General features: G+C 41.8%; 1 protein-coding gene, 1 long non-coding RNA gene and 1 pseudogene across 5 annotated transcripts in view; 2 read left to right on the forward strand and 1 right to left on the reverse strand.

Moving 5' to 3' along the window:
• vps4b (vacuolar protein sorting 4 homolog B) overlaps positions 1-1,312 on the reverse strand; it is a 20,728-nt gene extending 19,416 nt beyond the window's left edge. For 2 of the 3 annotated variants that reach the window (XM_084120534.1, XM_084120533.1), the window contains exons 1-3: positions 1,185-1,312; positions 429-540; positions 251-351 (exon numbers count right to left, since the gene is read on the reverse strand). In XM_084120534.1, coding sequence (XP_083976660.1) covers positions 251-351; positions 429-540; positions 1,185-1,205 — 234 coding nt within the window. In that variant the 5' untranslated portion in view covers positions 1,206-1,312. Of the gene's footprint in view, positions 1-250; positions 352-428; positions 541-676; positions 795-1,184 lie in introns of those variants that run through there. The other variant, XM_084120536.1, reaches the window with a different exon arrangement.
• Positions 1,313-12,770: 11,458 nt separating this feature from the next.
• LOC311087201 (neuromedin-U receptor 1-like) lies at positions 12,771-36,353 on the forward strand (annotated as a pseudogene). Its single transcript, XR_014609609.1, has 4 exons — positions 12,771-12,910; positions 21,125-22,011; positions 25,402-25,669; positions 36,283-36,353. The product of XR_014609609.1 is annotated as a neuromedin-U receptor 1-like (transcript).
• A 19,797-nt stretch (positions 36,354-56,150) lies between these two features.
• LOC311087215 lies at positions 56,151-57,856 on the forward strand. Its single transcript, XR_014607193.1, has 3 exons — positions 56,151-56,234; positions 56,832-56,900; positions 57,428-57,856. It is a non-coding gene; the product is annotated as an uncharacterized lncRNA (long non-coding RNA).
• Positions 57,857-68,757: the final 10,901 nt, after the last annotated feature.

A 68,757-nucleotide genomic window follows, 5' to 3' on the forward strand; every position in this document is an offset into this window, starting at 1 on the left:
AAAATGTGTTTTGTATTATTTGACCAAAGTAATATTAGGGACCAAAGATGTGTTAGTGTCCAGTATTTGTTATTAAACTGCTGAAGACAGGCAGTTTATCGAGACTGTACATAACAAGGAAACAGCACACCTTTCTAAATGATCATGTCTTCCAGCATGATCTTTCCGAAGTTGCCACACAAAATAAAAGTTGGACTGCTTGGACATTTATATTCAATACACAAAGAGAATGTGATAATTTGATAGTAACCTCTTTGTTATCGAGATAGTTTTGGAGCTCTTCTGCTCTGTCGAGATACTGCTTACACTTGTCTCTGATCTTCTGATTCCCCTCCTTACCCTGTGGTTCACCTGTATGGAAAAAAAAGGGTTACATTTGCAAGAAAATGGCAAGACACCATTGTAAATTGTATATATTGTGCACTCACGTTTTACTATATGCAGAAAATATTTCACTGCATGTTGATAAGATTTAACAGCCTCCTCATAATTTCCATCCTGGTCCTCCTGTGAAGCTTTGCTGGCAATAGCTATAGCTTTCTGTAAAATGAAGCATTTGCATATATATCATATAATATGACTATTAATAAATGTGCCTGTGTAATGATTTATGAGATGAAAATAATGAACCACACGAATAGGCTATGTTAAATTCACCAGTGAATATGGCAACTACCTGCTCTTCATAAATGTTTCATTTCGGGGATGAGTGACGTCTTGAAAATACTTTTCAGATAATCGTCACACTTCAACAGCAAAATTGCTCCTGAACTGATAATATCCTCGATTATGTCAATAATATCCGGTGTTATATGGTCGCGGCTCAAAAACTAGAAGCTGCCTGCCTTTGCCAGCATTAAGGCATCCTATGAGCTTTCGAAACCACTAACGTTAACTTACTTGCTGTCTAAGCAGGCAGCTCACTAGGTATTGAAACATAGCCTAACCACTGTCATTACGATGAACTGCGTACTCAAAGACTTAAAAAAAAACTTAAATCACTCCAACTTCAACTTTATTCTTAAACAATGAACATGGTTGCGAGAGTGGTGAATGTGAAAGTGGTTTCTTTCTATACTTTTACGAAGAAAATTATTACGGCATTTAAACATTACAAACCATAACACTTGGTGAATTAACATTGCCATCACATTTACTGATGATTTCTGAATGAATATATTTACCTGTAAATTAGTAGGCTCCATGTCACGCTCATTTGTTGTGTGTGAAATCGGTCACTGCTAAGTTTCGGTAGTTGGTCGGCGTTGACTGTAGCGAGTTTGTTGACACCCACTCGACTCATAGATCAGGCATGATAATGATTGAGGGACAACACGAGAAACAGCGCCCTCTACATTGTCACACTCAGAAAGATATCATAGCCTATAGCTAAAAAACTGATTTGTTTGCTAGTTCATTCTAGAATGATTGTTGTTTGCTTAGTTTGTTTATCTGTTGATTAAGTAAAAAATGGTAAATCAGATACTCAAATAATAAACTAGATACTACAAAATATAATATATTTTTGTATTAAAATAAGCTGTATTATTTTTATTATTAGTTACCAAAAAAAAAAAAATTGTTGGTGGTGTTCTCATGAAAATAATTTCTGTCATGACAACTCTCTAAATGTTTGGTAGGCTAATGGTAATGGATATGACAATGTTGATATGTTTCTGCTGCTGCAGAACAACTTGCTACTGCCAATACACAACACACTGCTGTGAGCAAGTAAGACATGCTGCTGCAGTACAATATAGCATACATGAATTACACCATTGCAGATCTATACAGGTGGAGCTGGGGAAGGTGGAGGGTTTCTGAAAGCGCACCTGTGCCCTATAGAGATAGATGTGATTGCACACATATTGAGTTAAGGACATATTAGTCTGCGCCATCTAGATTTTCATGACAGAACTTGTTTGAAAACACAATCATAAAAATCCTAACCCTTAACACAGGCCTTTTTTATTAATATAATTTAATTTAAGTTTCATTTCTAATTTCTTTCTTTTGATTTTGGAGTGAAATAAGATTAATCCTATAATTTGTGCTGTTATTTTCATACCAGACAATTATCAATGTCTTTAGTGTTGATGTCACTTTTCCCCGTGCATTGTAAACAGTGTAATTATATTAATTTGTTGTTCAGGACGAGGTCATCAGAAATTTGTGAGCCAAATAATCTAAGGGTTGCTGACTGCTGCAGTTGTGAGCTGTCAGTGTCGTGTGCTGTGAGTTGCCTACGTGAAGTCAACAAAAAGTTATTTTGTTTTGGTGCCTACATTGCTGGTTCTGTTTTGCAGGCTAAATTGTTGAACACTTTTTTTTCACAATGTTGCACTCCTTCATGCATCATTTTCACAGTTTAGACCAACAATACACCATGGCAAAATGGCCAAGATATATTTAAAAGATATGCCATATATTTTTTATAGTTTTATAAATTGAAAATATATTTTTATTTCAACATATAAACACCAAAATATATATATATATCATAATATATATTCAAGGGACAAGAAAAAAAACTTCTGCAATATTTGAAATTAATTTAGTAAGGTTAGATAATTTAGGCCTGGTTTCACAGACAGGGCTTAGATTAAGCCAAGATTAAGCCTTAGTTCAATTAGGGCATTTAAGTAGCTTTTATAAACATGCCTTAATAAAAACATCACTGGTGTGCATCTTGAGACAAAACAATGGCACTTTTAAGATATGTAAGTGCAATTTGCTTTCAGTTAAAACAGCTCAAACATGCATTTTAGCCTGGGTCGCCTTGTCTGTGAAACCGGGGTTTAATTTGATACAACTGAAAATAAAGGGATAGATGTACAGTCTGGCCAATAGGTGCCACTGTTGATCAGCTGATGAAACACTGAAACTAACTTTCCAAAACAGAAAGTCAACTGCAAGGCTACTAGCAGAAAATGAATCTTATATAGCCCAAAATCACAAGCACCTCATAATCAGTTTGTGTTGAAACAAAGAAAGTCCTTAAAGCTTGGATGTTATTCAGGGAGGGCTGAATTCAGTAAATGGATTTTAAGAAGCCAGTTTTGTTTATGGTTGAAAGGGTGGTCTGTGTTAAAATGACAAAACTGCAAGACAACGCACAAATTTATACAAGAAATGAAAAGAATAGAAGTCACAAAATGACTATGTCACAGACATCTATAACTAAACAGAATTTAATATCAAGTCCTCCAAGGCGGGAAATATGGGACATCTTACAGTGGCTACAGCACAGCACTGCAGTGGCACTTGTCCAAGATGACCTGAAAAACTATGCAGAGTATTTAACACAACATATAACAGATATATGTTAACAGACATAATGGAAACAAAGCGTCTTGCACTTGGCATCTGGCTGTAAACCTAAGATTCCACAGTGGAGAGAAAGTGGAGAGGAATTACATTTTCTGTTAGAAATATGTAACTAAAAAAGGACAAATGCAAATGAGGCCTTTTTACTTGAATAAAGTTTTGAGTTTAATTTTAGAGTCACTAATTAATAGTTAATTAAGCAGTAGTGGATTCCCAGTCTTAAATGCTATTGATCAATTCATTTTTTTTAAATTCATTCTTCAGAAGGAATAACCTTTAAGGATTCTGTCTGTCACTTCATATATAGAACATTTAGGGGTTCCCATCATGGGATCATGTTATAAATTTAGTGTTAATTATTTATTTTGTTTTAATTCATATTATGCAGTAATAACTTTTTGGCATCTTTAAAATTGAGTCAAGAACTCTATAGATTCTATATAAAACCCAATAAAACCTTTTTTAAGAGTGTATATTTCTCAAGCAGAGTCAATCATTTGAAGAGAGGAACATATTATAGTTTTCCTTTTTCCTTGTTTAGTATTAATTACATAACAGACACTCAACGTGTGGCCACCAGGCAGTGGAGGATGTGGAGAAGGCATTTGATCATCCCATAAATATTTACATGGTTTTGCATAACCACAACCAAAATCCAAAGCAAAGTGATACAAATCTTCTCATAGCAGTCACATAAAAAATAATAATAATATCATAGTTAACCAGGGGTGTCTAAATGCGGTCCTGGAGGGCTACTGGAACACACCTGTCTGGAAGTTTTCAGTATGCCTAATAAGACCAGAGATGATCTTATTGGGAGATCCGAGGGTCTGTGGCTCTACCACTGGAAAAAGCGGAACGGCTAACTTGGATCATGTGAGCCTTGATAACCAATCACATTACAGCCTTGACGCCATTTCATTCAGAGTTGTACGACAGTCAGTCACTGTTTGCGGATACCATAGAAATGATTGAGAAGTGCAGTAAACTGAATCACACCTGTCACACATTTGTCAGTAACTTTATTTTGGGTGTAAAATAGATCAATCCAAAACAATTTTTTTTAAGAGCAAACATGTTGAAGATTAGCTGATGGGCTGTCGATTCATTAAATGATGAGCTTTTTCCTCACAAAAGCGGTTTATTCAGCCTCTTCTCCATTGACATCCATTAAAAAAACGGCCTCTTGTCTCCTTCCCTGCATACCGCAGCGTTAGCAGGCGTTACACTTTTTTCAGCTAAGGTTGCAGGCTTGCCTTCAAGTAGCTTTGGTAAGACCTTGATTAGCTGGTTCTAATGTATTTATTTGGGTTGGAGCTAAACTCTGCAGGACACTGGCCCTCTAGGAGTAGGATTGGTCACCCCTGTTCTGAACAGAGATTGAGGAGATGATGGAGCGTCTGCAGTATGAAGGTTTTGGCTGTTTCAGCTCAGGAAGCATCAGCTCATCTGCATGATTTGGCACTAGAGCTGCAGGGTCCCTGTCACATGGTTTATCCTCCAGCCAGTGTCTGTCCAGCTGTTTGCTGTCCAGAGGAACGCACAGACCTCCACAGGGTCAAGAGCGTAGGATAATAGTTTCAATAGCATTTACAAGTAACTATAAACCATGTCTATATCTGTCACATTGTGGTTTTAGTTTAATTTCCTGAAATTTTTGTTCGTATCTCACTATTCCCTGTTTTTCTCTTCAGTTGTCATGGTTGCTAGCTTATGTTCACTAGTTGTCATTATTTCAGTGATTTCATCCACCTGTTCCTTGTTTAGATCATCAGTGTATACAGTATATTGCCCTTTAAGTTTAGTTTGTTCTTAGTATGGTGTTGGTTGTGTTTCATGCACTCCATTGAGTCCACCATGGATAATGAGCCTGAGCCTACCACAGACCCTGAGCCAGAGCTGATGCCCACCACGAACCCAGTGCCAGCACCTGTGCTTGCAAAGGTGGCAGAGCCTGCAGCCTCGTTAGTCCTGGACACAAAGCTTGCCGCCCAGTCTGATCACCGCTGGTTCCACCCAGCTCCAAGTCTTCTTCATTACTGCTGGTTCCGCCCAGCTCCAAGTCTTCTTCATCACCGCTGGTTTCGCCCAGCTCCAAGTCTTCTTCATCGCCGCTGGTTCCGCCCAGCTCCAAGTCTTCTTCATCGCTGCTGGTTTATGTAAACATGCAGACTAAATTAAGTCTTTGGATGTTTCATCATATCTTACTATTTTTAGATCTCACACCATGATTTTAAAATGTTTAAATCAAGACCACAACACAAGGATTAAATTGTTTAATGAGAGTTTACTCTGAGAGTTTACTGCATGCCAGTGTATATCATCTAACACAGTTTGTAAACTGTTTTACAATGTTATAGCCTTATTTTTAGGTCATTTATGTTCATTTTGTATATGTGTTTCATTTCTGTCTACTCATATGGTGTAAGTAAGGGTAAGTGTAAACAGTGATTAACAACTATTAATTCTGAAGGGCAGGGTTGGGTGGGTGTGCTATAAATCATTAAAGCTCATTTGATTAGAGAGAATAACCACCCCGTCCTCCTTCTGTCAAACACTGTGTATATCATCCCCATCCACCCCCACCCCACAAACAACACAACACTATACACCACATTTACAACTATGCTCGGAATTCTTCCCATTTAATTGACTCACCACATTCACATGTAAGGGGATCACATAACTAAGAAAATATATGGACTAGTTCTCATGAGTTAATCTGATCTTAATAGAACATATTTTTTTCTTTTTATTATGTGAATGTCACATTAAAATTGCCCTTTGAACTGTTTACCGCACACAATTTATTTTGCTACTTTTCAAATGCATTTTATGTATTGATTTAAATGTTGTGAAAGATAGCCTTTTAATCTTAAACTATGAAAATCCATCATTTAAAAAAGGGAATTAGGGTGAATTCGGGTTAATTGGGACTGTTTTTGCCAGTTATCCTGAATTAACAGGTTTAAAACTATGGTAATCTCAACAAAGAATAAAATTATATATTTATAATAATTTGGAATTTGGACTCGAAACAGTTTTCTTACATTATGACTTAACAAGCGAGTTGACTGATTGATTGATTTTAAGGTATCTTTATTGTCAGAAAGGGAAATTAATGGGTTAATCCAGTAATCTCTACAGATCATGAGAGCACTTTGAGTTTAAGCTCTCTTGACCATTTAACTTTGTTATAAAAGTTTTGTGGTCACATCATCTGGATGAGGAAGCTGCTGTGACTCACGTTGAGGGACGAGGAGGACAATTTTCTGCTTTACTGCCCCTGACTATCCGCTAGCAATGAATAAATCTGCTGATGTCAAAACCTCAAATAGATTAGAGGGGAAATTAAGTGGAAACTGTCGATTCTATTCATTTTCAGTCTTCATTGTTTCAGCCTATTCAGTGTGATGGAATAGTGTGGTGGTGTAGTGTGTGGGTTCATCATGCCCACATTATCATCTCTGTTTCTAGCAAGCTGATACAGGGGAACATGTAGGAGACAAAAGGGTTAGATGTCAAAATGAAAAATCTCGCTAAAAGTTATTTCTTAAAGTTATAAGTAAATATAAGGCTTTGATTCAAAAGTCCTCAAAAGAGGTGGTTGTTATAGTCGAATACAACCCCGGCCGACAGGCTGATATCGTCTTGAATCAGCCTGAAGGGGTTGTATTCACTATAACAACCGCCTCGCTCTACATTATCCCGCTTATTACATGGCAACCCAAATAAATCAATAATTTGACACAAAATATTTATTTAAAAAGGAGTTTATTGATTTAGAAACGATTGTATTGCTTCCGCTAAAGAAAATAGTCCGTTCCGTCTCTACGGTTAGAATCCTGCATCCATAGCAACGCTCTGTTTTTCATGGCAACGGTGTGTTATACTTCGCTGCGTATAAATAACAGACCGCATTCTACATTGGAATTCAACCAAACCACGTAATAAAATAAAGTAAAGCATGTTTGCCATAGTTTTTGAGTAAAAAGGGTTAAAAACACAAAATAATAAAAACATTCTGCGATACATTTTGTCAAGAAGCAGCTATATAATGAAGGTATATTTTACATGAAAGGTTGAAAAATAGACCAGACTATTGTCACTTTCACAAACTACATTTCCCAGAACTCACTGCCCGGACTCATCACTGAATGCAATCAGTGATGAGTCCGGGCAGTGAGTTCTGGGAAATGTAGTTTGTAAGAGTGACAATAGTCTGGTGTGGAGTGCCCTCTGGTGGCTCTCAAGGGCACTCCAGCTGGTGACCATTACACCGTTTGTCAAAGTAGCACTGAATAATTCTCCAATCGTGAGCAAATAGATTCTTCTCGGATGATCACTTGGCTAATACTGTCCCTGTCACATCGCAATTCGGAAGCTGGTCAGGAGGATTGAGGGCACAAAGAACTGAGCCAAAACAGACAGGCACTTGAGGAAAACTTCCTCCAGAGCCAACTATAGACGTCAGAAGTCCTTTAGCTAAACAACAAGCCCTGGCTGCCACACAGAGTTTCAAACGCTGAACCACTTATAGATGCCTAGCAAAAGCCTGAACTTGAACCTTTCTATTTTAAGACATTTAGCACATACTCATTGGACAAAACTTTAGGTCTACAGCAAAATTAAACATGATTGTACAATAAAGCTGCTGGGCTCAATTACAGTGACCATAGTAATATATTCACATATCTGTTGAGCTGTGAAGAGATCCTAGAAAGCTTGCTTTGTGTCCAACATGAAATAAATGTCTCTCTCAAAAGTGACCTCTCAAAGCATAGAGTCTCAGCCTAGGTTTTCCTTTGCTTGTGCTGAAGTGCTGGAGAGTTTCCAAAACACTGTCAGCCTAACAAGCTTCCTTTTAGGGTTATTAAACACCATAAAGATTGCTCCATTTTGTTGTAACGAACTTTGAGCGATGTGCCGTCAATTATTATTGCAGACAAGGTGAGTTTCTTTTTCCTGCATTCAAAATTTGATTATTTATTCATTTATTCAACTGATTCTTTCTTCTCTTTGTGAAAAAGAAGTGCACTTTAGCATACTTTTAAGTAACTTATTATGGTAGCCTACTTATTATGGAAATTATAGTAGAGTATACACTTAAGTGCAAACTGAATGTAATGTTTTATTAAATGTATATTACATTGAAATTAGTTGAACATAAGACTGAAATTAGACTGCACATTGAAAGGTGTTTGGATTAGATTTGTTTTAAAACTGGACAAAAAGAAACGTTTTAGGTTTTTGAAGAAGCAAAAATGAAAGCAAAGACAAGTTAAACGAAGAAGAAATAATCAAGGTTCTATCTATCTGGGGCGGCAGTGGCTCAGTGGTTCATGTAGGTTGTCTACAAACCGGAAAGGTGGTTCAATCCCCGGTTCCACCTGACCAAGTGTCGAGGTGTCCATGAGCAAGACACCTAACCCCAGCTGCTCCCGACGACCTGGATGGCGCCTTGCATGGCTGACACCGCTGTTGGTGTATGAATGAGTGAGTGAATGGGTGAATGTGAGGCTATATGTAAAGCGCTTTGGTGGCCATAGGTCTGTGAAAGCGCTATATAAATGCAGACCATTCACCATTTATCTACACTATTTTCTAGGTCACTAATCAAATGTAAGCAAATTTGTGACATTGAGCGTGTGAACTCCTTTGAACAAAAAATAGATTTCCTTTCTTCTTTGGAGCATTTTCAGATCATGCTGGAATCATGCATGGATCATCATGCATGGATCATCAGGTTTTGTACAAACTTGTGGAGTCTCATGCAAGTTTAAAGGATGCTGTCATTAATTAAAGGCGCAATAGGCGATTCTTTACAGAAACATTTTTTGTTATGCTGGTTGAAAGTCTACTCATATCCTGATAGCAATATATGTTAAGCAGTCTAAATGTATTTTTATGATATCCTCTCTGTGGAAGGTGTAGGACCATAAAATGTTCGTTCAATCATTGCACAGTCCGAATGAAATGATAACGTGTTCCCTGTCAGTTAATGTGTGTTTACATACCACTGAACAGCCTGCAGTGTTCAAATCAAATCAAATCAAATCAAATCAAGTATATTTGTAAAGCGCTTTTCACAATACAGATTGTATCAAAGCAGCTTCACAGTATTAAATTAAAATAAAATAATACAACAAGGTTTGTTTCTAGTGGAATTTATTGATTGATAAAATAAAATTAAATATCCCCAAAATATCCCCAACTGAGCAAGCCAAAGGCAACAGTGGCAAGGAACCGAAAAACTCCATCAAGCGGCCTAATGGTGTCCTAAAACTCCATCAGGTGACCTAATGGAGAAAAAAAAAAACCTTGGGAGAACCCAGGCTCAGTCGGGGGCCAGTTCTCCTCTGGCATTTATGAACTAGAGGCCGGATTGTAGTTTGAACTGTAAAATTAACAATATTATATGAATGCCTGGCCGAAAAGATGCGTCTTTAATCTAGTTTTAAACTGGGAGAGCGAGTCCGAGCAACGAACAGTATCAGGAAGGCTATTCCAGAGTTTCGGAGCCAAATGTGAAAATGCTCTCCCTCCTTTGGTTGATCTGGATATCCTAGGTATGACCAAAAGCCTCGAATTTATTGATCTTAAAGAGCGCGATGGATTATAGGGCGATAGAAGATCCGTTAAATAGACTGGAGCTAAGCCGTTTAGGGCTTTATAAGTCAGTAGCAATACCTTGTAATTAATACGGAACTTTATAGGTAGCCAATGCAGTGATGATAAAATCGGTGTTATATGATCATATTTTCTTGATCTAGTAAGAACTCTAGCAGCGGCATTTTGGACTAACTGTAGCTTGTTTATTGAGGATGCAGGACAACCAGCTAATAAAGCATTACAGTAATCAAGTCTCGAGGTCATGAATGCATGAACTAACTTTTCTACATCAGAAACTGATAGCATGTTACGTAGCTTAGCAATGTTTCTAAGGTGGAAAAAGGCTGTTTTTGTAACATACGAAATATGATTTTCAAAAGACAGGTTACAATCGAGTATAACACCCAGGTCTTTTACTGTAGAGGATAAAGTAACAGGACATCCTACGATGTCAAAGTTGTATTGTGAGAGGTTCTGTGGGCGTTTTTTTGAACCGATAAGTATTACCTCTGTCTTGTCTGGATTTAATAAAAGAAAATTACGCGTCATCCAATCTTTTATATCTTTAACACACTCTGTCAATTTGGATAATTTAGCGTTTTCATCCGGCCGTGATGAAATATATATTTGAGTGTCATCAGCATAACAATGGAAACTAATTCCATGTTTCCTTATAATATTTCCAAGTGGCATCATATATATTGAGAATAATAGAGGGCCTAACACAGATCCCTGCGGCACTCCATAGTTTACTGGAGTTATGATCGATTTTTCTCCATTTAAATAGACAAAATGGTAGCGGTCAGATAAGTATGATCTAAACCAGCTTAATGCTTGTCCTTGAACACCAGTATAATTTTGTAGTCGATCTAAGAGTATTGTGTGATCTATAGTATCATACGCAGCACTTAGATCAAGTAAAACTAGTATTGAGATACAGCCTTGGTCAGAAGCTAAAAGTAAATCATTTGTGATTTTAACGAGCGCAGTTTCAGTGCTATGATGCGGCCTGAATCCTGACTGAAACTTTTCATAGATATCATTTTCTTGCAAGAAAGAGCCCAGTTGAGTGGACACCACTTTTTCTAGTATTTTAGACATAAATGGAAGATTTGAAATGGGTCTATAATTTGCTAGATTATTATGATCTAATTGTGGTTTCTTAATGAGAGGTTTTATAACTGCCAGTTTAAATGTTCTTGGAACATGACCTAAAGATAAAGATGAGTTAATAATATTGAGGAGAGGCTCTTCCACTACAGGTAACACTTCTTTCAGTAGTTTAGTTGGTATAGGATCTAATAAACATGTTGTTGTTTTAGATGAAGTGATAAGTTTATTTAACTCTTTTTGTTGTAAAGCACTGTAATTGTTCTTGCGGGGTGATAATTGAGGCTGAATTATAAGGCGCGATTGATGATTGAACGCAGACATCATACGTCATCAGCGCGTTCACGTACACTGTGCAGACAGAGCAAGAATGGCAGGCCACAGGCAAACATTTGTTTACATTCATTATTGTAGTACTGTTACGCACTGTACTGTAAAGTCTTCTCACAGTAAACGACACATGATGTAATCCAATAATGTTGTCTCTGGTCGACTCGCTTCTGGTCTGTGCTCGTTCACCTGTTTTGGAGGAGGCGTGGCTTTGGACGGCGATTTGTAGGGAGGGTGGGATTGTATGCTTTCAATGCTAGCAGGCTAAAGTTAGCATTTCCCAGATCACCTATTGCACCTTTAAAGTAATAGTTGGACATAAAAAATACTAAGATATGTTAGTTCCCCAATTAAAATAAAGCATTAAATAAATAAAAATAACTAGGGCATGAATTAAAGGGATAGTTCACCCAAAAATGAAAATTACCCCATGATTTACTCACCCTCAAGCCATCCTATGTGTATATGACGTTCTTCTTTCTAACGAATACAATCGGAGTTATATAAAAAAAATGTCCTGGCTTTTCCAAGCTTTATGATGGCAGTGAATGGCCTGTTTCTGTTTGAAGTTCATCAAAGTGCATCCATTCATAATAAAAGTACGGCCTTTGCAAGTCGACTTACGCCAAAAGAGTAACACTTGACGATAAATGATGTAAGAGTAGCGTAAGCTTTGACGCTCTCGTAGTTCAAACAAACAGGGCTGGGCAACAAACTCAAGCTCCTCCAACATTTCACTTTAAAAATTCTCGTTGACTTCTAATTCGTGAATGGTGTTTTGTTTTGCTCTTTCCTCTGCGCTTCCACGTTCGTCATTACGTTGTGCGTCAGGTCAAGGGTTACTCTTTCGCCGTAAATCAATGCGTATGGGCATCTGCCGGCTGCTAGTTATTTTAGACGATAAAAATATGGATATTTTTCTTACACAAACACATCGCTTCGCTTTAGAAGGCCTTTATTAACCCCCCAGAGCCGTGTGGAGCACTTTTATCATGGATGGATGCACTTTGATGAACTTCAAAACAGAAAGCGTCCATTCACTACCATTATAAAGCTTGGAAGAGCCAGGAGGTTTTTTAATATAATTCCGATTGTATTTGTCTGAAATAAGAATGTCATTTACACATAGGATGGCTTGAGGATGAGTAAATCATGGGCTGATTTTCTTTTTTGGGTGAACTATCCCTTTAAAGTAGACTATTGTTCTTGCCGGTGAACGACTATGTAGTGCGATTGCATTAATAGTGAAATATTACACACTGACAGTTCCAGTTATAGTGCATAAAGAAAAGACTGTGACGGTACTTTAAAGGTCATCCATCTCACTATAAGTAGGAGGGGATTGTGTGGAGAGAGTTAGGAGAGAGAATCTGTATATGTAGCATTTCTCTTCATTGCTTTATAGTCAGATTGCTCCACGCCACCACATCTGCTGGAGAAGGAGGAACTGAGAGGCAGGACAGTCATGAGTAGCCTACCAGTCCTTTAGGAATACCCCTCTGAGATACACTTTCAACAAGATTTTGCTCAGGTATGTTTGCTTTTCTTTCATCTTGTCTATCCAAGAATGACATATAATTTCTAGACATTGTTTGTTCTTGCAAAAAATAAAGGTGCTATAATGTACATAACACTAAAGCAGAAAAATCCAAGATTCTCATTTTGGCTAAAATGTAAACATTACATTGTAAATAGAAATGTTAAAAATTTTTACTCAGAATTAATTGTGCTTTAGACTGCAGTTGTTTTTTATTGTAAGAAGCTTTTTGTCATACAAATTACAAATATTGATTAACATGAAATATAAGTTGATGTGTATATGCTCATCTTATTTGTTTATTAATCCTAGTTTATTGATATATAAATTAGACAGTTGTGATTTATTTACTATAAGTGTCAACTACTGCAATTCTTATTAGATTATTAACTACATTAATTATAGATGTGATAACAATAACATTTAAACATCTGCCACCAAAAGTGTTTATCTAGGCTCATGTATTACCAATCAATTTATTTACAACATAAATAAAAATGCATTCCTGCTTAGTCTCTTATCATTATAATTTTTTTATCATATTATTCAAACACTTTTTCTAATGACTTATCATTGGTTATTCTACGGTATTACAAATGCTGTTTAATATGTTTAATAATTGTTGTGTGTATGCATTTATTGATAGATCTTTGTGTTCTGTTCTGCACTAGTTGTACTCCTACAACATAAAGTTGAAAGTGACATTATGTTTTCTAAGAAGCAAAATATAAAATAATGTAAAATGATACAAACTGAAAACAAAGGAGGAAAAAGGTTGACTTTAAAGGTTTTTCAGCCTACAATCAAAACTTCTAAAGACTATTAAACAATAATAACCTTAACGTCTCTAGCAGTGGTCCTGAAAATGTCACGGTTCATGAATTCACTGTTTTCTTCGTGTCTCGTGTATTTGTTGTTCTGTGTGTGTGGGTGTGTGTGAGTGGGCGTTACCGCTCGTTACTGCTGATCAGCGCGCCTGCTGATCTCATTCCCTGCACCAGCTGCTGCCATTTAACTCTCCTATAAATTCTCATCACAATCTCCTCTCTTTGTCAGATCGTTGTTTGATGTCCTCAGTGTTTGTGTATCCAGTCCAGTCGGAGTTTCAGTTCGTGTCCTCGTTTCCTGTTCCGTGTTCACCTGGATTTCGTGTTCACCTGGATTTCGTGTTCACCTGGATTTCGTGTTCACCTGGATTCTTCACTGTCTCGTCATCTCTACTTTTCTGCACCATCATCTGACCATCTAGTCCCTGCGTTGCCTGCCTGCCTGCTACTTTTGTTCTACCTCTACAACTTTCAATAAAGAGATTACTTGCATTCCTGCTTCCTGTGATTGATCGTGACAGAACGATCTGACCTTTTTCATGGAAGCAGCGAGTAACCCAGCCAGTTTGGATGAGTTCGTCAACTCCAGCATTCGGCGCATGGACAGTCAGGAAAAAGGTCTGACGGAGACAGCACAGGCTGTTCAGGCACTGGTGACGCAGGTGTCTGAGCTCACCCAGCAAATCCAACATCTGCGAGCTCCCACTGCGCCACCCACACCGGCCGTTCTCCCCACGCCATCTGAGGGAGCCTCCCAGTCAGAGCCCCGCCTGCCTATTCCAGAATCATACTCATACTCGGGTGAGCCAAGCTTTTGTAGAGCATTTTTAACCCGTTGCTCAATGCATTTCTCTCTCCAACCTAGAACCTTCAGCAATGAGAGTGCCAAGGTGGCCTTCATGCTCACCTTACTGACTGGGAAGGCAGCACTTTGGGGAACGGCGGTGTGGGAGAATCAAGACCCTTGCTGCGCCTCGTTTCAGACACTCGCCGCCGAGATGAGAAGAGTTTTTGACAGAGCGGTTGCCGGGAGAGAGGCGGCTCGGATGCTCGCGGAACTCAAACAAGGAGAGAGGTCGGTGTCGGAGTACTCTATCGACTTCAGGACCCTGGCGGCAGAGTGTCAGTGGAACGAGGAGGTGCAGTGGGACATGTTCCTGCATGGGCTGGCTGACCGCATTCAAAGAGAGATCTACGCCCTGGACCTTCCCACTTCATTCAATGGACTGGTAGATCTTGCTCTTCGAGTAGATGCACGATTGTCCAGAATCGAGCGACGGAGCTTGCCCAGCCGTGGATTAAGAGGTAGTGAACATCAGCGGTCCAGCGGTGGGGACGCGGTCAGCCCCGTCGACGATCACAAGCCCATGCAGGTCGGTCGAGCTCGGCTTTCCCGGGAGGAGAAGGAAAGGCGGAGATCCCAGGGACTATGCCTGTATTGCGGCGCGGCGGGACATTACACCTATAACTGTCCGGTAAAAGGCCAAGCCCGGCAGTAAGTATGAAGCTACTGTCAGGTGGGATCTCCGCTGAGAAGACCTCATCAACATCTACGCTCCTCCCGGTAAGACTAAGATGGTCAGTCCACAATCACGACTGTCACGCACTGGTGGATTCAGGGGCCGAAGGTAATTTCATGGACCATTCTTTTGCACTCAAGTTTCAAGTTCCCATCCAACCACTCACCCATAAGATTGCTGTTCATGCACTCAACGGCCAGGACTTACCCACCATTGCACTCATCATCGGACCCATCACACTCATCACATCAGGCAACCATACCGAGACACTTTCATTTTACATACTGGACTCACCTCTCGCACCTGTTGTTCTCGGACATCCATGGCTCATCCATCACAACCCCAAAATAGACTGGCAGAAAAGATCCGTGTTGGAGTGGAGCAGTAAATGTCATGAGTCCTGTCTTGTGTCTGCCTGTTCGTCTGTTTCTGTCCCTGTGTTTCAGGAGGAGGCAGTGGATTTGTCTAACGTGCCCGCGGAGTACCTAGACCTGAAGGAGGTGTTCACTAAGTCTCGTGCTGCTTCTCTTCCTCTGCATCGTCCCTATGACTGTGCCATAGATTTATTGCCAGGTAAGTCTCCGCCTAAAGGCAAGTTATATTCGCTTTCTGTCCCAGAAAGGGAGGCTATGGAGAAATATATTTCTGATTCTCTAGCAACAGGGTTCATCCGGCCTTCCTCTTCTCCAGCGGGGGCGGGGTTCTTTTTTGTGGGGAAGAAGGACGGATCTCTGCGACCTTGTATTGATTACCGGGGGCTGAACAGCATCACGGTAAAGAATACTTATCCTTTGCCGTTGATGTCTTCAGCTTTCGAGAGGTTGCAGGGAGCGTCTATCTTCACTAAATTGGACTTACGTAATGCTTATCATTTGGTCCGCATTAGGAAGGGGGATGAGTGGAAGACTGCTTTTAACACCCCCAGGGGGCACTTTGAATACTTGGTCATGCCTTTTGGGTTGTCCAACTCCCCAGCAGTCTTCCAGGCACTCGTCAACGACGTGCTGCGAGATATGGTCGACCAGTTCATATATGTCTACCTGGATGACATATTGATAGTTTCATCTTCTCTCCAGGAACATGTGCAGCACGTCCGACGAGTGCTTCAGAGGTTGCTAGAGAATGGGCTTTTTGTCAAGGCGGAGAAATGCGTTTTTCATGCACAGTCTGTTCCTTTCCTAGGATACATTGTGTCGTCTGAGGGAATACGTATGGATCCTGAGAAGGTTAAGGCTGTGGTGGAATGGCCAAATCCAGATTCCCGTAAGGCCCTACAGAGGTTTCTGGGGTTTGCCAATTTCTACCGGCGGTTTATTCGCAACTTCAGCCAGCTAGCCTCACCTCTGACTGCCTTGACCTCCCCCAGAACTACGTTCAGGTGGTCAGACGCAGCTGAGGCTGCGTTTGCCAAACTGAAGGGCCGCTTTGTTTCAGCCCCCATCCTCATTGCCCCTGATCTATCACGTCAGTTTGTGGTGGAGGTCGACGCGTCAGAGGTGGGGGTAGGTGCAGTGATATCCCAGCGTTCTCCCACAGACGACAGAATGCATCCATGCGCGTTTTTGTCTCATCGTTTGTCCCCTGCCGAACGCAATTATGACATTGGTAACAGAGAGTTGTTGGCAGTCAAGTTAGCGTTGGAAGAGTGGCGTCACTGGTTAGAAGGGTCGGGGGTACCTTTTATCGTCTGGACCGACCATAAGAATCTGGAATATATTAAGACTGCCAAAAGATTGAACTCCAGGCAGGCTCGGTGGGCACTTTTTTTCGGACGTTTTGATTTTACTCTCTCGTACCGTCCGGGTTCCAAGAACATCAAACCCGATTCTTTATCGCGCATTTTTGACCGTTCCGAACGCCCGTCTACTCCCGAGTGCATTTTGCCCGAGACCCTATTTGTCTCCACACTCGTATGGGAGGTCGAATCGAAGGTCAAGACGGCCTTAGAAGGGGTAACGCCTCCGCCCGGTTGTCCACCGAACCGTTTATTTGTACCGGAGAGATTACGGTCTGACGTCATTCAGTGGGGGCATTGTTCCAACGTAGCTTGTCATCCAGGAGTTAGTCGTACCAAGTTTTTGGTTAAGCAACGATTCTGGTGGCCGCTTATGGCTCGTGATGTCCACAGTTTTGTTTTGGCTTGCTCAGTTTGTGCCATTGGTAAGACCTCCAATCGACCCCCAGATGGGTTACTTCAACCGCTGTCTGTCCCTTCGAGACCCTGGTCCCATATTGCGCTAGATTTTATTACCGCCCTCCCGCCCTCTCGAGGCAACACGGTAGTTTTGACCGTGGTGGACCGGTTCTCGAAGGCGGCCCATTTCATTCCCTTGCCCAAATTACCCTCAGCCAAGGAGACAGCGTTGACCGTCGTTGATCACGTCTTTCGCTTACATGGCCTCCCAACAGACGTGGTTTCCGACAGGGGACCCCAATTTGTGTCCAAAGAGTTTTGTAAATTATTGGGAGCGACTGTCAGTCTGTCCTCAGGGTTCCATCCCCAGAGCAATGATCAAACTGAGAGAGCCAACCAAGATCTGGAAAGGTTGTTGCGATGTTTGGTCTCCAAGAATCCTTCCTCATGGAGCCAACAACTGTCAATGGTGGAGTACGCCCACAATACGTTACCAGTGTCATCTACGGGCCTGTCTCCGTTTGAGTGTAGTGTAGGTTACCAGCCACCAATTTTTCCTAGTCTGGAATCCGAAGTCGCGGTTACCTCCGCTCACGCCTTCGTCCAGAGGTGTCACCGCACTTGGACTAGAGCCTGTGAGACTCTACTCCAAATGGGGGAGCGCACCAAGGCCAAAGCCGATCGCCACCGGTCTAGGCCTCCCGTATACGTCGTTGGTCAAAAAGTGTGGCTTTCTACCAAGAACATTCCTCTCCGCTCCGTCTCTAATAAACTAGCTCCCAAATTTATTGGCCCGTTCACTGTCACCAAGATCATTAGTCCGGTGACAGTCCGCCTCAAACTCCGTCCAGTGTACAGGAGGATTCATCCCGCCTTCCATGTTTCCAAAATAAAACCTGTGTTTCGTTCTTGTCTTAATCCGCCTGTCCCGGTTCCCCCCCCCGCCGCGACTCGTAGAAGGGGAACCTACATATTCGGTTAATCGTATTCTGGACTCAAGGCGGCGGGGACGCGGATTTCAGTACTTGGTGGACTGGGAAGGTTACGGTCCGGAGGAGAGAAGTTGGGTTCCTGCTAGAGACATATTGGATCACTCCCTTATTGATGATTACAATCAACAGGTAAGGGAGTCTAGGGACGCCAGGAGGCGTTCCTAGGAGGGGGGGTACTGTCACGGTTCATGAATTCACTGTTTTCTTCGTGTCTCGTGTATTTGTTGTTCTGTGTGTGTGGGTGTGTGTGAGTGGGCGTTACCGCTCATTACTGCTGATCAGCGCGCCTGCTGATCTCATTCCCCGCACCAGCTGCTGCCATTTAACTCTCCTATAAATTCTCATCACAATCTCCTCTCTTTGTCAGATCGTTGTTTGATGTCCTCAGTGTTTGTGTATCCAGTCCAGTCGGAGTTTCAGTTCGTGTCCTCGTTTCCTGTTCCGTGTTCACCTGGATTTCGTGTTCACCTGGATTTCGTGTTCACCTGGATTCTTCACTGTCTCGTCATCTCTACTTTTCTGCACCATCATCTGACCATCTAGTCCCTGCGTTGCCTGCCTGCCTGCTACTTTTGTTCTACCTCTACAACTTTCAATAAAGAGATTACTTGCTTTCTTGCTTCCTGTGATTGATCGTGACGACAGAAAACCTCTTAGACAGACTGTCTTAATTAATTATTACAGTGATAACCAGAAAAACAAACATCTTTAAGCAGCCACTCCTGAACAAACTAAAAGTGTGTAAGAACAGGAACTGAACTATGGAAATTAGATCTCCAGAAGCACCACAGATTAAACATCTCATACCATGAATTAATGTGTTTATTCAGTTTTGTTTGGGTCTGTTTACTGTTCTTTTAAATGAAAAGTACACAAGAGACATAGTTGTTACTGTTCAGAATATACACAGTTAGAGTGGGCGACACTATCGCACAGCTGTAGCGTACATGCTGTGGAACAACGGTATTCACTCCAAAGACACGCAGGACTGGGGTCTGACTGACTCTGTGAAACTATCAATTTGCTGTGTTTTATGTTCACATTAACTGACGTCCCAATCAAATTGTAGACTTTTAGAGGTGGATATGAGATAGAATATAAATGATAATATTAAATATATAAACAATGTGTGTGTTATATACAGTTGTAAATTATTCAACCCCCATTGCAAATCAGGTTTATTGGCAAAATTGACAGACTTTCAGCTGTTTGCAATGAACAAATCAATTATTTAAAAAACTCAGTGGTTTCCCCAAATTCAACTGAAAATGCAACTTTTAATGACTTCTGCAGTCTCAAAATTATTCAACCCCCTGAATAAAATCCCTCAGAATGGCACAAATCTGCAAAACAGTTGTTGTCTCAAGCACACCTGATGCAACTAATCAAGGGCTTCATTAGTTGCACCAGGTGTGCTTGAGCTAGAACACATGAAATATCTGAACTAGCTAGGTTTGTTGAGTGTCATGTTTGACTGCATGTTAGAAGTATGGCTAAGTAAAAATAATGGTCCAAAAAGTAAAGAGATGATATCATTGCCCTTCACACACACACAAAAAAAAAAATAGTGCAGGGACTAAAAGTTCCTAGAGACACTATTGGAAGCATAGTTCGCAAGATTAAAGTTAAAGGAACAGTGGTTACACTACCTGGACGGGGCAGATAAAGGAAGCTATTAACGGCTAATGTGTTGCCAAAGCGCATACCAGAGCTCCAAGACGTACACCACTACTGACCCAAAAGCACAAGAAAAGTGCTCAAAATCATATAAATAAGCCACAGAAGTTTTGGGATTCTGTTCTGTGGAGCAGTGAAACAAAATTGGAACTTTTCAGCCCTATGGATCAGCTGTATGTCAGGAGGAAGAAGAATGAAGCATATGCTGAAAATAAAGGTGGGGCTCGGTGATGCTCTGGGGCTGCTTTGCATCCTCTGGCACTGGAAACCTGCAGCGTGTGGAAGGCAAGATGGATTTATTGAAGTATCGGGAAATCCTAGGAGAAAACATCATGCCGTCAGTGAGGAAGCTGATGCTTGGGCGTCATTGGACCTTCCAACAGGTTGATGAACCCAATCATACCTTAAATTCCACCAAGGCTTGGTTGCAGAAGAAGTCCTGGTAGATTCTACAGTGGCCATCACAGTCACAGTCACCTGACTTGAACCCCATAGAAAATCTCTGGTGGATTTGAAGAAGGCGGTTGCAGCAGGTTAACACAAGAATATTACTGGACTGGAGGCCATTGCTCATGAGGAATAGGCTAAGATTCCTCAGAAACGCTGCTGGTGTCTGGTTATACATCTCATTTGCAGCAGGTCATAAAAACAATAGCGTGTTCTACTAAGTAAAGATGCTTGCCAAGAAGGGGTTGAATAATTTTGAGATTGAAAAAGTCCTTAAAGTTACATTTTTAGTTGAATTTGGGGAAAACACTTGAAACATTTGTTTTGTTGAGCTATTTCAATTACTGTTTGATTGGTTAATTGCAAACAGCTGAAAGTCTGTAAATGTTGCCAATAAACCTGATTTGCAATGGTGGTTGAATAATTTTGATTACAACTATTATATTTAATAATATATAATTAATAATTTATTAATACCTTTAATAATTTAATAAGGTATTAATGACTTTTAAAAAATCTTACTTGAACTGTATAAGTAATTGATATAGTATAGAATAATAATTAAAACCCCTTTAACCCTGCTGTTGTACCCCTTGTTGTAACCTCTGCAGGTGATTTCCTCCTGGTAACAATGATCCAGTTCAACTGCTCCTCTCCAGACTCCCTCTACGCGGCTGTGAATGCATCATGGTGCTCCGCCAAAGAGGAATAATGTCAAAACAGAACAGTGAACCAGTCAGACCTCTGTCTGAGCCTCGCCGCTTACCTGGAGAAGTACCTCGGCCCTTGCCGTTCACCCTTCTTCCTGCCCATGTGTGTCACCTACATGCTCATCTTCCTAGTTGGTGTGCTGGGCAACGGTCTGACTTGTATTGTCATTGCCCGTCACCGTGTTATGCGCACAACGACAAACTACTACCTGTTCAGCTTGGCCATTTCTGACCTCCTCGTGCTGTTGCTCGGCCTCCCTCTGGAGCTTTACGAGCTCTGGAGCAACTACCCTTTTCTGTTAGGCGTTGCTGGCTGCTACTTCAAAACCTGCCTGTTTGAGACGGTCTGCTTTGCCTCTGTGCTCAACGTGACTGCTTTGAGTGCTGAGCGCTACAGAGCAGTGGTGCATCCCCTGCAAGCCAAACACACGGCAACGCATGCTCATGCCAAGCGCGTTATCCTCGTGTTATGGGCCGTCTCTCTGTTGTGTGCCTTGCCCAATACCAGTCTGCATGGCGTGGAGACGTTAAGGCCCCGTTTTGGACTCACTTTCCCAGATTCGGGGGGTGTGTACCCTGGTGCATGATAGATGGATATACAACTTGCTGGTGCAAGTGACAGCGCTGCTGTTCTTCGTGCTGCCAATGCTGACCATCACTGTGCTGTATGTGCTGATCGGCCTGCAGCTGCATCGGGAAAGGGAGTGTTTCGATTCTAAGATTGGGCTCAATCAGGATGGGGTGAATCAGAGGGCATGTCATCGGCAAGTCACAAAAATGCTCTGTGAGTCCCGTGCCAGTGCTTACCTCTGCTGTTGGTATCTGTATGCCAGTAACAGTTAGATTCAACACGAAACAGCATTCAGAGTTTTCATAATGTGACATGTTTCCAAATGTAAAAGGATATTCTTTCTGAAACAAAATCTAGGGAACTTTAATTAGGATTTTATAGATTTGGGCTTGATTACTGTCAGGATTCCATCACCATCTCCTTCCACTCATTCCCTCACTCCGCCCACTCAGTCATTCACACGCTCATTGTCACCTGATTACTAATCACCGTCACCTGGACCTCATCATCAGTTCACCCATATATACCTGCTACAAACATTCAGTCATTGTCTGATCTTGTCTATACATGACACAGACTCTCTGCCATACTTACCTGTATACCTACCTTCGATCCCGATCTTCTCAGCCAGTCACCATTCCGTCTTCTAAGGAACTCCTTCATCATCATCTGCAAGAGAAAGAGAGAGAGAGACTTGGTTACACTTCAGTTAAGCTATCATCTGAAATTCAACTTACTGTTTACTCACCTGTTTCGCTGTACCGATCCATTCTGCAAATTAAAGCATTTAACTTACCATTCTGTCTGCTTCGTCTATGCCAAACCTGACAATTGGATGATGAAAAGTTGGGATGAAGTAGGAAAGGATTGAAAAGTACAGTGTAAAAAGTGTAAACGTGTAATTGTTACCTTGAGGAGCTACTTATGTACCTCATATAACTCTATTACGTTTGTTGGTATAATCGCTTATTCTCAACCTGGAGGCCAGTGCCCACAAGGGGGCATCAGAAAACTTCCACAGGGCATCAGGATGAACTAAAATGATGTAAAATAAGACTAAACTAACGTTAAAATAAGCTAAAGCATGGTATTTGTTATTTTAATTTAGTTCAAAAACTATTTTGAGGAACCAGAGTTCCCACAGTATTGGAAAACCTTGATGTATAAGGTAGCATTAGTTTTAAAAGTGATTTCTAGACCTGAAAAAGTCAGTTACACTGTGAAAATTTATATCAGTAAGTTATCACAACATATATTTTTACATTGCTTTAACTCTTATACAAGATTCAACAATTTTTTTTAAGTCAGTTAAATGTATTTTTTTTTTTACTAAAATCTTATAGCACCATGGGCATTTTCATACATTTTACATGCAGTGTTCTAGCCAAGCTCTAAAATATTTGATTGGGTGTAAATTTTAAGCAATAAAAAATACTTATCTTCCATCCTTATAATATTTGAATATTGCTGTTGGCCTTTGAGTCAGAAATGTTGTGAACCACATAACCAATTCAGTAAGTTTAGTTCAATTATATTTTCTTGACTTTGAATAAATTCGGTTCATTTATATATTATGGATGGATGGATGGATGGACATGAAGCACCTTTTGGTTAACATTAAAGTGTCCTTGGTGACATCATCCCCCCCCCCCCCCCCCCCCCCAAAAAAAAAAACAAACATTTCAGAGGCTGAGCAAGTATTACATTTTGGTTAAATATTTGAAAGACAAACATTTATTTTCTTTGGAATACTTTGCAGTTGAATATGAAATAATCACAATAAGACCAGGAATATGTATTAGGAAGGGTTACAAGGGTCAATTCTGAAGCCACTTTGAACCCTGGGTTGAGGAAAATCTATACACTTGAATTTGGTTAGATAAAGCGTGTCAAGACGCATCATGCAAGGTTTGACGTAAATAAATTAAAAAGTATTTTCACGCAGTTGCTTTTGACCTATTTACATAGCACATATTTTCCTTTAAAATATTTAAAGTAAATTTATTTTGCAGGTTCATCACACATTCTTGTCCAGTCAATGTTATTCCGTGTTGGGGGTAACTCATTACAAGTAATGAGTTACGTAATCAGATTACTTTTTTTCGAAACCTGTTAATTTTAAACAAAATTAATCTTACAACAAAATATCTTTTTCAAATAAGTAACACAACTTTGTTTTCCGATTTATTGACTGACAGCTCTTCTGAGAGAAATGAGTAAGATGCAGAGGTGTTGTGAGTAAACATGATGGTTATTGAGTTATATGTCAATGTCAGAATATTACGCAAATCTGTAACATAAATAACACAGATATATAGGATACTTTATGTATTTAATCTCACTTTATTACCCAATGTCTTTGCTGTTGACCTTCAATGAACCAACGCAACCATATAGACAAAAATGACTTTAGTTAAACATCACATTTGTTTAATTTTTGATTTGTTTTTATTGCTGAAGTAAGATTGTTGAACTTCTGCGTGAGAAAAGGTAATGCCAAAGGAACGTAACATTGCTTTCCACAAAAAGTAGCAAAATTAGTTTAAATTTTTTTAGGAAGAAACACAATATTGTAACACATTACTTTTGAAAGTAACTTTCCCCAATGTTGATGTTATTGATATTGTATGAAAAAATTAATGTTAACCAAGGGTTTACAAATCACAAAATTCATCAGTGTTGGCAGGGAAAGATTGTTAATAAGAAAGTTCCAGAGTTCATTATTCAAACTGAAAAACTCAAGTATTCTTTTCTAAATATTATTTTTATAAAACGAAAGAAATAGTCAAATCCTGCTCTTTTAGTCATGGCACATTCTTGTCCTGTGCGTAGGGTTTTACAGTTGAGGAAACCTCATGGACCTTTGTTGAGAATAATTTGTCCTGATAAACAGAAAATACTCATCTGTGCTTTATCAGCCTCTTGTCATGTTATTGTAAATACAAAGGGGATCTGATTTAGGAATAGCGTCAGTCTACATCTGGCTTATTGTAATTGCTGGTCAGCACTTGCTCTGTGTGGCCATCCTCAAAAAATGTCAACATATACTTTGATACTGAGATACAAACAAAATACTCCAGATTTAGTCAAGAACATAAATACTCTTAGTAGCACAGACGCGTGCCAAGAGTAACAGTTTGTTTTATAGATTTAAACACATTCTAAGTGTATCTGGACACTTCAAATGTGCAAAATGTGAATGATGACAATGTGCAAACAAAATATCTTTATAGATGACAATAGTGTGCAAACAATTACATTTTCTCAGAACTAACGTCACTTTCCATATTAACTGGTGTTTTGGTGATTTTTAGTGGATGTATGAAGTCAATTCTCCTCAAGTTCACACACACTGATAAAAATTATTCTGTGGTGAAGTAAATACTACAGAAAAAAAAAACATGTAATATATACTGAATAAGTTCAGGCAAGAATTTTAAAACAAAGTCAATTCTACATTAGTACTCAATTGAAGCTTGTAGAAATTAAAGCATAAATATTTTTATAAAATTAAAAAATTCAATTTGTAAAACCTACTCAACTTTCTGATACTGGTGTTCCCATCATGCACTGGGGCATGAATAATTAATAATGTTGCATTTTTCAGTGTTCCAGCTGTTTTTTCAGTTGCTACTCAAAATGACACATTCGTACTCAAAAATTATCCAACGAAAGTTAGCGTTATTGTGTATTGTGTATTAAGTATGTGCATCTTCTTTCTGGTGTCTTCTTCTACTTGAGTTCAGTGGTCAATCCCATCCTCTATAACCTCATGTCTTCACGCTTCAGAGAAATGTTCCGTGAGGTGGTGTGTCAAAAAGAGCATCGTCGGCTCTCAATAAGTAAGGTCACATTACGTAGTTTTGTTTCTTCCAGTAGTTAATATGGGGGACATTGTGTCACGTTTGACTTATGACTTACGGTTTTATGGCATATGTTTATGACAGGATATGTCCAAATATGGGTTTTTTTTTCAGATGATGATGCAGCATCCATAATGTCTGTGGGAGAGAATAAAATGGGGTGAATGAAATTAAAACGTAAAATAACAGATATTTAAGTATATCTATTTCTAAAAGTAAGTTTTAACCTTTTAAACACCACATTATATGAGTTAAGAATACAAATGTCTATCTGATAGTCTCTCAGGAGTGTATAAATAGCCGATCGTGGAATTTTTCTGCGTCGAAGAAATATGTTAGAGTGAATTGTTTTCAGATTACACAGTCACGTCCATAAATAAACAATAGAGATTATATGAAACAAGATGTTAAATTATCAAGTATAAGTATTTTAATCTAATACACAACAAAACACTAACTTAAATAGATAAAACATAAAATAGTGAATAACTCATATTATTTGAAATGTTAAATTATCAAGCAGTGTTTCCCACACATAGACTAATTTGTGGCGGTGCGCAACAGAATCAACACCGGCCACCACATATTGCGTTTCATTTAAAAAAAAAATAATAATAATAATTTAGGGTTAAAATATTTCAGAGATCCTATGTCATCAGAGAGAATTCACTCAATTTTACTATACTGTTCAGTTTATTTGAAAACAAATTTTCATTCAAACACAATGCATTGCGTTAAACTGACTTGAAACAGTTGCGATTGGCTTAACTCAATATTTTCATGTTGAAAGAACATGTTTCAGTTAAGTAGACCAAAAATAACATTTGATGCTTGCTCAATTTACTTAAGTAAATGGAGTTAATTCAACACGATTCTTTTCAACCGTTTTACTTAATCCATTTGAGTTGAGATCACATTAGTTGTGTTAAAATAGCAATATAGAAAACGTCTCCGGTTACTATCGTAACCTCGGTTCCCTGAGAGGCGGGAACGAGACATTACGTCAACTGTGACGTATATGGGAACTCCTCCCTTCTCCATTTTGCTGAAATCTTATGGGCTAACGCCAGCTGGGGACAGCTGGCCAATTGACGCGAAGCATGCAAATACTGACAGGCTGCGGGCAGTATAAATGCATGGGTTCGCGGCAATAACGTCAGAATCACGACAGAACGCTAGCACAGCTGATCAAACAGCGACACGGCGGTTAACGTAATGTCTCGTTCCCGCCTCTCAGGGAACCGAGGTTACGATAGTAACCGGAGACGTTCCCTTTCAAGGCGGTAACTTCAACATTACGTCAACTGTGACGTATATGGGAACTGTATAAAATCACGCCGTGAGAGCAGAGAGATAAACCCAGACGGGGTAACCCCAGTCACATATAAGCGACAACAGTTCCTAGCCAATAGCCGCACCGCTAGGAATACACACATCTGATAGGCCGAACTAGGCCAATGAGACGGCAGCTTCAACCTTATCAAAATTTGCATATCCCAAGAAACTGAACGTGAGGTCTGCACTAACAGGGCAGACACAACACATTAACCCTCTGGGGACCAAGCTGTTTTTGGGGTCCTTGAGATGTTCTGACATGCCTTGACATTTGTGCTTTTTTCAGTTATTTATAAACATGTTAATGGCAAAGGTGTAAATTCACTCTATATAGCACAAACAGGGCTACCATAATATGCGAGCAACGTGTATGTAGATGTTTGTATTTTTAAGAGAATAATCAGGGGTGCACATAACATTTTTGGTCTTGTTCTCAGGGGAGAACCTGGGGATGTTGCTTGGTCCTCACATTTTCAAATACATTTTTTCCTTAACCCACCTCACGGGAGGAACAAATTAGAGGGATGCATAATATAGCCTATTGTTAAATATTGTTATTATCTGACTATACCTACATCCAAAAAAAAAAAAAAAAAAAAAATCGAGCACACTTTAAAATAGTCAAATAAAAGACTTTCAAAAAAGCACTAAAAGCACTAAAAGACTTTCAAACTTTCACAGAGACCTCAAACAGAAAGCACAAAGCCTTTCTTTAAAGCGAATTTCGTTTTGTATTAATTGTATCTTAATTTTAATCCATGTTTCATTAACCAAATTCCTGGTTTTAATAAATAAAAAAAGTAAATAGGCTATCTTGATTGTTTAGGCTATTTTTTTATTATAGCCTAAGTGTAAAATATTAGGCTGTCTATACCGACATGGATCAATTATTAATATTAAATTTAATCTGTCTTTTGTAGGCATAGGCTAGCTGATGGCGCACCAACGAAAAATCCTAAATGATGTGCCAAAATGCGTTTTCTATTAGGCTACAATGAAAATATTGTACGGTCAGGTTTGCCGAAGTTCGTTTAATTTAGGCTATTTATTTATTTAAATTATTTATTTATTTTTGTCCATGTGCGCCGATCGGAGACAGAGGGTGTTTCTCAATATGCGTTCTTCAGCGATCTTGCGTCCTTGTGTTCTCGTTTTACGTCATCATTAACCGTCGAAGTTCAGACCCAATTCTCAAGAACGCAAGTACAGAGGACGCATGAAAGAACCCGGATGTGTTCTTGATACCGAGGATGCATCGAATGCAGACTTGAGCTAGTACTCGCCTGGTGTCCCAGAAGTCATTGCGGCCGGTTCCGAGTTCGTTCTTCCAAGGAAGCTTGGCAAGACCGGTCTCCACGAGAACACAAGTCCGTTCTCTGCGTTCTTGGAATTGAGAAACAGCCAGAGTTCACTGCTGATATTCTGAGGTAAGAGAGTTTTCTAGTCTCGCGGCTGTCATCAGCAGCGCCTTGCATTGCACAATCAGCGGATGGCGGGCGGGTGCGGTTTTGAAAATTGGTCAAAAACGTTGGTGCGGATGGATGGCGGACGGATGATGAGTTTTGCGATGCGGTTGCGGATGAAATAGCCCATCCGCGCATCTCTAGTTCTGAGGCCTATCCAACACCACAGATTGCGCACCTATCTATCCCCAAATCTTAGGTACGCAAATGAGGGTTGCGGCAATTCATCTGGTACGCATTGTTTAATTGGGTAGCGCATGCGCACCTGCGCACCACTTATGTGCACCCCTGAGAATAATGTTTATGCGTGGTTATTGAAAAAAATTAAAATGAAAGTTGCTGAATTAAGACCACAAAACACATATTAAATATGTGTCCACAAGACTTTTGACTAATGGATGTTGTCCCTTTGAGTTCTAGCTTCAAAATGATGTAAAAATAGTCTTGCTTTATCGTTCACAAAAAAAAATACATTGATTTAAATGGTGTAAAACAGGTTTTGCTTGGAAAGCCAATATGCGAGGGGGAGGAGTAGTTTACACCTTAGATTATGAATGTCCCACCCACTCTGCATAATGAGCCATTCACTCAGGTGTGAAACTGACTGAGCCACAATGCAAGGACAAAAGATGTATTTAGAAGAAGACTTATATTGACCATTTAAGATTTCGCTTACATCTCTCTTGTAAATATGTTTTGCTATTTTATTAAAAATGTTACAATTACAACAATAATTACAATTTCAACAATATTTCAAGTGTACTCTTTCTTTGTAAAAAAAAAAAAAAAAAAAGATTATAGGCCTACATTTTATCATATGTATTCATTAGTTTGAATATAGCCAACATTGGAACATCTAACATCTTAGTCTATGAACTTATTTTTGACAAAAATAGTATTTTTTTTGCAGTTTAATACGTTGCTTATACAAATACATTTTATTTCAACACATTCCAGTCGATTTTTACTCATCTCAGTAGGCTATAGCAAAGCAGTTTATTCTTTCACACACAGACGCGCGATTCATATTTAGGCTAAACAGTCTTTACAAATATGTCCCCTTCATTCATCTCACAGAAAGGCGAGTCATATTATAGAAATGCGATTCATCTTTTTGCGGTTTACATAGGCCTACACTAACGTTATTCCATAACGTTATTCCACACGTGAGAAAAGAAAACAGCCTACCTCACTCCTCAGCGGAATCTGCTCCTCATTTCAGGAGATATTGCTCCTCATCAGCACTGTTCTGAGGAATCTTTTCTCCATAAGGTAGGCTATAATGTCTCACTCGCGAGGAGTCGCGACGCGCTTTGTTTACAGCTGATGTGGGCGTTTCACAGCTCTGAAATAGTTCTCAGAATTTGCGTTTGAATAGCACGCGCTCTCCGGGGAGTGGTCACATTACTGTGAATTAGCTCGTAATGAGCTCGACAGGAGTCGCTCTCTTTTTATACAGATTACAGAAGCTGAGAATATTTGTTTTTTATATAAATGACTTCATTTAAAAGATGCGATCTCAAGCTTTATGCCCGTGGGTCTGTTTGCCTGTTTGACTGAATTTTCGCGGAGTTATAGATAATTTTCGAACGCGTTTCAAATGGGAGTTTACTGACAGAGAGAAGGCAGAAATCGCATCATGTTAATTTTTCTTTATTTGTCAAAAAGCAAAACACTTTATTTTTATTGTGAGTATACAGAAAAAAAATAGAAACTGAACAGGATCGATTGATGTATTACACGAAAATGAAAGATCAAAATTAACAGAGCATTTAGTGTTTATTTTCATTGCTAAAAAAAAAAAACGAGCAAAACGCACGGGCGCGTTTGTGGTCCCCAGAGGGTTAAGCACTCATTTAGCATGAGAGAAAACACAGTGTCAACAGCTTTGCGGTGACAGCTGCATAAACCTAATAACCATAACACAGGGTTAGCTAAAGGTAACTACTGCACTGGTTATCACAGTTTCACAGTACATGAGTAAAACTCAACTTACCGAAAGCACTTGTGACGCTACGGACCATACATCCAGCTTGTAAAACCTGGCGAATGTGTTCTGAGAAGACCAGCCAGCAGCAAGACATAAATCCTGGATAGACATCCCTTTAGACCAGGCCCACGAGGAGGCAACCGCCCTCGTAGAATGAGCTCTGATGTTAAGGGGACAATCCTTCCCCTGGCATTTATAAGCCAAAGCAATTGCGTCCACAATCCAGTGAGAAAGTCTCTGTTTTGAAACAGCACGTCCCTTATTACATCCACCAAAGCACACGAATAGCTGGTCCGACTGACGAAAGGCGGCCGAGCGATCCATATACATCCGCAAAGCCCTGACAGGGCACACAGCGGTCTGGGCGTCAGCGTCATTAGAGGCTGACGGTTCAGCAGATAAGGCGGGCAGGGAAACAACTTGTGCTCTGAACGGTGTATTGAGTGACTTCGGAACGTAGCCTGGTCTCGGCCGGAGAGTGACGCTGCAATCGCCCGGTCTGAAACAAATGCAGTCGTCGTTCACCGAGAACGCGTGTAAGTCCCCAATGCGCTTCGCTGAGGCAAGAGCCAGGAGTAATGCCGTCTTTAAAGAAAGCTCCTTGACCGCAATCGAAGCTAGGGGCTCGAACGGTGGCAGAGATAGAGCCCTCAAAACTAGAGCTAGGTCCCACGGCGGCACAGAGGGCGGCTGTGATGGACACAATCTCCTCGCTCCCCTGAGAAATCTGGTCACCATAGCGTGCTTACCAATCGATTGCCCGTCGACCGGGGAACGAAAAGCAGCAATAGCAGCTACATACACCTTCAGTGTTGATGGCAAACTCCCGCTATCCATTTTGTGCTGTAGAAAGCGCAAAACATCCGACACGGAACTAGTCACCGGGTCAATATCGACGTCCTGGCACCACTTAGTAAAAACTCCCCATTTCAGAGCGTAGAGGCGTCTGGTTGAAGGCGCGCGCGCCTCCATGAGTGTGCTCAGCACTCGTGAATGCAGAGTGTTTCGCTCCACTAAGGTCCCCGCAGCGGCCACACATGAAGGTTCCACAGCTCGGGGCTGGGGTGCCATATCGTGCCATTCGCCTGAGACAGCAGGTCCTTTTTTTTTTCTTTTTTTTTTCCTGAGGGGGATTCGCCATGGGGGAGCCACCATTAACTCTCTCAGGTCCGCGAACCAGGGCTGATTCGGCCAGTTCGGAGGATCACTGACGCTCTCTCCTCTCTGATTTTGCACAACACCATAGGCAGAATCTTCACCGGAGGAAACGCGTAAAGCCTGGCTTCCGGCCAGCGCGATGTCAGAGCATCTCCCAACAGTGGGGAGTGAGATAGCGAGAAGAACGTCTGACAGTGCGTGTTCTCGCTTGTGGCAAACAGATCCACGTCCGCCCTCCCGAATCGATCCCAAATCATTTGGGCTGACCCAGGGTGAAGCCTCCACTCTCCTTGAGGAATCCCGTTCCTCGACAGCATATCTGCTCCACGGTTCAGGAGACCGGGGATGTGCGCCGCTCTTATGAAGAGAAGGTGACGGTCCGCCCACAACAGGAGACTCTCCGCCTGTTTGAACAGAGCTCTGGAGCGCACACCGCCCTGGCAATTTATGTACGAGACCACAGACGTGTTGTCGGTTCGAATCAGTACATGTTGCTGCTCCAATTTTGACCGAAATGCTTCCAGGGCTAAGGACACCGCCTCCAACTCCAAACGGTTTATGTGCCACTCTCTCTGTGACTCCGACCACAGGCCTGAGGCAGGCACGCCCAAGCACACTGCTCCCCAGCCCGAGGTTGACGCATGCGTCGAGACCACGGTGCGTTGTGTCACTATGCCTAAAGGAACTCCTGGGCTGAATATGTCCGGGTTGCTCCACGGTCTCAGAGTGCGGACGCAACTGTGAGTGACCGTAATGCGCTTGTGGCCTGAAGACCACGCCCTCGGCGGAACTCGGGTTCTCAGCCAGAACTGCAGCGGCCGCATATGCAGCAGGCCCAGATGGCACACTGAAGAAGCCGCCGCCATCAGTCCCAGAAGCCTCTGAAATTCTCTCAATGAAACAGACCTGCCCGGTCTGAAATGGCGCAGGGTCGAAGAGATTGTCTCTATGCGCTCTTGAGAGAGGTGGGCTCGCATCGCCACCGAGTCCAAACATACTCCCAGATAAGTTATAGTCCGACTCGGAATAAACACGCTCTTCTGCATATTCACACGCAGTCCCAGCGTATCCAGGTGGCGAAGCAGCGTTTCCACGTGACTGATTAGCACATCTCTTGAGTGGGCTAATATCAGCCAATCGTCCAGATAATTCAGGATACGCATCCCGCTCGATCTGAGGGGGGAGAGCGCTGTGTCCACACACTTTGAAAATGTTCGGTGAGCCAGGGCTAGTCCGAACGGTAGCACCGAATACTGATAAGCCGTGCCTTCGAAAGCAAACCTCAGGAAGCGCCTGTGGCGCGTCGCTATTTGAATATGAAAGTAGGCGTCCTTTAAATCCACTGAAGCGAACCAGTCCCGGGACGAATTTGTGCCAGGATCTGTTTCAGTGTTGTCATTCTGAACGCGCGCTTGTGAAGTGCTCGGTTGATGGGTCTCAAGTCCAGTATTGGATGGAGTCCTCCATCCTTTTTTGACACCACGAAATAACGGCTGTAGAACCCGCTCTCTTGCTCGCTCGGAGGGACCCGCTGTATCGCTCCTTTCTCGAGCAGACTGAGAACTTCCTGTCTCAGAACGGGAACGTTTTGGGGCGAGGTCAGTGACGGGACCACGCCGTTGAAGCGGGGTGGCCTGCGTCTGAACTGGAGAGAATATCCGTGCCGAATTATTCCCAATACCCACGGTGAAACGCCCGGAATAGCCTCCCACGCGTCCGTGAAGTGACACAGCGGACGCGTTAGCTTTACTGCTGCCGTAGCTAGTGACGATGTGTTTTGACTGGAGCCCCGCCCCCCGCGAGTCTAAAAACACTGGCGGGAGGGCGGCTCGCGATGGGCTTGGTGTAATGTTGACACTCTCGTGCCCTCGAGAGGCCATTATAGTTATGGGCTGTGACTCTGCGCTGCTCAGGGGCAGGGCGAGTGACACAGTGTTTGGTCTAAGTGGAAGAAAAAACTCTTTTTGTGCAGGGGTACATGTTTTTATTGTGGAACTCACACAAGCAGAAACAGCATTTACACACACAATGCACTTGTCACCCGTGGGAACATGGGGGACATGATGCTTTAGAACACGGCGCCCCCGCACGCTCTCTCTTCCTCTTGACCACTCTGTCAGGAGGATGGCTTGGTAGCCAAGGATGGCGCGCTGGCTCTCTCACGGCGCAGGCTCCTCCTCTGACTCTGACCCTGGCATTTCTTTCCAGGTCCCGTCCACTGCCTGTTTCGGCCGCGGGCGGTTCGGGGCGGGGCACCACGGCGGGCTGTCTAGCCTGTCCTTGAGCCTGGCGAGGTGCCGAAGAAGAGTGGGATCTCGCCAATGGCTGGAGTGAGCGACGGGGCATAACGTGGCTCATCGCCTTCGCGCGTTTTTGCGTCTCAGAAAAACGCTCCGTGACTGACTCCACGGCGTCACCAAAGAGGCCGGAGGGAGTGATTAGAGCGTTCAGAAGCGTCTTGCGGTCAGCGTCCTTCAGGTCAGCTAGGGTTAGCCATAGGTGCCTGTTGAGGACGACCATGAACCCCATGGAGCGGCCGATGGCCTGAGCAGAGCGCTTGGTAGCCATCAGCGCGAGGTCCGTTGCCGCGCGCAGATCCCTGACGACGTCAGCGTCCACTGTGCCGTCGTCTAGGGATTGAAGTAGCTTTGCCTGGAACACTTGCAGTATCGCCATGGCGTGAAGAGCTGAAGCTGCTTCCCCCGCAGATGCATAGGCCTTATCCTTATCTGCCTGGTGGGCCGTGAACCTGCACGGCTTGGATGGCAGGCTGCGGTCCGACCCTAGTGCAGATGAAGACGGGCATAGGTGCGCGGCAACGGTCTCCTCGACGGGGGGGGCATGCGCACATATCCGTGGGCTTCCGCCCCGTCCACGTCCGCGAACATGGCCTGCGTGTTCGAGTGGGTGCGCGCCTTCACCACGTGCTCATGAACGTCTGGGAAGAACGGGGTACTTCTCCTCGATGCAGTCTGACGACGGCTCAACTGGAGGAACCAAGTGTCCAACTTGCTTTTGGTCGGCTCGTCCGGAGCGCTCCACGTGAGGTCCAGCTCAGAGACGGCCTTGTAGGCCTGTACACGGCCAAATAAACGCACAAAATATAAAAAATCATTAAGCTGTAATTTTTGTGTATTCATAAAGTCAAAGGGTGTTCTAATGATGTGTTCTAAGTTTAAATGTTAGAAAAATAAATCTGATCTTCAAAAGGCGCCAGAATTGAGGTGTCATTTTGGGTTTCATCTTTCTTTCACGCGTTCTCCAAGAACAACAGGATGGGGGACAGCGATAAGACGATTTAACTTATCATAACAATCACTGATAAGAGTAGGCTATATAAAATGTAACTTCCTGGCTCTTTTGTTTTGATCCCCTGACTTTTTTCCTGAAGACACAGGTATAAACACCTAATTATATTGATCTTACAGCCTGGTCCCTGTGAAGTGTCAAAATGGGGACATTTTGGGGTCTCCCTTCCTGACAGGAATGCTTCAGATAGGAGATTTTATGTCTGATTTTATGTCTGGACTGAAATCTGTGGAGTCTTTGATTGTAAAACACCAGGTGACCGGCCTATCTTTTAATTGCTTGATGTTTTCTGAAACAAACTGCTAATACATAGCAACTACATGGAGAGGAAGGGGAGGGCCTGTGCCCCTGCCATGATGGAAACAATCTTCATTTTCAATTTAGCAAATGGAGAGCAACCATCTCTTCTGCTCAGAAATTCAAGGATCTATGATTTTAACCAGAGACAAAAAGACCTCCTAATTTCACTGATGGTAGGTTTACTTGAACACATTTAAAACTAACTTTAAAATACTTGATAATTTAACGTCTTATTTCAAACGATATGAGGTATTATTCACTATTTTATGTTTTATTTATCTATGCAAGTCAGTATATTGTGGTGTCCACATGATGACTCTATATTACTGATGTATTGGATTAAAATACTTATACTTGATAATTTAACATCTTATTTAATTTATTTTATATGTTTTGTTTATCTGTGTAAAACAATATATTGTGGCGTCCACATGATGATCCTATATCACTGATGTAATTAGATTAAAATGCTTATACTTGATAATTTAACATCTTATTTCAAATAATATGAACTATTATTCACTATTTCATGTTTTATTTATCTGCGTAAGTCAATATATTGTGGCGTCCACATGATGACCCTATATCACTGATGTATTAGATTAAAATGCTTATACTTGATAATTTAACATTTCAAATAATATGAACTATTATTCACTATTTTATGTTTTATTTATCTATGTAGGTCAGTATTTTGTTGTGTACTTAGATTAGAGCGCAAACACCATCGGAAAAACAGACATTATGGACGCTGCATCGTCATCTGAAAAACAAATCCATGACAGATTTCTTGACAGATTTAATGACAGGTTTCTTCTATGAACAGATGTTCATAATTTCACCAATCTGTGGACATTATCCACCAATAATAAAAACATCCCTGAAAAAACATTCACTTCCTTGTCACACCAAGCAGACTGCAGTCATAAAACACATACCCATAAACCCCCGGAACCACACATGGGTCAAATTTCACATACCATAGGGACATCATAAAACCCCCATTTTTGGACATATCCTGCCATAAATCAAAAGTGACACAATGTCCCCCATATTAACTACTTCTGCCTCTTTTTCTGCCTCCAATTCTGTCTCATATTCTGTAAAATTCAACCCTCGTGGCCAGCCACAGACTCTCTAGAAAATACAGGGGATTCTGTTCAAGTTATTTGATCCAAATACTATATCAGGTGCCCTGTCAAAGAATTCAATCTATAAAGTTTTATGTAATAAAAACATAAAGCAGCAATAACATTAGTGAACGCATTTACACGCTAAATTGCTTACACTAACTATGCCAAATGGTGCGTTCTATTATTGTCAACGAACCGACTCGGACCTCGGATATGACGTCACTTCCACACTTAAAGCGTTCTGGTATGTTTTGCGCGTCCGAGTCGGAGAAAAACATGGACGCCACCCAGAAAGCTGTTGCTATGGTAGCACTGGCCGAGTACCAGGCGCTCCAAAATAAGTATGTGCTTCACCTAGTAACTAGTTTACCTTCTGTTAGCAACGCTAGCCACGTTAGTAACACCCGTTTGAAACAAGGCTTCATTCAATATTGCACTCACAACAAGACCGATTCCCATACCCACAGGCAGTGATACGAACGCAGTAAGGTATTGCAGTAATACGACGAGTGATTCAAATTTAAACAACGTCATTTAAACAACCAAAGCGGTACAAAAACAATGAAAACAAGTCACACAGGGCGCAGCCATCTTGGATTCCGTATCGGAATTCTTGCTCGGTGTCCTCACGGTTGTCCAAACTTCCGAGCGGCAAAATCCGAGGAAAGGGGGCGTGTTGGTGCGTGTTGCTAGGCAACGTCTGTCTTCCTAGTCGGAACTCCGACACGGATAAATAATAGAACGCAGCATTATAACCTGATGGCAAGAAAAATCATGTACGCTATATCTGTCATGATCCTGCTGGTCTGTCTCCCTCTGCTGGTCACACACACACAATTCACCATCATGCTCTCACTTTCATTACTGACAGCTGTTTTCACTTTCCATTATGCTCATTCCTCTCCACCTGTTCCTTATCTTCTCTCATTATCTTGGCTTCTTCTAACCCTCTCTTTCCCTGTCTTGTTGTCAGATTGTTTGATGTCTCAGATGCTCATTGACCAGAGTTTTTTCACTGTCCTGTCCTGTCCTGTCTGTTCTACGGAATAACTGCTACTGCTGGAATTACTCTGTGCTCGTCATTGTACATCCACAGAACCTTCTTGCTTAAGGCTGAAGCTAGTTACCTGCTCGGTGCTCGCCGCCTGTATCCTGCTCCGTCTGTTTCTCCGTGATTCACGAGAACCGCTGCTTCACCAGCCTTCTGTTCATCCCTGCCACAGAGGAGATTTGTTCACGTTATATTACCAGTTTACTGGTTTCTTTGGTTTTCTGCTTGTTATTGAACTTTCAGTTTGGATTACCTGTGGTCAGACTTCTATTTCTATTAAAGAACTGTGATTGTCGCTCTCGCTTTTGAGTCCTCTCTTACCGCATCACAGAACAATCTGATCAGAACATGGACTCAGCGAGCGGCAGCCCGTTCCAGTCTGCTGTCGAACACCAGGGTGCCCTCCTGGGCAAACATGAGGAGGACATTTCCGCCTCCAGACACGCTGTCGAGACGCTGGCTGCTCAGATGTCCGATCTCTCCTGCCAGGTCCACAATATGCGCCTCCAGCCTCCAGCCTCCAGCCTCCCGCCTCACATGATTCTCACGACTCGCCGGAGCCACGGATTAATAATCCTCCAGTCTATTCGGGTGAGCCAACACAATGTCGCTCTTTCCTAACCCAGTGTGAGGTGGTGTTTTCCCTACAGCCCGTGACGTATGCGAAAGAGCGAGCTAAGGTCGCTTACGTTATCTCCCTTCTCGCTGGCCGGGCTCATGAATGGGGAGTGGCTAACTGGGAGGCGGAGACGGATTGCATCTTCAGCTTTTCGCTATTCAAGGATGAGATGATCCGGGTCTTCGACCGATCAGCCTACGGTGAGGAGGCTTCCGGCAGGGGAGACGCTCCATGCCTGATTTTTCTATTGAGTTCCGGACCCTCGCTACCACCTGTGGCTGGAATCAACCTGCATTGGTTGCTCGATTTATGGAGGGCCTCAATCCTGAGTTGAAGGACGAGATCCTCGTCCGGGAGGTTCCCACTCGGCTCGACGATTTCATCGACCTGGCTATTCGGGTCGAGAAACGGTTCGATCTACGGCGCAGAGCTCGCCGCATGGAGGTCGCTCTCTTTTCTACGCCCCCTGCCAATTACATTCCTTCAACCGCAAGCACGGATCCCGAGCCCATGCAGCTTGGAGGACTTCGGATCTCTCCTAAGGAGCGCGAAAGGAGGATTTCTAATCACCTCTGTATGTATTAAGCAGCCGCCAATCATTTCGTCTCTTCATGCCCGGTAAAAGCCAGCGCTCGTCAGTAGGCGGAGGGTTACTGGCAAGCGCCATCACCAAGGTTACACCTCCACGCTCTTGCACAACACTACCGGTGCTTCTTCATTGGTCCAGTTCGTCAGTCGCCTGCTCTGCCTTGATCGACTCTGGGGCAGAGGGAAATTTTGTTGATGAGGAATGGGCGGTTCAGCAAGGTATTCCCCTCACACACTTAAGAGACTCCACCCACCTTTTCGCCCTAGATGGCAGTTCCCTTCCTAGAGTACAGAAAGAAACTATTCCATTGACTCTTACCGTTTCTGGTAATCACAGAGAGACAATTTCCTTTTTAATTTTTCGATCTCCTTATACTCCTGTAGTTTTAGGCCATCCTTGGCTTAAGCTCCATAATCCTCACATTGATTGGTCCAAGGGATCCATTTTGTCGTGGAAGTTGTCATGTCATGTTGAATGTTTAGTTTCTGCTGTTCCCCCTATTTCTGCTGTTTCTGTTTTTCAGGAGGAGGCGGGGAATTTGTCTGGAGTACCAGAGGAGTATCACGATTTGCGAGGGGTTTTCAGTCGCTCCCGAGCCACTTCTTTCCCCCCTCACCGCCCGTACGACTGCAGTATTGATCTTCTCCCGGGGACCACGCCCCCACGGGGAAGACTCTACTCCCTCTCGGCCCCTAAACGGGAAGCGTTAGAAAATTATCTGTCCGAGTCTCTTAACGCCGGCACCATTGTTCCGTCCTCGTCTCCTGCCGACGGGTCTTTGCATGCCTGCATAGATTATCGGGGGCTGAATGACATCACTGTTAAGAATCGCTATCCCTTGCCACTGATGTCATCGGCCTTCGAGATCTTGCAGGGAGCAAAGATTTTTTCCAAGCTCGATCTCTGTAACGCCTATCATCTCGTACGAATTAGAGAGGGGGACGAGTGGAATATCGCCTTTAACACACCCCTTGGGCACTTTGAATATAGGGTTCTTCCATTCGGGTTGGTCAACGCTCCCGCCGTCTTTCAGGCTCTTGTCAATGACGTCCTTCGGGATATGCTCAACATATTCGTTTTTGTCTATCTCGACGACATATTCATTTTCTCACCCTCTTTCCAAGTCCACGTTCAACACGTTCGCCGTGTCCTCCAACGCTTACTTGAGAATCGACTCTTTGTCAAGGCTGAGAAATGCTCCTTTCACGTGTCCTCTGTAACGTTCCTCGGCTCGGTCATCTCTGCAGAGGGGATCAGTATGGATACAGCTAAGGTCCAGGCTGTTGCCGACTGGCCCGTCCCTGATTCTCGTGTCTCGTTACAACACTTTCTCGGTTTTTCTAATTTTTATCGTCGTTTTATACGCAATTTTAGCCAAGTGGCCGCACCGCTTACCGCCTTAACCTCAGTTAAGTCCAGTTTTAGATGGTCAGAATCAGCTCAAGAGGCTTTTGACCTTCTAAAAACTCTCTTTACCTCTGCGCCCATTCTTCTCACTCCGGATGTCACGAGACAGTTTATTGTCGAGGTCGACGCTTCTGAGGTGGGGGTAGGAGCCGTTCTTTCTCAGCGGTCAGCCTCTGATGGCAAGATACACCCGTGCGCATACTTTTCTCATCGACTCTCTCCCGCAGAACGTAATTACGATGTCGGTAATCGCAAACTGCTCGCCATCCACCTGGCTTTGGGTGAATGGCGACAGTGGCTAGAGGGCTCCACTGTCCCTTTTATCGTCTGGACTGACCATCGTAATTTAGAATATATCCGTTCCGCCTTCTCCATCTCTTACCGCCTTGGCTCTAAGAACGTTAAGCCTGACGCGTTGTCTCGTCTCTTTGATTCCTCGACCACCGTCACATCCCAGGAGGAAATTATTCTTCCCGGTCGTGTGGTGGATACTACGGTTTGGGGAATCGAGAGACAGGTTAAGCGCTCTCTTTCTCATGTCGCCACCCCACGAAACTGCCCCAGGGGCTATCTTTTTGTCCCGATGCCTACACGCTTGGCCATCCTTCAGTGGGGTCATTCATCCAAATTAACTGCCAATCCCGGCGTCCGATCGCATTTATCCGTCAGCGTTTCTGGTGGCCAACCTTAGATCGTGATGCGTGTCGTTTCATCGCCTCCTGTTCTGTCTGTGCCCAGACCAAGGCTGGTAATTCTCCACCAGCTGGTCTGCTGCGTCCGCTACTGGTTCCTACTCGTCCGTGGTCCCATATTGCTCTCGATTTTATTACCGGTCTCCCTCCATCGGCCGGTAATACCGTCATCCTGACTGTAGGCGATCGTTTCTCTAAGTCTGCTCACTTTATTCCACTCGCCAAGCTCCCCTCTGCCAAGGAGACAGCCCAGATTATGGTTAATCATGTGTTCAAGTTACATGGGTTGCCCACCGACGTTGTTTCCGATAGGGGGCCGCAATTCGCCTCGCAGTTTTGGAGAGAGTTCTGTCGCCTCATTGGAGCTACCGCCAGCCTTTCCTCGGGCTTTCACCCCCAGACTAATGGTCAGGCCAAACGGGCCAATCAGATTGTCGCCCGCATTCTTCGCAGTCTAGCCTATTGTAATCCTGCGTCCTGGGCTGAGCAGCTCCCCTGGGCAGAATATGCTCATAACTCTCTTCCATCTTCTGCCACGGGTCTCTCACCCTTTCATTGTTGTCTCGGTTATCAGCCCCCTTTATTCCTGTCACAAGAAACCAATTCTAACTGCCTGCCCGTTCAAGCTTTCATCAGTCGTTGCAAGCGAACTTGGAGGAGGGTAAGATCTGCTCTTTGTCGTTCGAGAAGACGCATGAGCATCACAGCCAACAGGTCTCGCGTCAAGAGTCCTCGCTATGTTACTGGTCAGAGAGTGTGGCTTTCCACTTCCAATTTACCTCTCCAGTCCGAGTCTCGTAAACTGGCACCCCATTTTATCTGACCATTCCGCATAGTCAAGATCATTAACCCTGTCGCCGTCAAGCTTTGTCTGCCGTCTAATCTTCGTTGTGTTCACCCAGTATTTCACGTTTCTTGTCTTAAGCCCGTTAATCGCTCGCCCTCTCGCTCCTCGTACTCCGCCGTTCGTATTGAGGGCTCTCCCGTCTACACTGTCCGCAAGAGGACATGCACCGTCGTGGTTGTGGGCATCAATATTTGGTCAATTGGGAGGGGTATGGTCCTGAGGAGAGAAGCTGGGTTTCCCCCCGGGACATCCAGGACCCCTCGCTCATTGATGATTTCCTCCGGTCTTGCCAGAGAACCCCCTCGGGAGCACCAGGAGGCGCGCATTAAGGGGGGTGGGGGGGGGGGGGGGACGGGGGGGGGGGGGGGTACTGTCATGATCCTGCCTCTTTCTCTGTCTCCCTCTGCTGGTCACACACACACACAATTCACCATCACGCTCTCACTTTCATTACTGACAGCTGTTTTCACTTTCCATTATGCTCATTCCTCTCCACCTGTTCCTTATCTTCTCTCATTATCTTGGCTTCTTCTAACCCTCTCTTTCCCTGTCTTGTTGTCAGATTGTTTGATGTCTCAGATGCTCATTGACCAGAGTTTTTTCACTATCCTGTCCTGTTCTGTTCTGTCCTGTCTGTTCTACGGAATAACTGCTACTGCTGGAATTACTCTGTGCTCGTCATTGTACATCCACAGAACCTTCCTGCTTGAGGCTGAAGCTAGTTACCTGCTCGGTGCTCGCCGCCTGTATCCTGCTCCGTCTGTTTCTCCGTGATTCACGAGAACCGCTGCTTTATCAGCCTTCTGTTCATCCCTGCCACAGAGGAGATTTGTGTTCACGTTATATTACCAGTTTACTGGTTTCTTTGGTTTGCTGCTTGTTATTGAACTTTCAGTTTGGATTACCTGTGGTCAGACTTCTGTTTCTATTAAAGAACTGTGATTGTCGCTCTAGCTTTTGAGTCCTCTCTTACCGCATCACAATATCGTTCAAAGATTTGGGGTTAAATGTTTTTGTGTTTTTGAAAGAAGTCTCTTATGTTCACCAAGGCTGCATTATAGTTTGATCAAAAATGCAGTAAAAACAGTAAGATTAAACAGATTGAATAAGATTAACAGTAAGATAAAATATGATTATAATTTAAAATAACTTTTTTTTAAATGTAATTTATTCCTGAATTTTCAGCATCATTACTCCAGTCTTCGGTGTCACATGATCCCTCAGAAATCAAACTATGATGATTTGCTGCTCAAGAAAAATGTATTATTATCATGGTTGAAAACAGTTGTGCTGCTTAATATTAATTGTGGAAACCTTTTTTCAGGATTCTTTTTCAGGAACGTTCAAAAGAACAGAATTTATTAAAACTAGAAATATTTTCCTAACATTATTCCTGTACTGACTTTTGATCAATTTAATGCATCCTTGTTGAATAAATGTAGGCTATTCATTTCTTTCAACAACAACAACAAAAAATCTTTCTGGCACTAAATTATTTGAAAAACTAGATTACAAAATCTCATATAAAACATTTTATTGCATTGCTGAATTTTTTGAAGAAGCAGATTTTTGAATGTTATCAGTGTTTCATTGTGTATGTAAAGTCACTTTGTGACGTCATCAAATATAATCTACTTTAATGTAAAAAAAAAGAAAAGAAAAGAAAAAAAGAGTTATTTATATTGAGCAACTCAGTTTTTCACAAGAAATTGGTAATGAAAGTAGTCAGTGCTGTAGTTGCTATAGATGCCGCTGTGTCTCTCGAGACTAAACTGAGTTTGAGTCTTGGCTCACGGTCCTCTTGCTTTCTCAATGTTTCCTGTCTCTCCTCCTTCTGTCCTGTCTTATAGAAGCCAAAAATATAACTTTAAAAGAAATTGGTCAGTTAGTGCGTACATTTCTTCTCCGCCAACGAAAATAGTTCCAAAAGAAACCAACGCATCAAGTTTCCTTTCGAGAGGTCTCTCCTATTGCATAAGTAGCTTACGCTATGGGAAAACTCCTTTTCTTGAGAATATTGAAGCCAAATTTTAAAACGCAGTGCAGCTGCACAGCATACACAGACCGCAACTGCACAAACCTATGACGGGGCGGTTCAGATGCGTAAACCAATCAGGGCACTTCACGCCCTGACGCGTCAGAGCCCACCAGAATGGCCGTGGCCAAAGGCTAAAAATTTAGCCCATCATCCGTCTGGGACTTCAGGTTAAAATCGACTGAAGCAATCCCTTGATCAAAGCACAAGCACGGCGAGTTACGCAATACTTGTTCCCTCATCTCGGTTACGTTAGTAAGAGACGTTCCCTTTCAATAGGTCTCTCCTATTGCATAAGTATAGCTTACGCTATGGGAACCCCCTTCAAAACGCTGTGCGTGCTTAATTTCGCTCTAATATTAGCCCGAGGCAAGATGCCTGAGGCCGTAAAAAGTAAAGTATGAACCCAATAAGCCAGTCAGTGACGGGCTTCATAAGAAAAACAAGGAGTGGGCCTAATGAGGGCCAAACCCTAATAATGACATATATAATATGTATATATATATGGGAACCGTAGTTCGTGTTAAAAACAGAACCAGATATTTATCGGGCCCAAGTTTTATGGGTCCAGGCTCCGTGTAGCGCACCAGCCAGAGAACACCCTCCACATCTGAGCGTAGAGGCACCTAGTTGAGGGCGCCCTTGCTTCAGTGATGGTTTTCAGCACTCTATCCGGGAGACACCAGGGTACGCGTTGAGGGGCCATACATGAAGGCCCCACAAATCGGGACAGGGATGCCAGATTTTCCCGTTCGCCTGCGTGAGGAGATCTCTCCTCAGCAGAATTGGCCATGGGGCAATTGGTTGTGTCAACTGGAAGAACCATAACTGGGTCTTCCAGAGAGGGGCTATTAATAGCACTGCACACTTGCTTTCCCTGATCCGTTCAATGACCTGTGGTAGCATCATGACCGGAGGAAATGCATATAGAGGGCGGCTCGGCCATTCGTGGGCAAGCTCGTCCCTGTTCTTTGAGAAAAATATTCGGCAATGAGCCTTGTCTTCTGAGGCGAAGAGGTCGACCTCTGCCTCGCTGAAGATGCTCCATATTAGCTGAACCGTTAGAGGGTGGAGAGACCATTCCCCTGGGGGAACGTTGTCTCTGGACAGCATATCCGCACCCTGGCACAGAATGCCTGGCACAAGCGCTGCGCAGGTTGTGCTGAGTCCATGGATGAGACTCCTGGTCATGGCGTGCAGGTTGTTCGACCTGAGGCTGCCCTGGTGATTTACGTAAGACACCACTGCCATGTTGTCCGTTCGGACCAGGACGTGGTAGCCTTTCAAATATTGGAGAAAGGCTTTCAGTGATAGAGCAACATAGTCTATCACTATGCCCAGAAAAGAAATATTCTGGCTCTTGGAAATGTTGATCCTGAGACCCAGGCATTCTAGATGGCTGAGGAGCCAGGATCTGTGATTTATCAACTGTGCCTCTGATTGAGCTATAACCAGCCAATCGTCAAGGTAGTTTAGTACTCGCACTCCCCGCTGTCTCAGGGGGGGTAAGTGCCGCATCCTTACACTTCGTAATGTACGAGGTGCCAGCGATAGGCCGAATGGTAGTACTGTGTGCTGGTAAACCTGCCCCTCAAGGCGAATCTCAGAAACGGCCTGTGATGAGGCGATGTTTGGATATGAAAAAGTATCTTTCAGATCCTCTGAGAAAAACCAATCCCCCGGGCAAATTTGCACAAGGATTTGTTTGGCTTCATCTGCGCTTGTTCAGGTGTCTGAGATCTAGGATGGGCCGGAGGCCGCCATCCTTCTTCGGAACGAGGAAGTAGCGGCTGTAAAAGCCTGACTCGCTTTGTGAGGGGGGGACTGCTTCGACAGCACCCTTTTCCAACAGTTTGAGCACCTCGGTGCGAAGAACGTGTGCAACGTCCTTTCTCATTCTCGTTTCGACCACAGCTGAAAAGCGTGGGGGTCTGCGAGCAAACTGTAGCGAGTAGCCTCGTTTTATTATGTTCAACAACCATTCTGATATACCGGGGATAGCCTCCCAGGCCTTAGCCTGTATAGCTAGGGATTGAATAAAGGCTGGAGACGTGCCGCTGTGAGATAGGGACCCGATCGTCCGGCCGTCTTGCGCTTTTAATGCCGTGTGAACAGCGCTCATGAGCGGGGGCGCGCGCTTACAGAGGGCACACCCGTTATCACGTCTTCAGCGTGAGCTAGAGGGAAAACTGATGTAGGAACAGTTTTAATGTGTAGTGGTGCGTACTTTACAGTGGGCACACAATCTACATTTATTGTCTCTTCCACGCTGGCTGAGGGGGGAGAGTTAATACAGTGTTGGCAGTTTTTGTGTGTAGGGGTGCATGTTGAACAGCAGGCACACACGCTACTTTTATTAAACTTCCAGTGTGAGCTGGGGGAAAGTTTGAGACTGTGGAAACAGTGTTTGAGTGTAGGGGTGCATACATCACAGTAGGCACACACGCTACGTTTATTAAACTTCCATCGTGAGCTGGTGAAAAGTTTGAGACTGTGGAAACAGTGTTTGAGTGTAGGGGTGCGTGTTGAACAGCAGGCACACGCGCTACATTTATTAAACTTCCAGACTGAGCCGGGGGAAAGATTGGAACTGTGGGAACAGTGCTTGTGTGTAGGGGTGCATACATCACAGTAGGCACACACACTACGTTTATTAAACTTCCAGCGTGAGCTGGGGAAAAGTTTGAAACTGTGGGAACAGTGCTTGTGTGTAGGGGTGCGTACTTCGTAGTGGGCACGTAACCTACATATGACACAGACAGAAAAAAGCTTTATTTGCATCGCCGTAAAACCGGTGTCTGTTTGCAGGTGAGCGTGTTTTGTAACAGGCCCATTGACTGCAACATCGACATTTCCAGCCACCTGAGAAGAGGGGACTGGGGAATGTGGAACAGCTTATGTTTGCAGGGGAGCATATATTGCTGGGATTACATGGGAGGCGGGGTCAAAGTTGAGCCCGACCACCAAAGAGAGTGAGTCACGTGGGGGCGGGGCCGGTTTGAGCTCGTTCACTTTGGTGAAAAGATTCAGAACAGCCGAGATTCGAACTCGGGTCTCTGGCATGAAAGTCTCAGATTCCACCACTGAGCCACAGAAGGGGTGAGAATAAGCACAGGAGAATAAAGTCTGTCTCTGTAAAAAGTGAGTCACGTGGGGGCAGGGCCAGCGTGGGCTCATATGTTTAAACGCTCATAAATACTGTTGGTGTATTTGGCCGAGCAGTGGTTTGGGTGGCTCGCCAATGTATTAGATTTCTCCAATACATAAAATAAGTAAGCTTGACCAGAGTTCTTGTGGGGAGAAGAATTTATTGAAGGTTTGTAGTGTAGCAGTCCTTCAGCAGTGATGTTAGCATGTCGCCCTTCAACAATCTTAACCCAAAGTTCTGTTTTTGAGACAGAACTTTATACATGAAGACATAGCCTATGGGCTACAAACAATAGAAACCTGTTAGGACCTCCCACAGGAGATCGATCTAACTTGCTAATCCACTCTGAGCAATGCTGATTCTTTTTATTCATTCACACCAATCAGTTTCTATGGGCTATACATCTGAATGGGCCATTCATCTGTATGGGCCATTTGGCACACACCTTTGTAGACACAGACAGAGTGGTTTACATCTGATACATAGTCACAATGTAAATTAATCTGATGACTGAAAATACAAAATCTTTCAATACTCAAGCCCTGCCATGTGAACGGGAGGGCGCGAGGGGCGGGTTCGCTTTCTGTACATAAGAAAGCTGGCCGCGAGCTCAGAGAAGAGAACAGCATAATTTTTTCTGCCGCCAGAGCCGGGATTCGAACACAGGTCTCTGGCGAAAAAGCCTTAGAATTCACCACTGAGCCACAGGGGAAATTACATAAGCTTTCAGTTATCATGAGCACAGAAGAGAGCGTCATGTTTTGTGTCGTTGTTTATTTGCAGGTGTGCATGTTTTATAACAGGCTCATTTGCTGCAATATTGACATTTCCAGCCGCCCGAACTAAACAGGGGACTGGGAAATGTGTGAGAAATGGAGGTTGGTCCGGCCTCGGCGGGACTAAAACACTCTCTTTCCTCCTTTCGCCGGTGAGTGACGCAGATTTGAAAACTCACTTAGTGTCCGTCTAGGTCATGCAGAGAGCTTGAGAGGGCTCTGCGTGACGCGAGGGCGGGGTAGCTTTCTTGAACGGCCAAGACTCGAGCTCAGTTTAGTCTCGAGCAGAGATGGGGGACTCGAGTCACATGACTTGACTCGAGTCAGACTCGAGTCGCAAATTTAAGGACTTGAGACTTGAATGACTAAATTAAGAAAATGACTCGACTTGACTTTGACTTGAGATCCAATGACTCGAGACTTGACTTGACTTGAACTGTATGACTCGAGAATGACTTGATATACATTTTTATATAAATCATCGCAACATCAATTGATGAACAAAATGAAAGCAACGGAACCATTGACGCCAGTCATCAGATTCTGCGCGATTGCGTGACGCTGCACAAGCCCAGAAAAAACATACATCGCGGTGAGCGCGGCAGCACGCTGAATACAAAAACATCTCCCAGCATCGTTTCTTTTTGGATATAAACACTAGAAATTGACCATATTCATACAAGAAGATTTGCTGTATGCATAATAACTGGCAAGGGATATCGGACGACCATCACAACCTAGAACACTCGAACTTCATTCACCATGTCTAAAAGTAAGCTATGGCTTCTTTAACCTGTTTGTTATAGTTAATTTGATTATCTTTAAATCTAGAGAGAATATTGGTCAAAACAGCATGCCTCTTTATACACATTATGTTTTCAAATGTAGCTTAATGTTGTCAATATTCAAATGATAATTAATGATGGCATATGTTTTGTATAACATTTGCCACATTTCTTTCAAATCATGCTTTAAAGCCAAATATGTTGTTCTTTCCAATGACAAAAAACTACAGAAAACTGTTAATGTTTTGTCGTGTTTTATGTTTCTCTTAAAGCAGGGTTAGATGTTATCAGGGGGTTGGGGGCAAAATGCCAGCAGAATTAATATGCACCCAAAATTCAAATGTGGTGGAAAAATTGCCCTAGAATGAGTTATTTTTATAATTATAACATATGATATTAAAAAATATTTCCAGGATATTGGTGCGATTGCAAATGTGACAATGATTTTATAAAACAGTTCAGTAAACAAAGAGTGAATATTGTGATGTGACATTTTAGACATAATATTCCAAATATTCTCTGTTTTTGCTCTATTTCTCCAATGACAATAGTTCCAAACAAGCCACAGAAAGAGTTATGCGTATTTGTGATTCAGTGACCTAGTTGCTTAGTTCCAGAATGGATTCCAGATTTTTTAGATTTTTATTGTAGTACCCACTCAGCTGTATGTGGACAATGTTGCAAATAAAACCATAGTCCACAACTTCTGTAGTTTTAACTTATTTTAATATATAAATTCAGTGAAATCATCAAACGTTTGTATGACTTGCCAGTGACTTGTGACCTAAGCTACGACTTGACTTGACTTGCTTTTCACAAAATTGACTTGGACTTGCTTGAGACTCGAAGGTTAAGACTTGAGACTTACTTGTGACTTGCACATGTGTGACTTACTCCCACCTCTGGTCTCGAGACACAGCGGCATCTATAGCAACTACAGCACTGACTACTTTCATTACCAATTTCTTGTGAAAAACTGTAAGCTACTCAATATAAATAACTCTTTTTTTTCTTTTCTTTTCTTTTTTTTACATTAAAGTAGATTATATTTGATGACGTCACAAAGTGGGTTTACATACACATTGAAACACTAATAACATTCAAAAATCTGCTTCTTCAAAAAATTCAGCAATGCAAGAAAATATGTTTTATATGAGATTTGAAATTATACTGTTTTGTAATCTAGTTTTTTAAATAATTTGGGGCCAGAAAGATTTTTTATTGTTGTTGAAAGAAATGAATAGCCTACATTTATTCAACAAGGATGCATTAAATTGATCAAAAGTCAGTACAGGAATAATGTTAGGAAAATATTTCTATTTTTAATAAATTCTGTTCTTTTGAATGTTCTATTTATCAAAGAATCCTGAAAAAAGGTTTCCACAATAAATATTAAGCAGCACAACCATGGTTTTCAACCATGATAATAATAATACATTTTTCTTGAGCAGCAAATCATCAATCAATAGTTTGATTTCTGAGGGATCATGTGACACCGAAGACTGGAGTAATGATGCTGAAAATTCAGGAATAAATTACATTTTAAAACGGAAAAAAGTTATTTTAAATTGTAATCATATTTCACAATGTAAATGAATCTGATGACTTAATCTTATTTAATCTGTTTAATCTTACTGTTTTTACTGCATTTTTGATCAAACTATAATGCAGCCTTGGTGAACATAAGATACTTCTTTCAAAAACAGAAAAAAAGAAAAAAACTCATTGCTCTTCACTAACTTTAGTAACTTCAATGTGTGTGTGTGTGTGTGTGTGTGTGTGTGTGTGTGTGTCACACAGACGGGAGATTCACAGACGTGAGAGCCAGTAACGCACTGCATTCTCTTTTGTGTCTTGTCGTGCTTGAATGGTTTAAAAGCATTTGTATGAATAAGAGTGTAAACATTATGTAACACTAGCTAAAGGATGACGGGAAAAATTGGATGCTGTGTTAATTGCATATAATATATTAACACGTTAAACTGAAAAAAATAAATGCATGCGTAAACGCATTAATTTTGACAACCCTAATAAAAAATTTAAAAAATAGAATAAAATATTTAAAATATATACCCTATTTATGTTGTTTCTACATTAATTTGGAGATTCAATGTGAAATGATGTATTACAAAATAAAAAATATATTGCAAAGTTAGGTGTGATTAATCACAGAAAAATGTGCAACAAAACAGTCTCAGTAGCTAACATACCTTTGTATTGACATGTGAACACACACTAGCAGTTAGGGATATGCAAAACTACTATTTTAAATAAACATGGGTTATCTGAATGGCCAATCGATTAGTCAGCCTTAAGGAACCACTTAACAATAGACCTTTCGCAAAGACCCGCCCCCTTTAGTTACTGTTGCTTTGACTGACAAGCCACGCCGCTCTCACGCCACACCATGTTCACACTCTTTAATGTGCCTGACAGATCGCTGTAGAGCCTCAGTTAAAGCTGCTCGTGAACCAATCATCTCTTCCTTCTAGTTAATTTACAGCATCAAATAAACATGAATGAACATAAGAAGGAATGTTGTTTCAACCGTGGAAAGACGTCAGTACACACCGTTTTTCAAGTTCAAATCCTCCAATCTACTAACTCTCCTGACTGCTTTGTCGGACAAAAATGGCGGATTCGCCGGATGGCGGATTATGATTGATCAGATCGCCTGTCAATCAAACTCCCTGCGAAGGGTCAATTGGGGTCTATCAGAGCCAGATTAGATGCTTTTTTAAGTAGGGCATTCAGACTGGACATGTTATTGTGCTCAGAAACAATTGGCTAATATTTGCTATTTTGATATTTAGCCGATTCACAGAAATCGAGCACACATTTCGAATGTATGCATGTTTTTGTATTTATTCAGTCACACCCACCCTTTGTCACTGGACTGGGACTCCTTCACTGGTTTCGCAGGGGCTTTCTCTTTCTTCTTCAAGTACTCTTTCAGCTTTTCAGCCCGGTCTAAATATTCGGCACATTTGGCCCGGATACTTTGTTTGGCCTTATCACCCTGTGCTTCATCTTTGTAAAAAAATAAAATAAAAATAAAAAGAGTTAAAGATATAAAAAACCTTCCCTGTTGTGATGTATTCTGCTTAACATACTGATAAATTAGAATGTGTAAGTAACAATCAAACTATTACAGTCTGGACACAAACAAATAATATGACAGGAATAATATAGTTTTTAAAAAGCTAAAATCATTCTTCTTGATGGATGATATTTAATTTCTGCTGCATACTTACATTTGACAACATGTAGGAAATATTGAATTGCATGCTGATATAAACGCAGGGCCTCTTCATAGTTTTCGGCCTTATCCTCCTGAGATGCCTTACTGGCCAGATCTATAGCTTTCTGTGTGGGAAATATCATAGCATTGTTTCAGAATGGGTTTGAGGGGAAAAATGCAATGTGGCTGTTAATTAATTAACGCAGTTTTATTGTCTTAACATTGAATGTATGGAGGATTTCAATTATGGTAATATGAAAGCACATAAATTAAGACACTTCAGCAAACCCTCATTCTCAAACCAACGAAAGTGATGGATGTGACATCAGTCCTCCAAGAAAAACTATAATGCTTAGGAATACACCAGAACTGTGAGTCTAAAATTAATAATAGGCGTATTCATAAACACAAAACTAAATTTAAATCTAAACTTCACAATAGACAATGGTCAAACCCAAACGTATCGTTAGCTCATATGATCTTAACCTGATTTATTAACGTTCAAAATGGCATTTATAATCTCACGTACAATCAATTAGGCCTGATTACGAACATAACAGGTTTGTAACTTCTTTAACAAGTTAAAGAAATCGTGATGGGTGCTAGTAAGAGATGAGCGATCATTTCGCCATGTTTACTACAAAATCATTGCTTTCAAATGTATGAATTTACAAATCGTTCAAGACTCAGTATTTATCTTACTTAAATCTGTAAGTTAACATTCTTGCTGTCAGTTGAAAAACTATGAGCTAATTTGTTTGCTAATTAACTTACCTGTAACGTTTCATGCTTGCAGTGTGTTGATTTATACTTCTGCGTCGGACCTACGCCGGAGCCTCTACGCTGTGTATGCGGTGCGTATTTTTTTCCGTACCCATAGACAAGCCTCTTTGGCGCGCCCTGAAAAAAACACCTCTGGTTTCAGGAACAAAAATAAAGGGAGTTGTTCTACGAAATAGAAGTTGTTGTCGTAATATTAACGATTATTGTGGGTACATTTGATTGTAAGCTATTGAAAACAATTCATTGGGGAGACTGAGACTAGCTGGAATCTATAATCTATAGGCTATCTGAGCAACTATAAGGTTTATAGTCAAAGGTCCAAATGCTTGTTTTCTTTAGTGGTTTTGTGTTGATGTTGGTTTCAAGCACTTGATATTCTTCATATTTTTTATATTTTTCTAATATCTATTGGGTAAATAAGTGAACACAATAAAACCACACTGACTAATTTTCAAACATTTCATCAGATGAAAATTACATGCAGATTTTCAAACATCAGGACAGAAGATATTATTTTTAATCCAATTTAATAATGTAATGTTTGCCAAAAAACGTTGTGTGTATATATATATATATATATATATATATATATATATATATATATATATATATATATATATATATATATATATTATACAGTACAGGTCAAAAGTTATTACTTTTATTTTATATTTTTGAAAGAAGTCTCTAATGCTTATCAAGGCTGCGTTTATTTTATCAAAAATACAGAAAAAATATTTAGAAAATATACAGAAATAGTATTACAACTTAAAATAACCACTTATGGCAATAACCCCTTAACCAGCATACCTTTCTAAATGATCATGTCTTCCAGCATGATCTTTCCGAATTTCTAAGTTGTCACACAAAATAAAAGTTGGACTGGACATTTATATTCAATACACAAAGAGACTGTGATAATTTGATAGTAACCTCTTTCTTAACGAGATAGTCTCGGAGCTCTTCTGCTCTGTCGAGATACTGCTTACACTTATCTCTGATCTTCTGATTCTCTTCCATACCCTGTGGTTCACCTGTATGGAAAACAAAGGGTTACATTTGCAAGAAAATGGCAAGACACCATTGTAAATTGTATATATTATGCACTCACATTTTAATATATGCAGAAAATATTTCACTGCATGTTGATAAGATTTAAGAGCCTCCAAATAATTTCCATCCTGGTCCTCCTGTGAAGCTTTGTTGGCTATAGCTATAGCTTTCTGTGAAATGAAGCATGTGCAATTTGCTTATATTGACTCATTATAACCTGACTTTTGTACATTTAAGACATTTTTGAGACACATAATCACAAGGTGAGTAAGGTACTGTCAGGGTCCCACTTTTTGTCACTGTTTAATGTTTCCTTTTTTGTCTTGTGTCTGAGCACATGGCTCTGTCTTTGTTTGTGTTTACCATGTGCTCCTCTTGTCCTGCCTCCTTGTTTCCTGTTACCACGACCCCTTGTTTAGTCCACGTCTTGCCCTCATTTCACTAATTGTGCTCACCTGATCCTCATGTGCTCTGGTCCCTTTATATTGTGCCTCTTTCCCTCATGTCTTTGCTGGTTTGCTTGCCTTTGTATGGTTAAACATAGTTCCTGTTCTAGTCGAGTATTTGATCTATTCTAGCAGTAGTGTATCCTTTTGATTTTTCCTTCAAGTCTTGTTCTAGTTAGGTTTTGTTTTTTCTCTTTTAGTTTTATTTCTTTTCTAGGTTATCTTCTCCAGTTTCTAGTTCCCAATAAGTTTGTTCTTTTGTTTTATTTATTTTTTGATTGCAAGTTCCATTCGTTTTATTCCTAGCTCTTTTCTTTTTCCTCTCTAGTCTTCGTTCTGTTTTAGTTTTAATTATTTATTTGCCTATTTAATTATACTCTTGTGCCTTGTCTGTTTATCTTGTCTTTTGTTGTTCATTGTGAGTCTTGTTTGTTCCTGCCCTGCCTTGCATCCTGAGATTTACTGGCCATTGACCCCCACTGTCTGTCAGCTAGACTGTCGTGGTGTCATCTGCCCTGCCCTACTGTTTGAACTGTTTCACACCTCACTCTCCTTGTTGTGCCGTCTACAGTATTGTTAATAAAACTTCCCTTCACGTTCGTTCTGCGTCTGGGTCCTCTCTCTTGCAGAACCTGACAGGTACATCTTAAGACACTATGCATAGATTTTAAAGTGTGTACATAAATAAAGCATCATTACACAGCATAGTTTAATATTTAAATATGAATAAATAATGCTATATAACAATTATGTAACTGTTAGCATGGTTGTGTTGAGTCAATCAATAATATGAAGTGATTTATGACGAAGTACAAATTTATCAGTGACACTTAACTTTAATAGATATTAAAATTATGATTCTGATAAGGCACATAATTGAATAATAATGAATTCAGATTATCATGATTCTTATAGAGATTCAGATTATTATTTATTTAAAAAATCTCAAATGTAATAAGACATAAATGTCCAGTGACATATAATGTGGCTTTTGACATCATCTTGACTATCATATAATATGATTATTAATAAATGTGCCTGTGTAATGATTTATGAGATGAAAATAATGAACCACACGAATAGGCTATGTTAAATTCACCAGTGAATATGGCAACTACCTTGCTCTTCATAAATGTTTCATTTCGGGGGATGAGTAACGTCTTGAAAATACTTTTCAGATAATCGTCACACTTCAACAGCAAAATTGCTCCTGAACTGATAATATCCTCGATATGTCAATAATATCCGGTGTTATATGGTCGCGGCTCAAAAACTAGAAGCTGCCTGCCTTTGCCAGCATTAAGGCATCCTATGAGCTTTCGAAACCACTACTTGCTGTCTAAGCAGGCAGCTCGTATTGAAACATAGCCTAACCATTACGATGAACTGCGTACTCAAAGATAACTTAAATCACTCCAACTTCAACTTTATTCTTAAACAATGAACATGGTTGCGAGAGTGAATGTGAAAGTGGTTTCTTTCTATACTTTCACGAAGAAAATGATTACGGCATTTAAACATTACAAAACATAACACTTGGTGAATTCACATTGCCATCACATTTACTGATGATTTCTGAATGGATATATTTACAAATTACCTGTAAATTAGTAGGCTCCATGTCACGCTGATTTGTTGTGTGTGAAATCGGTCACTGCTAAGTTTCGGTAGTTTGTGTCGGCGTTGACTCGTAGACTGTAAAAAAATTGCGTTTACTGTATCGAGTTTGTTGACACCCATTAGACTCATAGATCAGGCATGACAATTATTGAGGGACAACCCTATTTTTTTACATATGGGGACAACATCCTCTACATTCTCACACTCAGAAAGATATCATAATAGCTAAAAAACTTAATTGTTTGCTGATTTAAGGTAACACTGCGGTTGTGATAAAATTTGGTGTGATTAGGGTGGCAAGAGACAACACAACAAATTAGCGTTTATATAGCCTACTGTCTATGCAAATTAGTGCGAAAGAAACATAATTTATTATACAGAAGTGAAATTAGGCTATTATACAACAAGATGTAATAATAATAGGCGGTTAATAAGCAAAAAAACAAAACAAAAAGCAAATTATTTACAGATAAAAAAAAAGAAAAGATAAATAACCCAAGAGAAAAAAGGGACGCAATTAGTGAAGCCAAAGAAAAGAAAAGAATACAAAACTCATTCTAACTTGTAATTAAATCTCTAATCTAACTAAGAAAAGAAAATACATCAACTATTACGCCCTAACTAAATTACTCTGACTAACAAACACAAAACATACAGAGGGTGGCGTTCACTTTCGGTGTTGTATTATGTAAGTCACATTGGAAACGAGCCACCTGAACTTGATCTTCTGCTTCCATGAAGGCTGTCTGACAAACAGCAAAACTCGCGTCTCTCGCTGTTGTTTTTACTGCTTTCAGGTGAGTTTAGTCAACAAAATCACACAAATAATACATACAAACGTTCCTGACACCTTTCTTGTGTGTAATTGACACGCTTCTGTTGAATATTTACTTTATAGAAATGGTTTTGTGTGTCTTCGAAAAAGTCCGTTAGCATCTTAACCGTTTTCAGAAGTTAAGGCTAACGTTAACTATAGACTGGAGCTGACTTATTTATGAAAGTTTGGGGTTATAACCACATCTTTGTGTAGATTACAGTTTTTGATAGTATTGTTTTGCTGGTAATTTGTTAAATGGGTTATTGGAAGCTGTAAGCTAATTTATTTAAACTAAAAGAATGTAGGCCTACTGTAAATCAGTGACGTCATTTACAAATATTTATATAAAAAAATGTGATTTCAGGAGTGACAGAAAAAAAAACTACAACAAAGGGTGAATTATTGTTAAATCATGAAAATAATTTCATATGCATTTATTTCACATTATATTATCTTAAGATTTTTTTATATCTTTTCTGCATTTCACCTCTGCTCTATTGGTTCCTTGTAATAAGCCCTATTGTAAATCCTATGTAATATTGTTGGCTCTGTGACAAATTGCATGTTATGTTCCTAGATCATCATGCTGATGGCCTTCTGCACCCCCTGTCCAAGACAATCTCCACGGCTATGATCCATATGACTAGTAAGCAAAACCTCATACAGTGTTTAGCATTTGCATTTGTTTTGAACAAATTGAAGCTTGTTTTGAAACTCAACTGAAGTCGAGTCAGGCATCAAGTGCAAGAGGACTCGCGCGCACACACAGAGCCGCGCAGACAGCACGTGAATGCCGAATTCAGTTCTCTTTCTCTATGCTTGTAATTTGTTTATAATTTTCTATGCAGATTCACTCCTCTACAAAATCACTCCAATTATTCTAGAATGATTATTTTCATTAATATATAATATAGTTCATTAATAAACACGCAAAATCGCTGTGAAAATACAGACCGGAAGTCAAAAGACAACGAGCGCAGCGCTGAAAAGGGGCGGGGTTACATAAGGTCTATATAGCAGAAAAACAAAATATCGTATTTAAGTTTTTCAATATCGTCCAGCCCTAAAATTGAGCATATCTTAAATTGAACCTGGAATGATAATTTGTGATACCAGATGAGATGTATGTATGATAGATTTTGAACTGTACTATTTTTTTTTTTTTTATTGCAGGTTTTCTGGGTTCCCCAGCGGAAGGCATCAAGGCATCAGATGTTGGCCTGGACAGATGTACCTGTACACCACACCGACCTCTGCTTTTGCATGGATGGCTGATTACTACCAAGTTCTGTGAGAGTATTAATATAGCAAAACTGAGCAGTGAGCACCTGTGACAGTGGAATCTGTAGGTGTAAAGTCACACATCAGTAAATTTAAAGTCACAGAGAAAATTATTTATTTTTTAATAGAAGTTTCAAACTTTTTTTCTCTTTCTCTCTCACAAACAACACAGCAGTTACAGCTTTTCAAATTCTTCATTGGAGGTGCACAAATACTATTTTACAAATCACAAAGTAAGAAATTAATACGCTCACATTTAAGGCGCGGTCACACAAGGGCTTTGAGCATATGACGTCACCCTCTGCAGCGTCTTTTTTATAAACACGAATTCAACATATTACAAATAGTAATGTATATATAAAAAAAAAAATATATATATATATATATATAGCCTATATATATATATATATTCAATATATTCAAAAATCTACAATCTACTTGACTTTACAACAAAAATATCATTTTTATGATATCGCTTTCTCATGCTCTCATCTCTCCGACAGCTTGTGACACACAAACCCACCTCACTCACTCACTCGTTTCATTTGCTTCAGATAAATATAGTTGCCATTACAAGGCTTGAATTTTGCCATGGGATTGTGTGTGTTGTGCATTATTTTTTACTCCTTCCCGCAGATTCTGTGTTCACACCTAAAGTGATCGCAGATAAAGCCGCCTCTCAGTTCTAAATTGAGTTCTTTTTCGTTGCTTATTGACCTTAAATTTGATTCTTTGCATGAAAATACTTGAATTAGCCTAATTGAACACTGTCTGGGTGTATTACAACTTCAGAATTATTTTCGTATAGCCCTGCAACAGTGATAAGGTAAAGCTAAGAGTGGTCCAGACCAACCTTCCGAACGTATGCCTTACAGAAGGTATACTTAACTAAGAACATTTCGGGAAACGCGTATTAATGATAAGGTACAGCTTAAGGTGTAACTTAAGAACGACGTAGCGTTAAGAAGGTTTTGGGAAACATAGCCATGGTAATTAAACAATAAGTGCTAGCTAGCACTTAATTTTTTTTTGTTACCACATGAGAATAGCCAAACAGTATAGATGATTCACAAAATCATACATACAGAAATGTGCATGATTGCCCAAAATCTTACTGTTCTTAACAAAAATATGACCCTATGAGTTTAGTCATTTGTAGAATAGGATTTGTGCACCTGCAATGAAGAATTTAAAAAGGTGTAACTGATGTGTTGTGTTTGTGAGAGAGAAGTTTCTCGAAGACTTAACATCTACAAATTGCACTGTTATAGGGACTTTGTTTTGCTACAATAAAAAAAAAGACATGTATAAATATAAAGAATATATATAAGTATAAATATAGAAAATAAAATTAGCTTAAATTAGCTAAATGAGGTAGTGTACAAATGCAGTTAAGGTGACAGTGCAGTGCAAATGCAGTCAGGTGACTATTATTCACTATTTGGGGAGGGCTACAAAGATCCTCCAGCGTTTGACAGTCTCACAGCCTCTGGGAAGAAGCTGTTCCTCAGTCTGGTGGTCCTGCTTTTGATACTCCGTAGCCTCCTGCCTGAGGGGAGGGGGACAAACAGTGTGTGTGCAGGGTGGGTGGGGTCTTTCCTGATGCAGTTGGCCCTTCTCCTGCATCTGGAGGTGTAGATGTCCGTGGTGGTGGGTAGACTGTGTCCCACAGTCCTCTGTGCAGCTTTCACCACCCTCTGCAGAGCCTTCTTCTCTGCTGAAGAGCAGCTGCCGTGCCACACAGTGATGCAGGAGCACAGGACGCTCTCCACCACACACCTGTAGAAGGATGTCAGGACTGAGCTCCCCAGTCCAGCGCACCTCAGCCTCCTAAGAAAATAGAGGCGCTGGTGTACCTTCCTGATCAGGCAAGAAGTGTTGGTGCTCCAGGTAAGGTTGTCAGAGATGTGGACGCCCAGGTACCTGTAGCACGAAACCACTTCCACCGCTGTCCCTCCGATGTGCAGGGGAGGGGGGAGGTGTCTGCTCCTCCTGAAGTCCACGATCATCTCCTTGGTCTTCTTCGCGTTGATGCAGAGGTTGTTTTCTCTGCACCAACCCTCCAGGTGTTCTACCTCCTTCCTGTAGTCAGACTCGTCGTTGTTCACGATACGTCCAACCACAGCTGTGTCGTCCGCAAACTTCACAATCAGACAGCTCGGGTGTATCGCCGAGCAGTCGTATGTGAGCAGGGTAAACAGGAGGGGGCTCAGCACACAGCCCTGGGGGGAGCCGGTGCTGAGAGTAATGGAGGCGGAGGAGACATCGTGGATCCTCACAGACTGCGGCCTATCTGTTAGGAAGTCCTGGACCCAGTTGCATAGGGTGGAGCTCATTCCGAGTGTTGCCAGTTTCTGTATCAGGGTCTGTGGTAAAATAGTGTTGAAAGCTGAAGTGAAATCCACGAAGAGCATGCGAACATAAGAGTTCTTGTTCTCTAAGTGGGTGAGGGCTGTGTGGACCACAGAAGAAATGGCATCCTCTGTGGATCGGTTCTTCCTGTATGCGTACTGGTGTGGGTCCACAGTGACGTCGATGTACTCCTTGATGTGAGCCATGACCAATCTCTCGAAGCACTTCATGACTATCGGGGTGAGGGCTACTGGCCGATAGTCATTCAGGCCTGTCGCAGTGGACGTTTTTGGGATGGGGATAATGGTGGCGGTCTTCAGGCAGGTGGGGACCGCTGCCTGTTGGAGGGAGGTGTTGAAGATGTCCGTCAGCACCTCTGTGAGCTGGTGTGCACATCCCCTCAGCACCCGCCCGGGGATGTTGTCGGGACCAGCAGCTTTCCGTGGGTTAATCCTCTGGAGGGTCCTCCTCACTTCTGCTGCGGTCACGCTGAGGGGCTCCTCTCCTGGTGGAGGGGTGAGTCTGGTACTGAGAGGGGGGGTGTCTGGGTCCTCAAAGCGGGCATATAACCTGTTGAGAGCATCGGGTAGAGAGGGGTCCCTGGGGCATTGTGCATCTCTGGTGTTATAGTCTGTGATGCACTTTATGCCCCTCCACATACTCCGGGGATCGCTGGATATGAAGTGTCCCTCGATCCTCTGGGCGTATGCAGCTTTGGCCCTCTTCACTCCTGCAGTCAGCTGTCTTCTAGCCGCCCTGAGAGCCAGACTGTCACCAGACCTGAACGCAGCATCCCTGGTTTTCAGTAGAGAGCGGACCTCTGTGTTCAGCCAGGGTTTCTGGTTCGGGTAGCATGTTATTGTCCTAGTGGTGGTGACATCCTCTGTACACTTATTGATGTAGCTGAGGACAGCAGATGTGTAGTCCTCTAGATCCACCTCTCCCTCACAGACAGCTGCCTCTCTGAAGATCTGCCAGTCTGTGCGCTGAAAACAGTCCTGCAGTACAGGGACAGCATCACTGTGCCACACGATGATGGTCCTCTGTGTTGGTGTCTGGCGTCTGAGCAGGGGACGATATACCGGGACCAGCATGATGGAGATGTGGTCGGAGAAGCCGAGATGGGGGTGGGGGACGGCTCTGTATGCGTCTTTTTTGTTGGTGTAAACACGGTCCAGTGTGTTGTTTCCCCGTGTTGCTATGGTGACATGCTGATGGAACTTAGGCAGTGTGTCCGTCAGGTTTACGTGATTGAAATCCCCCGCAATCACGTAAAAAGCCACCGGGTGCTTGTTCTGGAGCGAGCTGATGTTATCGTGGAGCTCCTTTAGCGCATCGTTTGCATTAGCACCCGGCGGGATGTAAACAGCCATAACAAACACCACCGTAAACTCACGTGGCAGATAGTGTGGCCGGCATTTCACAGTCATATGCTCTATCGCTTCGGAGCAGTGGCTGTTCACCATAGTACAGTTCGTGCACCAACCTTTATTCACATAAACGCATAATCCGCCCCCGCGGGCTTTCCCCGACAGCTGGTTACGGTCTGCACGGAAGAGAAGCCGACCGTCGATCTGGAAGGCTTGGTCCGGCATGTTGTCATTAAGCCAGGTTTCCGTCAGACAAAGCACCGCACAGTTCCTCATCTCTCGAGAAACCCCCAGCCGCAGTCGAAGTAGGTCCATCTTGTTGTCCAAGGAGCGGACATTGGACAGGAACAGGGACGGGATCGGTGGTTTCCCAGTGTTAGCCTTTAGCCTAGCTAGCAGTCCGCCCCGTTTACCCCTCTTCTGCTTACGCGCACACCGCTTCCTCTTCCCCTCTGTCCGACGTGCTCTTCTGCGCCAGTCCGATGTCCTCAGGAGCTGCAGTCTACCCAGCAAGGCCCTGAGACCCCACACCGCTGTTGTTTCACTGTTGTTATTGTTGTTCATAGTTCTTGTGCTTGTGGCCGAACCATCCCTTAAATTAAAAAGCTCGGTTCGGCTGTACCTTACACTCTTGTTTACACAAGCAAAACAATTGTAGTCGGTCACAAAACCAACTGAAAAAGTACTAAAAAGGGGCTTGACCCCGGGAGCATGAGAAGCCGCTGCACTATTGCGCGCCGCCATTTTAATACTATTAATGGTTAATAATGGTTAACATATTAATGGTTATTAAGAACTTTCTTAGTCTGTTCATTTGTTCGGACAGTTGCACCACCACCTGACATTTTGGGGGTTTAATGCTGCCTTCAGGAATTATCATAAATAGGCCTGCTAGTTTCCTAGTTAAAAAAAAAAAATGGACATCGTAATCACAAATTAATTCAAACTAAGGTTTTATTGAATATAGTGATACATGTCATGAATTTATCAAATTATTTTAAAAGGAAATAATGCACTTGGACACAAAAATATGCACATCACATTGACCCATTCGGGTGATTCTCACGAAATCCAGATTTAGAAGGTGTCCAGCATCAGAATTTTTAAAATGCCCTTGAAGCCAATTTTCTTTTTGCACATATAAGATTAAGGTCTGAACTTACTATAACCATTATTTTTAGAAGATTTAAAAAAAAAAAAATTCCTATATAATTATTTAATTTGGCATGGTTTTATTTCAGTTAGCCTAATAGCTGGTTTGATTTGCATTGAGAGATGATCTTATGGAAAGTACTCCATGCCAATCTCTAGGTATGGTGAAGGCTATGTGATGATGTGGGGCTATTTTAATTCCAAAGGCCAAGGGAACTTTATCAGGATGCATAGTACCCTGGATCCATGAAGTAACTGGCCTTTAAAAATAAAAATCTGCCTGCCTCTATGGGAATTTAACATAGGGGTGTCCAAACTTATGCACCCTGTATTTTAAAGCTCCAATATGTAGGAATTTTGTAATAAAATTTCCGAAAATAACTTGCACAGTGTGATATATTTCCTCCAGTTGTGTACTTACAATATCTCAAAAGTCTCCAAAGATTTTTTATTTCAGAGAAATTCCGATTTTAAATAACTGGCCGTCCCGGAAAAGAAATGTCGCGCCTCAGTGACGCAATGTCCGCTCTATCCTTTTTTACCATGTGATAGGATATTCCACCACACCGGATTTTTTTTTTTTTTTTTTTTTTTACAACAACTTTGAGTTTTTTTTTCTTATCACAATAAACAATAAAGACGTCTGACAAAGAATAAAAAAAGAATAAAATAAAAAATATGACCCACCACACCGGAATATCACATGGTCAAATGCGGAAGTGGTGGTTAAAGCGTTGTAGCCATAGACTGTATGGTTATAGCTGTTATGGATCACGATTACTCTTTGGCGAGTATTGAAGTGCCAACAAAACGAAAGCGTCCATATTCGGATACACGCGGAGTCACGGACTGTGTGACAAACGGAGGAATAAAACCCGGATAAATATCGGCAGGCGTTTTCGAGATGGAGAGAGCTGCGCGACTATCTTGGACTTGACAGAGACTCTGCTCTCGCGAGTGTATTGATAGACAGGTTAGACATGCAACTGTCATAATAGCACTTATAAACAAAGTTATATTGCTCTTTGTACTTCGGTAAGGCTTTTTATCACGTGTGGTGACCGAGATTATGGCAGTACAATTAAATACAATCGGATATGTTGTTAAAAAAATATATTTAGTCATTACTTGCAAATGTTCGTTCAAATTTACTTTTAGATATTGGTTTGAACACGTTAAACAACACGGCATTAACCATAAAAACGTAAAACTGCACAACATAAACCAAACAAATCATTTGACAAATAGCTGTGTTGTAACGGGATAATATAGCATAAGTTAACATTTCACGTTCCTTGCAGTTCATTAATTATGATGACATAAAATAATACGATCAGACATACAGGTAATACAAAAACGAATAAATTACCTCATCCGTGATCATGATTCATTAATTCCATTTAGATACATTACTATGGTGAAAACGCATTAAAAACGACATCTCCCATCGTCACCTCCTTCATAGCGTCATCAAGCTTCGCCTTTGTTATTGTTGGAAACTGCGCCCTCTTGTGGTCACATACAAAAGTTACATACTGGAGCTTTAAGGAAGAACATTTATTTATGTACGATACATTATTCATTCACAAAGAAAATTGGTGTCCTTAAAGGTTGGATTTTTCCAAAAAAAAATTAATTAAAGGAGAAGTTCACTTTAAAATGAAAATTCTGTCATCATTTACTCACCCTCATGTTGTTTCAAACCTGTATGAATTTCTTTCTTCTGCTGAACAGAAAGGAAGATATTTAGAAGAATATCAGTAACCAGACAGTTTTTGGGTCCCATTGACTTCCATAGTATTTTTTTCTCCTTAGCTGGGACAAGACAATGCCAACACATGGTCAAAACAACCGGCCATGTGTTTGCACACAAAACGAGACAAATACATGACATGCTATTGATCAATTCATTTTTTTTAATTCACTCTTCAGAAGAAATAAACTTTAAGGATTCTGTCACTTCATAGAACATTTTAGGGGTTCCCATCATGGGATCATTTTATGAATTTAGTGTTAATTATTTATTTTATTTTAATTCATAATATGCAGTAATAACTTTTTGGCATCTTTAAAATTGAGTCAATAACTCTATAGGTTTCATATAAAACCCAATAAAACCTTTTTTTAAGAGTGTATATTTCTCAAGCAGAGTCAATCATTTGAAGAGAGGAACATATTATAGTTTTCCTTTTTCCTTGTTTAGTATTAATTACATAACAGACACTCAACGTGTGGCCACCAGGCAGTGTAGGATGTGGAGAAGGCATTTGATCATCCCATAAATATTTACATGGTTTTGCATAACCACAACCAAAATCCAATGCAAAGTGATACAAATCTTCTCTTAGCAGTCACAAAAAAATAATAAAGTTAACCAGGGGTGTCTAAATGTGGTCCTGGAGGGCTACTCTCCAGCAGAGTTTAGCTCCAGCTTGCCTCAACACACCTGCCTGGAAGTTTTCAGTATGCCTAATAAGACCAGAGATGATCTTATTGGGAGATCCGAGGGTCTGTGGCTCTACCATTGGAAAAAGCGGAACGGCTAACTTGGATCATGTGAGCCTTGATAACCAATCACATTACAGCCTTGACGCCATTTCAGTTGTACGACAGTCAGTCACTGTTTGCGGATACCATAGAAATGATTGAGAAGTGCAGTAAACTGAATCACACCCTGTCACACATTTGTCAGTAACTTTTCTTATAAAACAGCTTTTTTGGGGTGTAAAATCAATCCAAAACATTTTTTTTAAGAGCAAACATGTTGAAGATTAGCTGATGGGCTGTCGATTCATTAAATGATGAGCTTTTTCCTCACAAAAGCGGTTTATTCAGCCTCTCCTCCATTGACATCCATTAAAAAAACGGCCTCTTGTCTCCTTCCCTGCATACCGCAGCGTTAGCAGGCGTTACACTTTTTTCAGCTTAGGTTGCAGGCTTGCCTTCAAGTAGCTTTGGTAAGACCTTGATTAGCTGGTTCTAGTGTATTTATTTGGGTTGGAGCTAAACTCTGCAGGACACTGGCCCTCTAGGAGCAGGATTGGTCACCCCTGTTCTGAACAGAGTTTGAGGAGATGATGGAGCGTCTGCAGTATGAAGGTTTTGGCTGTTTCAGCTCAGGAAGCATCAGCTCATCTGCATGATTTGGCACTAGAGCCGCAGGGTCCCTGTCACATGGTTTATCCTCCAGCCAGTGTCTGTCCAGCTGTTTGCTGTCCAGAGGAACGCACAGACCTCCACAGGGTCAAGAGGGTAAGATAATATTTTCAATAGCATTTACAAGTAACTATAAACCATGTCTATATCTGTCACATTGTGGTTTTAGTTTAATTTCCTGAAATTTTAGTTCGTATCTCACTATTTCCTGTTTTTCTCTTCAGTTGTCATGGTTGCTAGCTTATGTTCACTAGTTGTCATTATTTCAGTGATTTCATCCACCTGTTCCTTGTTTAGATCATCAGTGTATACAGTATATTGCCCTTTAAGTTTAGTTTGTTCTTAGTATGGTGTTGGTTGTGTTTCATGCACTCCATTGAGTCCACCATGGATAATGAGCCTGAGCCTACCACGGACCCAGTGCCAGCACCTGTGCCTGCAACGGTGGCAGAGCCTGCAGCCTCGTTAGTCCTGGACACAAAGCTTGCCGCCCAGTCTGATCATGTGTGGGCTGGTTCCTACATTCGTCCTAGTGGGAGAACTGGTGGAGCTCGACATCCTGGCGCCCACCCATGTCCCCAATCCTGAAGGGTTCCACTGGTTTTGCCCAGCTCCAAGTTTTCTTCATCGCCGCTGGTTCCGCCCAGCTCCAAGTCTTCTTTATTGCCTCTGGTTCCGCCCACCTCCAATTCTTCTTCATCACCGCTGGTTCCGCCTATAGCTCCAAGTCTTCTTAATCACCGATGGTTCCACCCAGCTCCAAGTCTTCTTTATCGCCGCTGGTTCCGCCCACCTCCAAGTCTTCTTCATCGCCGCTGGTTCCACCCACCTCCAAGTCTTCTTCATCACCGCTGGTTCCGCCCACCTCCAAGTCTTCTTCATCACCGCTGCTTCCGCCCACCTCCAAGTCTTCTTCATCGCCGCTGGTTCCACCCACCTCCAAGTCTTCTTCATCGCCGCTGGTTCCACCCACCTCCAAGTCTTCTTCATCACCGCTGGTTCCGCCTATAGCTCCAAGTCTTCTTCATCATCGCTGGTTCTGCCCAGCTCCAAGTCTTCTTCATCACCACTGGTTCCACCCACCTCCAAGTCTTCTTCATCACCGTTGGTTCCGCCCAGCTCCAAGTCTTCTTCATCGCCGCTGGTTCTGCCCAGCTCCAAGTCTTCTTCATCACCGCTGGTTCCGCCCAGCTCCAAGTCTTCTTCATCACCGCTGGTTCCGCCCAGCTCCAAGTCTTTTTCATCACCGCTGGTTCCGCCCAGCTCCAAGTCTTCTTCATCACCACTGGTTCCACCCACCTCCAAGTCTTCTTCATCACCGTTGGTTCCGCCCAGCTCCAAGTCTTCTTCATCACCACTGGTTCCACCCACCTCCAAGTCTTCTTCATCACCAATGGTTCCGCCCAGCTCCAAGTCTTCTTTATCATCGCTGGTTCTGCCCAGCTCCAAGTCTTCTTCATCACCGATGGTTCCGCCCACCTCCAAGTCTTCTTCATCACCACTCCGCCCAGCTCCAAGTCTTCTTCATCACCAATGGTTCCGCCCACCTCCAAGTCTTCTTCATCACCGCTGGTTCCACCCACCTCCAAGTCTTCTTCATCACCGCTGGTTCCGCCCAGCTCCAAGTCTTCTTCATCACCGCTGGTTCCGCCCAGCTCCAAGTCTTTTTCATCACCGCTGGTTCCGCCCAGCTCCAAGTCTTCTTCATCACTGCTGGTTATGCCCAGCTCCAAGTCTTCTTCATTACCGATGGTTCCGCCCACCTCCAAGTCTTCTTCATCACCGATGGTTCCGCCCAGCTCCAAGTCTTCTTCATCACCACTCCGCCCAGCTCCAAGTCTTCTTCATCGCCGCTGGTTCCACCCAGCTCCAAGTCTTCTTCATCACCGCTGGTTCTGCCCACCTCCAAGTCTCTTCTGCCTCCAGTCCTGACAGTCATTTATGTTCATTTTGTATACATGTATTCATGTTGGTCACATGTTTTAGTTTGTACAATTCTGCCAAAAAAAAGTTTTTTTAATATTTTTGCACATTACCTTTTACATGTTAGCTTTTCTAAAATAATTAAAACTTTGCTGTATTAGCAATTTGATGATTTGTTCATTTAATGGACAAATTACACATATTGTGTGACAACACGCCCTGCTTGTCAGGGGTTTGTGTTGATAATCCAATAATAGAGATACCGTGAAGCAGAATGAATTAAGAAATATCTTTTAATAAACACCAGGAATGAAAGAAAACTAAACAAATGAATGTAACAAACACAAGACCCAGAGGAGAACTGAAGGCTTAAATACACTGGAGGAAGGCAATCAACAGGGAACAGGTAAGAACTAATGAGAAACAAAGACAACTAATGAATGACATGGGCTGTGTTCTAAATCGTGTTCTAAAAGCTCCAAGTCTTCTTCATCACCGCTGGTTCTGCCCACCTCCAAGTCTCTTCTGCCTCCAGTCCTGACAGTCCTTCTACTAAGACTACTAAAATTTATTAAATCAAATCAAATCAAGTATATTTGTATAGTGCTTTTCACAATACAGATTGTATCAAAGCAGCTTCACAGTATTAAATTAAAATAAAATAATACATCAAGGTTTGTTTCTAGTGGAATTTATTGATTGATAGAATAAAATTAAATATCCCCAAAATATCCCCAACTGAGCAAGCCAAAGGCAACAGTGGCAAGGAACCGAAAAAAAAAAAAAAACTATTATTAGTTCTTTATAAAAAAAATCTTTATGTTTTTTTAATTGTTGGTTTATGTAAACATGCAGATTAAATAAAGTCTTTGGATGTTTCATCATATCTTAATATTTTTTAGCATCTCACACCATGATTTTGAAATGTTTAAATCAAGACCACAACACAAGAATTAAGTTGTTTAATCTCTGAGAATTTACTGCATGCCAGTGTATATATATTTTAGGTAATTTATGTTCATTTTGTATATGTGTTTAATTTCTGTCTACTCATATGGTGTAAGTAAGGGTCATAGCAAGTGTAAACAGTGATTAACAACTATTAATTCTGAAGGGCAGGGTTGGGTGGGTGTGCTATAAATCATTAAAGCTCATTTGATTAGAGAGAATAACCACCCCGTCCTCCTTCTGTCAAACACTGTGTATATCATCCCCATCCACCCCCACCCCACAAACAACACAACACTATACACCACATTTACAACTATG

This window comes from Abramis brama (assembly GCF_963993115.1).
Source record: "Abramis brama genome assembly, chromosome: 7".
Lineage (NCBI taxonomy): Eukaryota > Metazoa > Chordata > Actinopteri > Cypriniformes > Leuciscidae > Abramis > Abramis brama.